The sequence below is a fragment of the Macrobrachium nipponense genome, chromosome 30 (genome assembly GCF_015104395.2).
Source record: "Macrobrachium nipponense isolate FS-2020 chromosome 30, ASM1510439v2, whole genome shotgun sequence".
Lineage (NCBI taxonomy): Eukaryota > Metazoa > Arthropoda > Malacostraca > Decapoda > Palaemonidae > Macrobrachium > Macrobrachium nipponense.
Window position 1 is genome coordinate 57,356,851 of NC_087218.1, and position 65,876 is coordinate 57,422,726.

Below are 65,876 nucleotides of genomic sequence, written 5' to 3' on the forward strand. Positions count from 1 at the left end.
CGTTTCATTGGGCTATAGGTGGTTGTCTGGAACTGTGTAATGGACGAAAAGTGGTTCGAAAGCTAGTTAAATGTGGAGTAGTATAACCTCGGTCATGTATCCTATATATATAAATGATCATAAATAACAGAATCGAAATATATCTTTGCGTGTACGCAATAGGAATCTATTTAAATGCACATATATTAATCATATAATTATGAATCCATATACATATGTATAAACAAATCAGGTAGCCTATAATCAATATGTTACCTTTTATCTTTACCAATATCTGCAGTTATATATGAGTTAGTATATTGATTAATGAATCAGATATATAACATTTAGCGTAAAAATCAACGAATCAATCAGCATAAACATTAATAATTTTATCAATTCATATATGAAATTTTTTATCAGTTAAAATATGATTTTTATCATGTTAATCTTCATTCTATGCAATTATCAGAGTACATTAGTATTTTCTGTAGCATATGTATCTTAATGAGATGAAGTGAAAAACTGTATCATTATATATCACGTGATCACTATTATTTACCAATATCATTGTTTTATATTTTATTACTTGAATCAATTCATGTACACAATGAATTTTTTATTTACTAATATATATATATATATATATATATATATTATATATATATATATATATATATATATATATATATAATTCACATAGTGTCTGTATCACACTCCTATAAGTCAAATGCAAGTCAAGTTTGAGTAATATTCAGTAGTTGGTTTTGGTAGCTGACCGAGCTGATGTAAGTGTTTACATAATAATAATATGGAATGTTAGTCCATATATATAAAAGATTGCTTGCAGGAATGTGATCAGACTAGAGACGCTAAAGATGACGTATACAATAAGTATGTAGGCTAAGATAACATGCCGTCACCTGTAGTCATTCAATTGTTTATAAACATTAGTCCAAGCTCCCTGCTTGAGACAACTACCCCGACCTATAATTCAAACGGCCTACGTGATCTGTAGCGTGTCTCATTTGATTGTGTGTTCGTATGTAACTATGTCATTTGTATGTATGTCATATGTTCGAACTACTGTCTGTTCCTTCATAACTTGTAACAGAGATGGTAGACAGGCAGAACAGAGTTAGCTATCGTCATTAGAAGACCTGCATCTCTTTACCTAAGCTTTATCATGTAGAGAGAACAGAAGTAGCCATCATCATTGGCAGAAGCGATCAAGCTATCGTTATTAGAAGACTTGTACAATCATATCTGATCTTCAGCATGTAAAACTTCAGAAGAATATATCTATTTTTATACTTCGTGTTTTCTACAAGAACCTCCTCACCGAACCATGAGTTTAACACATCGTCGTAATAACCAACAAGATAATACCGACTTCGTAAGTGATCTACAAACCCCAAGACACTCCATTGAAGATGGAAGTGCAATACCAACCGACTTAGCGTAAAATTATCGCAAGTCTAACATTACCTCATAGGGCGCCTTATCATACAAGGCCAAGCCCTAATATTATATAATATAAGCCCTATATATATATATATATATATATATAATATATAATATATAGATATAAATTATATATATATATATATATATATATGTGTGTGTGTGTGTGTGTGTGTGTGTGTGTGTGTGTGTGTGTGTGTGTGTTGAAAATTGAACGAAAAACGGTAAAAGGTGGAAGATAAAGACATTAAGATCATGAGGACAATACAAAACTAAGTAGTATGTACATATCTGTACCAAATGGGCTCTAGAAAAAAAAAAAAAACTTGGATTGTAAACAATGTACGATTTTTTCTATAGTTTCTGTAAGCTAAACAGCCATTTAGTATAATTTCGGAAGTGGAAACTTTTCAGAAAATTATCATCTAGGAGGGCTGAGTCATAAGCGTAAGGGATGTTATAACTATTGTCATTTCATATATTGACAAGAAAACTGCATGAGTGGTGGAAGTCTTCTTGCAAAAAGGCTGAGAGACCTTACTTGTTTATAATTTTTATCCCAATAACTTAAAGAATGATGAATTAAGATAGTGATTCTATTTAAAAACTATCAAATATAAACAAAAATAATTTTATGAGTATATGTACAAAGTTGAATAATTTTCTAACATATATACAGTAATCTATTAGACAAGGAAAGTGGCCCTTTAGAGCTGACCAGTGTTCGAAAGTGCTCACCTCCTTTGTTTCCACCTCCTCCTGAGTCCTGACAATAACAATAGACAAATATTTCAAGATAATCGCACCCAAGTGAGTGTAACCACAAAGGTTTGTTTTTATGTGTTACCTATAATTTCACGTTACTTTTCAAACTTTTAATAGGTATGTTAGTGAATTATAGTATAATGTTTACGTTATAATAGTTCAAGTTCGGTTATGAGTACGTTTTAACTCTTAAGATGATGTACCCACCTACCTATTCTGGTAGGGTCCTAAACATTTGACGTTTCAGAGATGGGGGAACTTGTCTGCTCGTTTGATCGAGCTGATAGGGTCTCTCGAGATCGATTGATTGAAAGCCATCCTTATTTGTCATAATACTGGCTTCAGAGCTACATAGGAGCCTTCATCTGTCTTGTAAGCTAAGTTATCCTGTGGCAACCATCCTCCCCCCCCCATCGTATCATGGGGTAGGCTAGATACCGAAGAGCGTAGTAGTACTTATAGCTACACTAGAATTTGCTTAGTCGAGTACCATATTGGTATATAACAGCTGGTTTAGCCTGGGCCGGTTAATCTAACTAAATACCTACCTATAGTCTAGTGGTGCGTCGGGTATTTCTTTGGAAATTAGTAAATATCGACCTCTGTGTTACCTGCGCCTTTAAACTCAAAGCTACTACCTTCATAGCTACTAGGCTAGGCCAGGTACCTACCTAGGTAATAGCCTATTGGTAAATTTTGAAAAGTTGCCCGTATTTCTACAGAAGCAATCCGCGGTGGTCTAGACTATGGCAATTGACGTTTTCCTATGTTATTTTACCTGCTGAACAAGAATTTAAAGTAATATTTATTCGGACGACTGTAATTAACCCCCAGGGGCCAGTACTAAACATGGTGAAATACATTGGACGCCCCAATCCTTAGTGGATGTCGTATCCGCGGTTACGTTCCTTGCAGTTCGCGCGGAAATATTCTTTAGAATTACCCTGCAAGAAACGTAACTGCGGGTGTGACATCCACTAGGGATTGGGGCGTCCAATGTATTTCGCCGTGTTTAGTACTGGCCCCTGGGGGTTAATTACAGTCGTCCGAATAAATATTACTTAAAATTCTTGTTCAGTAGGAAAAACTGCATAGAAAAACCGCAACTGCTATAGTCTGGGCCGCCGTGGATAGGTACCCTAGATTTACCAAGTTTCCAATATCCCACATTGGATACCTCTAATAACAGAAAGTTTGGAGCCACTAAATATCCACGATATGCTGATTTTTAAGGGTAAAAATGCAGTTACATAGCCTACCTACTAAAAATCCACAAGTAGCTAAACTGCAGTTGTGTATTTGATTTGGGGAATGTAGCTAGTAATACTTGCAATATGGAATGTTTTAGTAGGCCTAGTGAAAAAAAAAAAAAAAAAAGATGAGCGGCTACAGTTTCATGGGCCAACCTTACCTCTGACCAGTTTTCTTGTCCAAACCTACCACTAGATGGTGGTAAGTTCGGACAAGAAAATCTGCGGAAGAACACAACCAAAATGGCGGCAAAACCAAAACAACAACAAACAATGTCGCGGCGAAAGCTTAATAGAAACGGTAAAGGGGGACCCTCTTGGGAAACTGGGGTTTTTGGGTGGGGGGAAACTGATATGAGTGGCGGGGATCGCCGAAAGATTAATAGAAGCGGTTAAGGGGGACCCTGTTCGGGTGCCGGGGTTTTTGGGTGGGGGGAAATGGATACGAATGGCGGCGATCACTGAAAGATGGGTGGGGGAAATGGATATTGGTAGTATCATAACCCAACGAACCCACCTAACCCGACTTAAAGTGCCTTGCCCTGACCTGGCTGGGGTAACAATGGTTGTGACCTAACCAAACGAACCAACCTAATCTGACTTAGGGCGCGAGCCCTATTCTGGCCGGGGGCTTTGCCCCGCTGGACCCCCCAGTATGGTATCAAAGGTTGTAACGTAACCAAATGAACCACACAAACCTGACTTAGGGCACAAAACTGTTTTCCTCTTTCACGAGGCTCATTGTTCCCTCTTTTCAGTGTTCACATTGACCACTAAAATCGCCTAAAAGGCCACTTTTAAAAAGGAACGAACGTAACACGTCAGTATTGTCACAGAAGTTAATAAATTCCGAAAACGTAACCGGGTTAGCAGCGGCAAAAGCAACGTGCGAGGGATGAGGAGTAGATGGCGATGCCATGTTGACTGTTTTGAATGGTCGTGGGTCGTGGTAGATCTTCCAGGTCGAAGGGACTACTTACCGGTGCAGATGGATTTGGTTGTTGTACGGCCTTGGAAATTGGCCCGTGAAGCTGGCTCGCCAAACAGTAGGTAGGTAAAGGAGGGCCATTCTGGGAGACCAGGGTTTTTGGGTGGGGGGAAACGGCCTCAAATGTACATGGCGTCCAAAACTTTTGTATTTCTCGGTGTAGAGACACATGAGTGCATATATTTACATTTGACCCTTTACTCTGCGTGCAAAACTTTGACCCACTAGGTTACTTTCCATATAAAATTTTGACCCATTACGTTGCATACAGAACTTTGACCCGCTACTACTTATACGTATAGCTAAGACCTAGCGCTAGTTCCGGTTAGAATGCCCCACTCACCATCAAGGAGTATATGTAGGTAACAACCTGGCAGAGCTTCAATTTGAATATCAGGTTGATTCTGTTGGCTCCCAAATGGGTGCAATCCATTTAGTATCCTGACCTCCTGGCTCCTCTCTCCAAGGTACCGAGAGAGATTCCAGTGAGATCCACTCTTTAGCAAGTTGCAGACTTCCTCATCTTCCTTTGCTGAGAGAAGCTTCTCTCTGTTTCAGCAGTGAAAGGTTATAAAGCTGCCCTCCATTTAGTCCTTCAGCTAAAAGAGGTAGATATCTCCCCTTTCTGGAGATTTCACTTTTGATGAGAAGCTTCAAAAGGTCTTGCCCACCCAGGAATCTCAGGCCCCCTGCATAGGAGTGACTCTCATTCTGAGGAGTCTGACTCTTGCACCAATACGAGCCTTTATGAGTCGTCAGATAGGGATCTGACCCTCAAGACCATTTTTCCTGCTTTCTGGCATCAGTGAAGAGAGTAGGTGAACTCCATGGGCTCGAGAGGATGGGAATCTGTTACACTTGATTTTGTCCCAGAACTTGTAGTGAAGACTCAAAAACCGTCGGTCCTTGACGTCAGGTTTCTGTGCTTTACGATCCCTTCCCTAGAGGACTTTGTAGATAATGATGCAGATGAGATGCTACTTTGTCCTGTTAAGATTGCTGCGGCGCTATCTGAAGGAGACTCGGCATCTCCAGCCTGAGTTTCGATGATTCTTGGTTAGCACTGGCTCGTCCAAGAAAGACTTGTCCAAGAACATTATTTCTTTCTGGCTTCATGAGATGATTAGAAGGGCATACTCTGCTGCTGGTATAGACAACACTGGTACACGTACTTCCTGTCTGAGAGCTCAAATGTCAGGGGCATTGGTCCAACCCTCGCATTCTAGATGAATCGGGTTCTGAAGGTGGGGGTTTGTCTCGATAGACCACCTTCACTTCCTTCTACCTAGGGGACATTGCCTACAAATCCTTGGACACTTTTTTCCTTGGGACTTGTGGTGGCTGCTCAAGTTGTTTAGCTTACCCGGCTCCTTTATCAGGACAAGGTTACATTTCACCTTAGATGTGCAGTTGCGGATATGAGAATGAATGTGGAAGTGACTGACCTTCCTTCTTTTCCGTCCCGTCATCCTTCTTCTCTTCCTTCGGGCAGTGAGTGGATTCAGCCGTAACATGCTGGAACTGCCACCAATGCAGGTAGGTGTTGCAATTCAGCAACCATTCTATTTATCTTGTAGATTATAGAAGCAACCTCCCCATTCTCTAGCAAGGGGAGGAGGGTGAGGTCCCTGAGTTAAACCCACTGCTTATGTGGTACCTCGGCTCACAAACAGTTCTGTTCATGAACAAATCGGGTTACGAACCAGATGTCCAAACAATTTTTGTTCCAGTTCACAAAACATGCTTCAAGCCACGGGCACACAAGCATCCTAAGAAGGGATTTGTTGGAAGCACCGAACGCTTTTTAAAATGTCTTTTTACTGTTACTTGGTCTTTTTAATGTTAATTATTTATGCTTTTACTGAAGAAATAGTATATTGAAAAAGGACTATTGTATTACTTGTTGTGTACAGTGGTATTGAAAAAGGACTATTGTATTACTTATTGTGTACAGTGGTATTGAAAAAGGACTATTGTATTACTTGTTGTGTACAGTGGTCGCCCTGTAATCGTGGGCAATGCATACCAGACCCCTCGTGAATAGAATTCGCGAATAATTGGAACCCCTATAAAAATGCTGAAAACAGCCTATTTTTTTTGTTTAAACTCAAGAAAAACCCACTAAAAATTTTTATACTTGGTTTTTTAATATTTTTATCACAAAAAGTGCATTTTATGATGAAATTCATGTATAAACCAGGAGTGTCTGGATACTTCTCATAGAAAAATACCGCAAATAGGCGAATTTTCCGCGAATAGTGCGGGGAAATGTTCCCGAGAGAAATCCACGACTATGAGTCCGTGAATCCGGAGAACGCGAGTACGGGGGTCCACTGTAAACGCATACAGCCAGAAACAGCTGATTTGCTATGAACACCTGAATCCGATAACAACAGTGGTTTGCTTGCATTTCAACCATTGTACGATAATAAAAAACTACTGTAGTTATGTTAAAAAAAGACGTTAAGTAGAATAGGACTGATATATTTTTAAATTACTGTATCCTTTTCCACTGTGGAGAAAAGATCAACAAGGGCATATACTGTTAAATTTAAGCTGCAAGTTGTAGCTGAAGTTAAGGAAAGAATGTTCATCTGCTAACGACTATTATTGTGCACTGGCAATGTGGATGAAACTCCTTCAAACTTCGGTACAGTAGCATCAAACTTGGCCGTAAACAAAATTTTGAGACAAACATGTTTTTAATCAAACTATTTGACATGAAAGAACATATTTTACTGTTTTATACATGCGACTTACCCGGCAGATATATACTTAGCTATAGACTCCGTCGTCCCGACAGAATCAAAACTCGCGGCACACGCTACCGGTAGGTCAGGTGATCTACCATTCCCGCCGCTGGGTGGCGGAATCCCAACCACCATTCCCGTTTTCTGAGCCAGATTTTCTCTGTCGCTGAGGCCGGCAACAACTGTTGTTTGGTCCTCTCCTGATTGGAATTCTGCTCTTTTGCCGAGAATTGGTTGGACTCATTTGGTGAAGTACTCTTGTTTATTCTCGGGATTGGCATACGCTTATTTTGGACTGGATTAGGACTTGGATTGGGTTTTTTCTTTTTTCTATTAAGATGGATGAAGTTAAAGTAACACCTAAGTTTAGGGTTTGTGCAAGGGAAGAATGCAGAACTAGGTTTTGTTTAAAGCAGAGGTAGATCCTCATACGCTTTGTAGTAAATGTAGAGGTTCTGAATGTGCGGTTGATAGAACTTGTGCTGAATGTGAAGGGCTTTCGGAGCAAGGATGGAAGGATTTAGCTTCTTATATTAAGAAAAGAGAGAAGGATAGAGCTAGGAAAGCGTCAGCTAGAAGCTCGAGTAGATCTTGTTCTTTTGAGCCTGAATCAGAGATTAACAAACTAGATGATGTTTCTCCCATAACCTCAGCCCTTCTCCCTGTGTTGAATCTAAGGATTCATTTTCAGAAAAATGGAAAGAATGAGATCCTCGATCAGGGAGCTTCAGGAGCAGCTTAAAAGCCATGGTAACCTAAGGTAGAGTGCCAGTGAATACAGTGACCCCAGCATGCAGTGGAGGGGGCGTCTTGATCGGCTCCGCATTGCTCCTAGGCCTAGACCGCTTCCAAACTCCCAGGACCAGGGGAGGAGGAATGTCAAAAGCCGCAGGGAGGGATGTGGAGCATCCCCAACGATCAGGCGTCCCTTCGGCAGACCCTGAAGTATCGACCCAGGCTGCCTTGGATAGCCGTAGAAAAGGCATCCTGGAAGAGTGTTTTTCTGCGTCGGGACTCCTCCTCGTCCAGGCGTGGATGGAGCTCTGCTTCGAAGTCTCGTCCTCCTGAAGAGATCGTGGGTAGCGCCGAAAGGAGACGCTTTTGATTCAAGCCCAGAGCGATTTCCAGAGGATTTTCCTTCGACTAGTAAGAGGGCGAGAAGACCGTCTCCAGCGCCCTCAAGATCCGACAAAGCCTTTTCCTGCTTAATCTACAGGAGCAAATATCCTCCTTGGTAGGCGCTTACATAAGGATTCTCTCGAAGGAAAGACTCCTCCCTTCCAGTGAAGAGATCAAAAAATTATTTCTCCTGGTAGGAGAGAAGTTCCTCACTCTAGCAAGGCGCTCGTCTCGAGGAGACTCCTCCCTTTCCGTGAAGAGATTCAAATTATCTCTCCTGGTAGGAAGAGAAGTTCCTCACTTCTAATTCAGGCGCTCGTCTAAACGGAGAGACTCCTCGTTTCTCAAAAAAAAAAATAAAAAACGATCCTCTCCTACTATAGGAAGAAAGTTCCCAGCGGTAGCCGCTCGCAGAGCAAGCGGTCAGCTACGTCTCTTAGGAGAAGTCCAGGAGTCGGACTCCTCCTTCTGAGGATCAGGATAGGCGTCAAGAGCCTAAGAAGCAGGAGCTTGTGAGAAACACAGAACCTAGTAGGCGCCAAGAATATTACAGGCGTATGGAGCCTAACAGACGCCAGGAGTCTTGTGAGAGGCGTCAAGAGCCTACAAGGAGTCACGACAAGCGCCAGAGTCAAGCAGGCGCCAGGAACAAGCAGGCTTCAGGAGTCGAGCAGGCGTCAGGAGTCGGGTAGGCGCCAGGAGTCGAGCAGGCGTCAGGAGTCGAGTAGGCGCCAGGCGCCTTGTACGAGCTTAGGTCAGAGTAAGACCCCCTTCGTCACTTTTCAGAGTTCTTCGGAGAGTAGGAGCCCTTCACCTGGTAGGAAACAGGTGCCTGAGAGAAGATCTCGTGCGTTTAAGAGCTCTATTGCGCCTTGTAGTAGCAAGGATTTGTCACACACGGAAGACCGACGTTCTTCTTCGTTTGACAGAAGTCCCTCGACAACTAAGAACCGCTCTTCTCCGAAAGGATCCCCGGCAGCCGGAGAATTAGAAGAAGTCTCGGATGAAGAATACCTGTGGATGTGGTAGTCTCGATTATAAGAGATTGTACTGTTGTTGTTGCAGGAGTTCGGAGATAAGCTGCAACCAGCGGATCCGCCCTCACCAGGATCTTTGCTATCGAGCACGAAGTCTCCAAAGGCATCCTCATTTGTAAAAATGCGGCCAGCCCTTAGTATGAAAAAAGCGTTCAAAGGATTTGGAGGAATGGCTTAAGAATAAAAGAGAGGCGGGCAAGACTGTTTTTTCATGCCCCCCTTCAAAGTTGACGGGTAAACCTGGAAGATGGTACGATACCCAGGAACCTATGGGCTTAGGACTGCCATCATCGGCAGACGCAGATTACGCTTCCTTAGTAGATTCCTCAAGGAGGCGCGCCTCTACTATCAGCAAAAGCTACTTGGGGGATGTGTGAACTGGACCATCTACTAAAGGGACTCTTTAGGACGCTCGAAGTATTTAATTTTATGGACTGGCTTTGGGAGCCCTTGCGAAGAGAGCCCAAGATCCCGAATTTGTCACGATGGAAGAATTATCGAGTGTGTTATCGTGTCTGGACAGAGCGGTGATGGACGGTTCGGTGGAAGTGGCTGCTCTTTTGGATCGGGAGTTTGAAAAAAGAGAGCAGTGTATGGGTCTTTCCTGTCCAAGTCAGTATCTCCTATACAGAGGTCGGCCTTGCTATATTCGCCGCTTTCGAACCACCTTTTCCCCACAGGACACGGTGAGGGATGTCGCAAAATCTTTAGCTGAAAAAGCCACACAGGATTTACTGACACAGTCAGCAAAAGAGGTTCAAGCCGGCGGTTCCTTTTCAAAAGAAGGATAAAGCACCTCTTCAGCAGCCCTTTCGAGGAGCCTCTTCCTCATCAAGAACCCCTTTTAGAGGTAGAAGACCGGATACCAGAGGAAGACCTTCCAGGAGACCTGCGGGGAAGGCAAAATGAAGAAGAAGTCCTCCAGATAGCAGTAGGCGCCAGACTGTCGAAATTTGCCAGAGTCTGGGCGAAGAGAGGGGCGGACAGCTGGACCCTCTCGATCCTCGAGAGAGGATACCTCATCCCCTTCAGGGAAATATCCTCCCTTAACAAGAACTCCAAGGGAGTTAACAGCGAGATACAACGATCCTGTCAAGAGTCAAGTCTCTCCTGCAAGCAGTAGAACTTATGTTGCAGAAAAGGGCAATAGAACCGGTTCAAGATCTCATTCACCAGGTTTCTACAACCGTCTATTCCTGGTACCAAAAGCCTCGGGCGGTGGAGGCCGGTTCTGGAACGTAAGTGCGCTGAACGTCTTTGTGATATAAAGAAGAAGTTCTCGATGGAGACCTCTTCCTCTGTACTTTCTGCTCTTCGTCCAGGGGACTGGATGGTATCCCTGGACCTTCAAGATGCATATTTCCATGTGCCAATTCATCCGGCATCAAGGAATACCTAAGATTCATGTCACAGGGAGAGTGTTTTTCAATTTCGAGCGCTTTGCTTCGGACTTTCGACGGCCCCGCAAGTCTTCACGGGTATCCTAAGGAATGTGGCTCATTGGCTACATTTAGAGGGGATCAGAATTTCGATGTATTTGGACGACTGGCTAATACGAACAAAGTCGAAGCAACAGTGTCTGGAGGACCTTTCGATAACATTAAAGATGACGCAGTCATTGGGACTCCTAGTCAACCTCGAGAAGTCCCAGTTGGATCCCCAGCAGAACATAGTTTATCTGGGATTCGGATGGATTCTCGGGGCTTTCTAGCGTCTCCGTCAACAGAGAGAATAGAACGCTGCCTTACAAAAGTGTCGGGATTTTCTAGGAAAGAACATTGTTCCGCGAGGGAATGATGAGTTTGCTGGGAACCATTCCTCGTTGGAACAGTTCGTTTCCCTAGGGAGACTGCACCTAAGACCACTTCAGTATTATCTGAAGGAGAACTGGGATCAAAGTTCTCAGAACGAAGAGTCATTCAGGATAACGGACAAGGTCAAACAAGATCTTCGGTGGTGGTTAGACCCGAAGAAACTCGGTCCAAGAATATCCTTGCATATAAAGAGCCTCTCCGAGCGTTGTTTGCAGACGCATCGGACGTAGGGTGGGGGGGAGCGACGTTGGATTCGCAAGAAGTGTCGGGAACCTGGGAAGGAGCGCAGGTGTCCTGGCACATAAACAAAAAGGAACTGAAAGCCATTCACTAGCTCTCTTGCACTTTCAAGAACAGATATTAGGATCGATCATTCAGGTCAATTCAGAACAACACGACAGCCCTAGCATATATCAGGAAGCAAGGGGGAACTCATTCATTCTCCCTTTACGAGACAGCGAGGGAGTTGTTGCTTTGGGCGCAAGAGAAGCAGATCTCTCTTCTAACGAGATTTATTCAGGGAGAGGAGAAAATGTTCGAGCGGATCTGCTAAGCAGAAGAGACCAAGTGCTCCCCACCGAATGGACTCTCCACCCTCAAGTGTGCGATCAGTTATGGGGGTTATGGGGAAGGCCGAACGTGGACTTGTTCGCAACCAACTGGAACAAGAGGTTGGAGAATTATTGCTCCCCCATGCGGATCCAAGAGCAATAGCGATAGACGGTCTCCTCATGGACTGGAAGGGAATAGACGGGTACGCTTTTCCCCCCTTCAAAACTGGTAGGGGAAGTAATAAGAAAGTTTTGCCTCCTCAGAGGGAACGAAATTAACTTTGATCGCCCCCTTTTGGCCAGCCCTAGATTGGGTGACAGAGTTTGCTGGAGTGGATAGTGGATCTTCCCAGATCGCTCCCACTAAGGAGCGATCTTCTCAAACACCCCACTTCGACAGGTATCACAAAAACCTCCCCGCTCTAAGTCTGGACTGCCTTCAGACTATCGAAGGACTCGTTAGAGCGAGGGGGTTTTCTCGCGAAGCTTCAAAAAGCAATCGCAAGAGCCAGGAGACCATCCACATTACGGGTGTAACCAGTCGAAGTGGGAAGTGTTTAGAAGATGGTGCAGGACGCATGAGCTATCCTCTTCCAGTACCTCTATAACCGACATTGCAAATTTTCGTTCTTTACCTGAGAAGAAAGTGTGGCCTAGAGGTATCTACGATCAAGGGGTATAGAAGTATGCTGGCCTCGGTGTTTAGGCATAGGGGTCTGGAGGTGTCGGACAATAAGGATCTACATGACCTTATTAGGTCTTTCGAGACCTCAAAAAGTCAGATTAATAAAAATCCCAGTTGGAACTTGGATATAGTGCTGCATTACTTGATGTCTGAAAGATTCGTAACATTCCCCAATAATTGTTCTTTTAGGGGATTTGACGAGGAAATCTCTATTCCTGTTCGCCTTAGCCACGGCAAAAAGGGTGAGTGAACTTCAAGCGTTAGAGGGCAGGTGGGGTTTAAGAAGGAGGCTGCATTTGCTCTTTTAAGCCTCTCTTCTTAGCCAAGAACGAAAAACCCATCAAAACCGTGGCCTAGAAGCTTCGAAGTGAAGGCACTCTCTTCTCTTACGGGGGAAGAAAAGGAAAAGACCCTTTGTCCAGTAAGAGCGCTAAAATTTTATCTACAAAGAAAGTCTCTTTTGGGAGGTACGCAGGAAAGTCTTTGGTGTTCGGTCAAAGATCCTACAAGACCAATATCGAAAAAACGCCCTTACGTTTTTCATAAAAAGACGTTATTAAGGAAGCGCATCTTAAATGTGGTGAAGAACAATTTAAACTCCTCAGGGTAAAAGCACACGAAGTGAGGGCCATAGCAACCTCAATGGCTTTTCATAAACGTGGTCCCTTCAAAATCTAATTGAATCCACGTATTGGAAGTGTAACTCAGTGTTCGCTCTCACTATCTAAAGGATGTAGAGTTACTTATGAGAAGTGCTTTTCACTGGGAGCATTTTGTGTCCGCGGGATTTAGTGCTGGGAGGAGGAGCTGAGGTTAATCCTAATTAGTTAGGTTATAAGTAATTTTACATTTGGTGTTTGGTTTTTATGGTTGACTGAAAGAGGGTATAGAAGAACCCTTTTCAGTTCTTAGATTTAACATGGTAGAGAGGTCAGGTGGTCGGATTAACTTTTGGTCTCCTCGTTGTGCATTATGTAAAGCCTAAAGCTCTGTCATGTAAGAGGGCTAGCCCCCATTGATAAGATACAGTCAGGCTCTGCCATGTAGCGGGTAAGCCCCATTGGTACGATCCATGCAGTTCTGTCGCGTAAGCGGGCTAGCCCCCATTGACATGATCCAGAAGGGCTGTTCGGTCATAGTGGGGTTTACCTCACTGAAGCTCTTGAGGCAGGCAGACTAAATGACAGTAATCATGAAGTCTTCAGCCCAAACAGGTAAGAACAAGGATTGATATCCTACAACAATTGTGTTTCCCGTTATTAGAATTTTGTATATATATAAGCTGTCTCTTGCCCTCCACCAAGGGTGTCAATCAGCTAAGTATATATCTGCCGGGTAAGTCGCATGTTATAAAATGATATTGTTAAGATACAATAAAGTTTTATACATACTTACCTGGCAAGATATATACGATTAAGGGCCCACCCAGCCTCCCCTCAGGAGACAGGTGTAAGATAGAAAATCTGGCTCAGAAAACGGGAATGGTTGGGATTCCGCCACCCAGCGGCGGGAATGGTAGATCACCTGACCTACCGGTAGCGTGTGCCGCAGTTTTGAATTCTGTCGGGACGACGGAGTCTATAGCTAAGTATATATCTGCCAGGTAAGTTATGTATAAAAACATTTATTGTATCTTAACAATATCATTTTTCACTCCAATAAATGATAAATATGTAAAGCTTGTGAAAAGATTGAATGCAATCTGTTGATTTTTTTTACACAATAGACATGCCATCAGCGCTATCTATTAACGAAAAAATAACATTTTCATTCACAAAGATCCGTATTCAAGTGATACTTCGACTTGAAAACACTTCGTATAATGTAAAATAATCTTGTCTTATTATCAATAGAGTATCTAGAGATTCATTTACACTAACTAGAAGCAAGAAAATTGCTCTTGATTTGTATTCAGTATAGCAAAATAAACTTACCTTGCAATTGACCTCAGTTGATTTCCAAAATATTGGTTGCTGTTTGTATTTTAAAATCCTCTATAGTTGGATGCAGTGAATTAAAGCTTAACTTTGTACCAGAAAACCATAAAAAAAATAGAAAGAAAATATGTAAAGTGTTTCTGAGGTTGGAACGAATTATTTGTTTATACATTATTTTAAGTGGAGAAAGTTGATTCAGGCTTCAAATTTTTTTAGTCACTAACAGCGTCCTCAAACGAAGTTTGTGAACTGAGCTACCACTGTACTTGTCTTACTGTCTCAAACTCTCAGATTCAGTCTAGCATGTTTTTCGTATGGGGCTACGTTTCCTTCCTTACATATTCGAAAAAAGCCGAGAAGTCTGATGATTGATTACGCAGTCCCTGTATACCCCGATCAATTAATTCATCAAAGCCACGATTTTTTTCCTCGCTCTTTTGACTAGGAAGAAAATCTAGGCTTGCGAACTCTAGTCCAGAGACTCATTCAGATTCCTCCCTCCAAATATGAGTCTTCTTAATATAAAAGACCGAGGGTTTGTATATCATGTACTAGTGACAAATAACAATTTTTGAAGTAAATTGTATTTTTCCGAACTATACAAAACCTAAGGTCCTTTACAATATTTAACAACATTTATGCCCACCTAATGCCTCCCCTCAATCTGATACCCGGGCCAAAAGCAACTCAAAATGCATAAGATCAGGGTATTACTGTACTTGGGCAAAATTGTTCATGCTTTTCAGCTGGATTGCTGAAGGTTCTGCTAAAGCTGCTTTTATGGAACCTAATCACTGCCCCGAGGCACTTTAGGGTCACTCCTTTCTACCTGATTAGAGAGAGATTTCTCTCAAGGTTTTTTTTGTTCTTTGAAGATTCTCTTTCTGGTGAGTTACTTTTTTTTTTTTTTTTTGCATCCTTTCGTATGAAAAATTATGTAAAGACAAATGCTCTTCCAAGGGTTTTCTCTATCCTTACTGTAAAGACACTCCTGAGGAAGAAGAGCTTCTTTGATGCCCTATTAGTGCTATAGGGATTTACAAATCCCATCCTACCCATCAAGGAAGCTGTGTAGGAACTTATTTTGCACTGTCAAGAATCCTTAGGTTCCTAGGTCTTGGAATTCCATGGCTTTCTTTAATAATCCTTAATCTTGGAAGCACATCATTCATTGTCTCCAGAGGATTGTCCCCTTTTGAAGGTGAAACTGTGTGATGTCTGAGCAACAGCTACATTGATTAGTTTCTATCAGCACCTCTGTCTGAACTAACAAACAGGAATAGATGTTCACTATCGATCCCATCCTGGGTAGGTGAGGAACCTTATGTATTGGAGTTTGTACATGATAATATCATACTTTACTTTTGTTTTGTTTGGACTATTATGCTTAGTTGTATGCATTTGGTTTGTTTCTCATAACAAGGGTCAAACAAAGTTCATTATTACAGAGTAAATAATGTTGGACTTATGTTTCAGAGCCATTGCTCCTGATTGGAGAAAGCCACCCTTAGCAGATTAAGAACCACCTTTTTCAGGCAAAATTGGTGGTGTTGTCTTGGGTGTGAGTTGCCACAGCAATTCTGTTAGGTAGGTAGCATATCTTTAGGGATCATGTTTAGTTGTGGTTTTAGCTCTCATCAGCTCTGCAGGCTAGAGGCACAGAGGCCAAACTTCCCATTCTGTATTGCACAATCAACTAATGGCTGTATTCATGGACCTTGTTCCACCTCCTTGGAATAATGGACTTCTTATGATGAAGATCAACATCTGAGAAGTGCTTACCATGAGATCATATGCATCAAGTAAGCAACGATAAGAACACATCTAATATCTGATAATTTGGTTATAGGAAAATCTCTTATACCCTTCTCCAGCACTTAATGTTGCAATCAACTAATGACAGAGGGTAAGTTGTATATGCAAAATAATTAAGGCAGTCCGCAGTTATTGGTGGGGGCTCCATTCTCAGAGGGTTGCTGATAAGTAAAAACCACCCTTAACCAAAAACTCAGCGGCTTATGGCACCAATAACCAGTTGATGGCACTGATAATCGGTTAATGTTCCCCTGTTAGGTATGTTATGACACCATAACTCTATTATCAGTGCCTTATGGCACCGATAACTGAAACTCGGCATGTTATGAAGCCATAAATTGCCGATTTTATGGGAATAGATAGGCACCATAAAACTGGATCGCCGTTAACCGAATCCCCCGATAACTGGAGACTGCCTCTATTTTTATGGTGAAATCGATTTTTTAGTTCTTTACCCTCTATTATTGTAATCCTTCCCTTCTCCCTCTTAAGAGATTATAAAAAGTATGACCAAAACATTTGCTGTCTTACCTCCACCCTCCAGAGAATGTGGGAAACTATTTGGAGCGGTTGTTAATAATTGTTTCAATTTTAACATATGTCGATGGAACCCACGCCAAGTACATACCTAAAAAATTTATTTTGCCATAAAAGTCATTAGTATTTGTTCACAATACTGAGTAAACTAAGTGCATTATGATTAGTTATCAGCTTTGTATTTACAGTCCCTGAAATGAGTTGTTACACAAAAATAATTTGTATGGAAACTGCAAGGCAGTAAAATTATGACTTTTCTTAAAGTATTTTCTCTTCCTTATTTACCTCCCAAACTTTATTTATTTCAGACCATTAGATGACTCATTCATGTAAGGAGATAGAAATTTCAACTAGTCATGTCTCGCAGCAGTCAGATATCCATCCCAGGTAAAGTATTGAGGTGTCTTTTTTGGATAAATACTCCTTGTATTATCATTTCTGTTGTAATCCTTTTAAAGCAAAATAAAATAAATAAGTAAATATAGTCTAGTTTGTTCCTACTTAATATTCAAACCATCGGTCTTTACATAGGGAAGTTTGTCTCAATGTATCTGAAACCAGCCGTTTAACTTTAAACAAGGTGGTGAGTATTTAGTCAGCTACCCACTACAGATGGGAGTCCCTCCGACCCAGTCGGTGCGCATTCACTTTGCTTTTTGGCCCAGGAAGCAGAATGAAGGGTGGCTTGATGTAGGCAGTAAAGTTCAAGACCCGAGGTTTGTATAGTTAAGGAACAATACAAATTACTTTAAAAATTTCTCATTTTATGTATGCAACTTACCAAGTACTAGTTACATAGCTATAGTTTCTATGCGTTGGCAGCAAGAAGTTTTGAAATTCGTGGTAGCGCTATTTTGTTTTACCTAGGTGATTACCTACTCCCCGACCACTACCGGGGGAGAGATGAACTAACTCGGCATGGAATTCAGTTGTTTCTGCTGGCTCGTACTGAAACCAGTGATGGGTAGCAGCTGAATATTTTGGAATTGAAGACTTCCCAGTTGACTTTTTTCACAATTTGGTGAATTTCTCTTGTATTTAGTAGCTGTTTTGGCAAATATTAGATAGTCAGGACTGTATTTTACTGATTTGTCTTACGATCGAGACTGACTTAGACTTTGGTTACTTTTGTATTGCAGCAGTGTCCAATACAAGGTCTCAGAGTACTAGGTATTGCAACAAAGACTGCAATACAAGATTGATTAAAGCTTGCTATGACCCACATTCAAATTTTAATGCGTGTAGGGGTCAAACTTGCTCTCCTCAGTTGACTTACAGGGAATGTGATCAGTGGGATGAAAAGACTTGGAAGACTTTGACTAGTCATTTGAATAAATTAGAGAGATAGAAAGAGGAAGCCGGCTTCTAGGGCTAGCAGTAAGAAGCCTTTAGCTAGTCAGGATGTTATTGTTGAAAATGTCCGTCTTGAATTCTCTTACTGTTCAATCTTCTCCCTTACCTCTGATTAATCAACCCAATCCTAACCCTGGCTCTATTGCATTATGTTACAGGCTATGGAAAATTTAGGAGTGTCTGTTAAGATTGTAATGGAGAAGGTGAGAAATGTCAAGAGAGTGCTAGTGCAAGTGTTGTGGAGGAGGTGGCTGTTTGTCCCACTGATTCTCCTAGCCAGATGTCCCTGTCAGACTCCCCTAAACCTGGGAGGAGGCATACTGGTAGCCTAAGGGAGGTCAGTGGGGTCTGCCCACGGGCAGTAGTCGCCCCTTCAGTCGGTCCTGTTGATGCATCCCAGGTCGCAACAGAGCACCATTGGGAAGGTGGCTCAAAGGAAGTGTCTCATCTCTCCTTGAGGAGTCTTCTCCCAGGCGCCAATGGTGTTTTGTGGATGAATCCCGTCCATTGAAAAGGAAGGTTCACAATGTTTTGCTTTGGCTTGTGCCTCTCAAAAAGGCTAGTATTCTCCAGGTGGACCAATGTCCTTTATGAAGCTTTTTGGACAGTCCCAAATGTTTTTCCGCAGACAAACTTGCATAAGAGGAACATCTTTGTGATTGAGAGGCTCTAGGCCTTTTAAGAAACTTTCTTTCTTGCCCAGGAAATCGTCCTCTGATTGCCAGTCTGGTGATCCTGCACTCAGGAAAATTTCTAAGAGTCTGTTGGCACTGGATCTTTCTCCTCCTGTGCCTCCTTCACCAGCTGTTCTCTCTGTCTGTGCCTCTAGCTCTAGGAAATTTTCTGCTCTTGAGTGTCTGTCAGCACCTAGAAGGAGCTGTAGCTCCAGTGAATACATTGGCGCAGGAGCGCCCAATGGCACAGTTGCGCCCATTGGCGCTGGAATTCTCTTTGATGCAAGAGCTCCCATTGGTGCAGGAGCACCCACTGGCGCAGGAGTGCCCAATGACGCCGGAGCTCCCATTTGCGCCACAGCACCCATCAGCGCCACATGATCAGTGTTTTGTTGTTCAAGAACCAGCTTTTGCAAATGCTTCAGGACATATACTACATATGGGACTTCATGTTGCTGCTTCTTTTGATCCATCTATAGCAGTCATTCAGAATAAATTGGACAGTATTCTACATTTTATGCAGAATACTATGCCATCTGCACAGCTGCAAGCGGACTTGTCTAACATATCTGGCGGAAGAAGAGGAGGAGGAAGTACCAGAGAAGGAGACTCCCCCTACAGCATACGCTGTGCTGCTTCACTATTTCCTAGTGAATTCCCCAGTAGCTCTTTCTTCTCCAGCTTTAACCTATTCAATGGACAACTGGACAGATTCATCCAAATTACCTTGACTGGTTCTCTCATCTAATGCTTGAAAAGCTTTGAAGGAAGTTAACCTTTGGCTCTAGAAGAGAGAGCAAGGGAAGGTTAACTTTAATTTCCCTCCTTTTAGGCTCTCTTCAAGAAGACACCTGTGTTACAAGACAGGGGAAGCTGTCTCATTGGGTGTGTGTCCTCTGCCCAAGGAGAGTTCTCCAGTCTCATAAACTCCTCCAAGAGATCTGCCTGTAACTTTAACAGTTTACTCTGCAAATTCAGAGAAATTCATTGCCCTGTCGCAGAAGTATTTGTCCCTCTTACTAAAGGAAGCTATAGAGTTAGTGGAAGACCCTCTAACTCCAGGGTTTTACAACTGACTATTTGTAGTCCACAAAGCCTCGGGGCTGGAGGCCTGTGCTAGATGTAAGTGCATTGAATCTGTTTGTTCGAAAGATGAAATTCAAAATAGAGGTGAACCAGACAGTATCATCATCCATTCATCAGGGGTACTGGATGATTTCTATCACTAAGGAAGATGCATACTTCCATATCCCCATTCATCATGACTCGAAGAAGTTTCTTCGGTTTGTCTTCAAGAACAGGATTGATCTACCAGTTCAAAGCTCTGTGGTTCGGGCTGTCGACAGCCCCTCAGGTGTTCGCTCACATCTTAGCCCCCATTTCGAAATTGCTACATCTAGTGGTTATAAAGATTCTCTACTTACACAAATGGCTTCTTTGTTCTCAGTCAGAGAGATGTATGGAGGACCTTCAGAAAAAACTGTTATTAGCCCAGGACCTGGGCCTTCTAATAAATAAGTCTGTTAGTCCTTAGGAAATAGTTTATTTTGGGATGAGGATCAACTCGGTGGTTTTACGGGCTTATCCCTACCCCCAAAGGATCCAGTCGTGCATTCAGAAAGTAGATCACTTTCTATCCCTTCAGTCTTGTTCCGCTAAGAAATGGATGAGCCTTCTCGGGACCCTCTCTTCCATAGAAGAGTATGTTGCTGGGAAGGCTACACATGAGGAATCTTCAGTTTTTCCTCAAGGTAAATTGGGGCAGGAGGAAAGATCCAGACTCGTTCATGTTCTCAGTGACGGCCAAGGTAAAGGAAGACTGTCATGGTGATCAGAAGGAAGACTGTTGGAAGGGAAGTCTCTCTTTCCAATGAACCCTGTCCTAGTGTTTTATTCAGATGCCTCCGATCCAGGTTGGGGAGCTCTCCTGGGAGGCAAGGTCTCGGGAGTGTGAAATGTAGAAGGAATGGCAGATAATTCTGAAGGAGTTGACTGTAATTCACTTGGGGTTGTTAGCCTTTGCAGATCAAATCTGCGACAGAATAGTAACTGTCCACTCGAACAACATCACAGCACTGTCTTACGTAAAGAAACAGGGAGGAATACATTCATTCAAGGGAAACTCAACGTCTTGGTGGATGACCTAAGCTGCAAGAAACAGGTTCTCCCCACAGAGTGGACATTGGACCTATTGGTGTGTCTCGACGTATGGAAACTATAGGGCAGACTGGTCTTAGATCTGTTTGCAACTGCCAAGAACCACTGGCTGCCCCTTTACTGCTCTCCAGCCCTGGATTTAGTCAGACAAAGGCCTTTATGCTTTTCCACCCTTCAAGATGGGAGAGGTCATAAACAAGTTCAGGTCTCAACGGAACATTCCCATGTCCCTAATTGCACCATTCTGGCTTGCACAGGAATGGTTTCCGGACCTGTTAGAGCTGCTCATGGATTTTCCAAGGATGTTACCAGAAAAGAGCATTCTGCTCAGACAGCCCCATTTCTGACACTTCCACCAAGGACTGTCCACTCTGGCCCTACTGCTTTCTGACTGTCCGACGACTTTTTTGTGTGAAGGACTTTTCAACCCAAGCTGCAAGAGCTATTGCTCAATGCCGAAGAAAATACTCAAGCAAAGTGGACAGTCTTCCAGTTTTGGTGCAAGGGACACAACATCTCCTTCTAAGATGACTAGAGCAGAAATTGCAGATTTCCTGCTATACTATGGTCATCCAGGTGCCTGTCTTCCTCGACGATCAAGGGATATAGAGTAATGCTCAGCTCTGTATTCCAGCATTGAGGTGTAGATTTGGCTGCTAATAAAGATCTTTCAGATCTAATCAAATCTTTTGACACAGAAACAAAAATAGCCTAAGTTGCTGTCCTAGAACTTGGATGTAGTTCTTAAACCTTAACGCCGACAGGACATATTATACATCGACTAAAATTGTCTGTCAGGGGCTTAATTGACATACGATACATCAACTACAAAAAGTTTTTTAAATATTCGCGGAAAAATAGTTATAGGCCTAGTTTGCAAAAAATTTTAAATCATGCGCCTTGAGGGATGCTGGGAGTTCACGGATCAAGCTGTTGTTTTGTTTACGAGCGTTACCCAGGCGCGCATGCTCAAATTTCTTTCTTCTCGTACTAAAAAGCATCGGCGACACATCTCAGAAATGTTTTTGTCACTTTGTCGCAGTTTTTGCACTTTTATATTAGCCATTACATAGAATTTTATATATGAAAATGTGCGCAATTTCATGTAGAATACAACTAAAAACAATTCATGGTTGTAGCTTTTATCAGTTTTGAAATATTTTCATATAAATCTCGGTAAGTGTCAAAATTTCAACCTTCGGTCAACTTTGACTCAACTGAAATGGTCAAAAAATGCAATTGTAAGCTAAAACTCTTACATTCTAGTAATATTCAATCATTTACCTTCATTTTGCAACAAATTGGAAGTCTCTAGCACAATATTTCAATTTATGGTGAATTTTTGAAAATTTTTCCTTACGTCCGCACGGTAACTCTGCTGAAAAAATTAGGAATTCTTTCGTCAATTTGTTGTAATGTTTGCACCGTTATTAGCCGTTACATAAAGTTTTATATATGAAAATGTGCACAATTTCGTGTAGAATACAACTTAAAACAACCCATGGTTGTAACTTTTATAATTTTTGAAATATTTTCATACAAATCACGCTAAGTGCCAAAATTTCAACCTTCGGTCAACTTTGACTTGACTGAAATGGTCAAAAAATGCTGTTGTAAGTTAAACTCTTACATTCTAGTAATATTCAATCATTTACCTTCATTTTGCAACAAATTGGAAAACTTTAGCACAATATTTCGATTTATGGTGAAGTTTTGAAAAACTTTTCTTAAGTCCATGCGGTAACTCTGCTAAAAAAATCACATTCTTTCGTCAGTCTGTCGTAATGTTTGCACCGTTTTATATTAGCCGTTACATAAAGGTTTATATATGAAAATATGAGCAGTTTCATGTAGAATACAACAAAATAAAACCCATGGTTGTAGCTTTTATCAATTTTGAAATATTTTCATATAAATCACGATAAGTGCCAAAATTTCAACCTTCGGTCAACTTTGACTTTACCGAAATGGTCGAAAAATGCAATTGTAAGCTAAAGCTCTTACATTCTAGTAATATTCAGTCATTTACCTTCATTTTGCAACAAATTGGAAAACTCTAGCACAATACAGTAGTACTCCTCAGGATACAAAATTAATCCGTTCCCAAGCGGACTTCGTAACCTAATTTTTTCGTATCTTGAACAACATTTTACATGTAAATTGAGCTTATTCGTTCCAAACCCTACAAAAACACCCCAGTAAATTTTATAATAAAGCTAAATTGACCAATAAACAATGAAATACAACAATTTGGACCATTCAATACCTAACTTAAACTACATATACAGTGGGCCCCCTGTAGTCGCATTCTCCGGTTTTGCGGACTCACACATTCGCGGATTTCTCACGGGAACGTTTCCCTGCATTATTCATGGAAAATTTGCGCATTCGCAGTATTCCTGGTTTTTTTTATCAATTTCATTGTAAAATGCACTTTTTGTAATAAAACTATTAAAAAACCAAAGTACCAGTAGTACCTCGAGATACGAAAGGCTCAACTTTACGAAAAAACTCGAGATCACGAAAGCCAATGCGAAAAATTTTACTGCTCTAACTACGAAAAGTTTTCAAGATACAAAAGGTTTCTGAAAGTCCGTGATTCGCCCGGATAACAATTTTGAAACTCGCGCGGCGCGCCGCCATCTTAGTACTAGTAGACTCGCCACCATCCTCCTGCTCTCCCATTGGTTCCTGATGCTAGCCAAGCCATGAAATCCTTCTCTCCTATTGGACAGCATCCCTCCCATCATGCATCTTATACGTATACGTGGTGGCGTACCTATCTCGGCCTCTTCGTACCAACATCTCTATCGTACGCACACGGCATTCGTTCGGTCCAACGATTTCGTGTAGTAACGTAAATTTGTTAGTGATTTCGTTGCGGTATACTATCGTGTTGTGCGGAAACTTTATTGTGTTACTTATAAGTAAATTACGTACAAGATAACGTAGTCATGGGTCCCAAGAAAGTTGAAATTCACTGAAAGAAGCAGATGCTCTCTTTGGAGACAAAGATGGAGATCATCAAGAAGTACGAAGCTGGTATGCGATTGAGTGTATCGCAAAGGAATACGGCCCACCATAATCCGTCGACAATAGGCACCAGGACCCACGTGCACGACGAGATGGAACGGCTGCTCCTCGTCTGGATAAAAGACAAAGAAATCGCTGGCGATACGGTAACGGAGACAGCAGTTGCCCACAAGGCCAGCGCTATTTTCGGCAATTTTCAACGCAAACCCCAGAGTTCAAGGCTTCGCATGGCTGGTTCGAGAAATTTCGTAAACGAACTGGCATCCATTCGGTGGTGCGTCATGGGGAGGCTGCCAGCTCGGACACGAAAGCGGCCGAAGCATTTAAGAAGACTTTCGACGAGATGATGACCAAGGAAGGCTACAGTTCTCAGCAAGTCTTCAATTGTGATGAGACTGGCCTTTTTTGGAAAAAAATGCCTTGTCGGACGTACATCACGGAGGAAGAGAAGAAGCTACCCGGGCATAAACCTATGAAAGACAGGCTTACGCTCGCACTTTGTTCAAACGCCAGTGGGGATTGCAAGGTGAAGCCCCTACTGGTGTATCATTCCGAGACTCCTTGAGCCTTCAAGGCCCACAAAGTGCTGAAGGAGAAGCTTCCAGTGATGTGGAGGGCTAATGCAAAAGCCTGGGTAACGAGGCTTTTGTTCACCGAGTGGGTAAATCTGTGTTTCGGCCCGACAGTGAAGAAATTTTTGGAAGAGAAGCGCCTCCCACTGAAATGTCTGCTGGTGTTGGACAATGCCCCTCCCCACCCTCCTGGCCTCGAGGAAGATATCCTAGTGGAGTATTCCTTCGTTAAGATTCTTTTTTTCTTCCGCCCAAACACACCCCTTCTCCTCCAGCCCATGGACCAGCAAGTGATAGCGAACTTTAAGAAGCTGTACACGAAACATCTTTTCAAGAGATGTTCGACAAGATGTTTCGACATCACTGATACCACAAACCTCCCACCTTGTGTCAATTTTTGGAAGGAGCATTTCGACATCCGTCATTTGCATCCGACTCATCGACCAGCTTGGCAGGAGGTTCGAGGCGAACCTTGAATTCCTCGTGGAGGAAACTCTGGCCTGATGCCGTATCCGCCTGAGACTTCGAGGGATTCGACGTGGGCGAAGCTGGTGTTGCAGAGTCAGAAACAGTTAACGATCCCAAAACTGTTTTGGAACCAGATCTTGACGAGATCGTTGCACTCGTCCAAGTCTGTGGGGCTGGTCGTCGACGAGGACGACATCAACGACCTTCTCGAGGAGCACCAAGAGGAGCTTACGACAGATGACCTGAAGGAGTTGGAGGCCATGCAACATAACGTCGTTCAAGAGGAGTTCTCTAGCAGCAGCGAGGAAGAGGAGGAGGAGCCTATGACACGCAGAAATTAAGGATGTTCTAGGCGCTTTCATAAGTGCAATCGTTTTATCGAAAAAAGACACCAGGCTCACACAGGTCGTATGCTTGCGCAGTTCGATGACGTTTGCCTGAGTCGTTTCAGGAACATTGTGAAAAGTAGCAGAAGCAAATCTTCCTTGGATCGTTATTTTTTAAAGATTAGCCTTCAGCATTAGTCAGAGTAAAGCAAAAAGGAAGAACCAAATGATGAAAGTTGAACATGAAAAACAGAACTTTGAAAGTGGTGATGAAGTTGAAATTCTGTAAAAAAAAAAGTAAAAAAAAAAAAAAAAAAAAAAAAAAAAAAAAAAAAAAAAAAAAAAAGGCCTACGTAAAAGTAAAAAAAAAAAAAAAAAGTTAAAAATAAAAAAAGAAAGAAAAAATTTTAATTTGTAGATTTTTGCAAGTTAAGTGTTACAGTTTTGTTAATGTGTTTCGTAAATTTTAGTTTTGTAGTTTTCCTTAATTTTTTTTGTAAGTTAAGTGTACGTACGTACGTACGTTATCTGCCGTTTGTCCTCCTCCTCTGCCGCCACTTTCGGAGATAGCCTCACTCGAAAGGTAAGCTTCCACGTTTTACGTTACAGTAATAATATTTCTTGTACGCTAATATACACTTTATTTACAGGTGTTGGATTTTTATTCTTAATTTAGGTATTGAATGGTCCAAATTGTTGTAGTATTTCATTGTTTATAGGTCAATTTAGCTTTATTATGAAATTTACTGGGGAGTTTTTGGAGGGCTTGGAACGGATTAGCCATTTTACATGTAAAATGTGTTCCAAGATACGAAAAACTCATGATACAAAGGCCGCCTCGGAACGGATTAATTTTGTATCTCGAGGTACCACTGTATGAACATTTTTAGTGGTTTTTCATGGGTTTTAACTAACAAAATTGGCTGTTTTTAGCATTTTTATAGGGGTTCCAATCATTCACGGGGGGGCCTGGTACACATCCCCCGCAAATAGGGGGGGACCACTGCACTACTAATATGTACTACATACCTGTAAATAAAGTGTATTAGTGTACATGGTACAAGAAATACTGTACGTACATACGTACGTATGTAGTAAAATGTGGAACCTTACCTTTCGAGTGAGCTGATCTCCAAAAGTGGCCACAGAGGAGGAGGACAAATGGCAGAAAACTTGAACACTTAACTTTACGAAACATTAAAAAATGGCAGAAAACATTAACACTAAACGTTACGAAACATTAAAAAATGGCAGAAAACGTTAACACTTAACTTTACAAGAAACTTAAAATAAAATTTCTTTTTTTTTTCTTTTTTTGAATTTGATTTTTTTTTTTTTTTTTTTTTTATACTTTACGTTTTTAAAAAAATTTCAATTTCTTCACCACTTTCAACTTTGTTTTTTCGTAGTATCACTTGGATCTTCCTGTTTGCTTACTCCTACTAAAGGCCTCTTTAAAAAATAACTATCCTAGGAAGATTGCTTCTGCCTGCTTTTCACAATGTTCCTGAAATGACTCGGGCAAACGTCATTGAACTGCACAAGCATACGACCTGTGTAAGCCTTTTCGGGGTGTCTCTTTTCTACAAATGATTGCACCTTATGAAAAGCAGCTAGAACGTCCTTAATTTCTGCCGTTGTCATAGGGTCATCCTCCTCCTTACCGCTGCTAGAGAACTCTTTTTGAACGACATTATGTTGTATGGCCTCCAACTCCTTCAGGTCATCCGTCGTAAGCTCCTCTTGGTGCTCCTCGAGAAGGTCATTGATGTCGTCCTCGTCAACGACCACCCCCATGGACTTGCCGAGTGCAACGATCTCGTCAAGATCTCTCCGGTGGATACGGCATCAGACCAGAGTTTCCTCCAGGAAGAATTCAAGGTTCACCTCGAAACCTCCTGCCAAGCTTGATCGATGAGTCGGATGCATATCATGATATCGAAATGCTCCTTCCAAAATTGACGCAAGGTGAGGTTTGTGGTATCGGTGATGTCGAAACATCTCTTGAAAAGATGTTTCGTATACAGCTTCTTGAAGTTTGATATCACTTGCTGGTCCATGGGCTGGAGGAGAGGGGGTGGTGTTAGGCGGAAGATAAAGAACCTTGATAAAAGAATACTCTGCTATGATACCTTCCTCAATGCCAGGAGGGTGAGCTGGGGCATTGTCCAACACCAGCAGACATTTCATAGGGAGACGCTTCTCTTCCAAGAATTTCTTCACTGTCGGGCCGAAACACAGATTTACCCACTCGGTGAACAAAAGTCTCGTTACCCAGGCTTTCGCATTAGCCTTCAACATCACTGGAAGCTTCTCCTTTAGCACTTTGTGGGCCTTGAAGGCTTGAGGTGTCTCAGAATGATAGGCAAGTAGGGGCTTCACCTTGCAATCCCCACTGGCGTTGGAACAAAGTGCGAGCGTAAGCCTGCCTTTCATAGGCTTATACCCGGGTAGCTTCTTCTCTTCCTCCGTGATGTACGTCTGACGAGGCATTTTTTTCCAAAAAGGCCAGTCTCATCACAGTTGAAGACTTGCTGAGAACTGTAGCCCTCATTGATCATCATATCGTCGAATATCTTAATGAAGGCTTCGGCCGCTTTTGTGTCCGAGCTGGCAGCCTCCCCATGCTGCACCACCGAATGGATACCAGTCCGTTATTGGAATTTTTCAAACCACCCACGAGAAGCCTTGAAGTCTGGGGTTGGCGTCGATGTTCCTTCTCCTCCTCTCTTCGGCCTGGGCAATTAAATCACTGAAAATAGTACTGGCCTTGTGGCAGATTGCCGTTTCCGTTATCATATCGCCAGCGATTTCTTTGTCTTTTATCCATACAAGAAGCAGCCTCTCGTTCTCATCGTGCATTTGGCTCCTCTTTTTGGACAAAATACTCACGCCCTTGGAAGGTGTAGCTGCTTTGATGGGTTCCCTCTGCTTAAGTATGGTGCCTATCGTCGACGGATTTCGGCTGTATTCCTTAGCGATCACACTCGACCGCATGCCAGCCTCATACTTCTTGATAATCTCCATTGTTGTCTCCATAGAAAGCATCCTCTTCTTTCCGCAAACTTCAGCAACTTTCTTGGGACCCATGACTATACGTACGTAATTAAGATACTAATTAAGTTCTCACACAACGCGATAAAGTACAAAGCAAAATCACTAACACGAATTTACGTTAACAAATGAAATCGTATGTGAACGAACGAATTCCGCACGCTTACGATAACGATGCTGCTATGGAGTGACCGAAGAACGCCTTTACGTAGAGCATGATGGGGTAGATGCTGACCAATAGGAGAGCAGGATCTTACAGCAGTGACTAGCATCAGGAACCAATGGGAGAGCGGGCGGATGGTGGCGAGTCTACTCAGTTGGCGGCGCGCAAGTTTTAAAATTGTTCTTAGTGGTCCGGGCAAATCTCGTGACTACAGCAACAACCTTTTGTAACCTGAATTATTTTCGTATGCAGAGGCAAAAAATCTTCATATTTGATTTTGTAACTTGAATTTTTCGTAAGTTGGGACTTTCGTATGTTGAGGTTCCACTGTACGTATTTCGATTTATGGTGAATTTTTTAAAAACACTTTTTTCCTTTCGTCCGCGCGGTAACTCTGCTGAAATAATCAGAAATTCTTTCGTCAGTATATCGTAATGTTTGCACCGTTTTATATTAGCTGTTACATTAAGTTTTGTTCATGAAACTTACCTGACAGATATATATATAGCTGTATTCTCCGAAGTCCGACAGAATTTCAAAATTCGCGGCACACGCAGTGGGCGGCCAGGTGGTATACCCATTCCCTTCCCGCCGCTGGGAGGCGGATATCAGGAACTATTCCCATTTCTATTCATATTTTGTTTTTTTCTGTCGCCCGGTTCGGTAAACAACTGTTTACAGACCTCCGCCTAGGATTTTGATTTTGAAACTACATTAGCCGCTTAAGTATCCTAATTATTCTTTCGATTATTGACTTGGATTTGTGGCTAGGCATACGCTATCGTAAATTTTTTCATTGCATTTGATGTCTGAAGCTAGTTAGCCTAGTTTCAGACTTTGTTGTCTGCATGGTAAGGTGAAGCTACCGGAACGTTGGGTAGACACTCGCTTAGTATATATGGCGTTTACATGTTTTCTTTGCATAAGTTCAATGTAATTAGTGTAATGTGTGACTGATTACGGAAGAAGTAGGATTCATGTACGCATTCAGAGCGTGTTAGAATCAGGAGTTTTCCTCCACAGAAGTTAGAAATTATGAACCTTCTAACCTCCTGTAGATTTTATTTTCGCCTAACCCTGTGGTATGGCTTACGGGCCTAGAAGAAGTGTCTGCTAGAGGATTACATCAAGTAATCTTAGACTAAAGTGCTCGCTCTCCAATCAGTGTTGTGAAGTGTAGTGCCCCTTGTGTTTGTCGGCCCCCCCATAATGCCTCCCCAGGCCTGGATCTCTCTGGACTCCCAGGACTCAGGGAGAGGGCCATGTCGAAAGCCGCAAGAGGGTTACGGGGCTCCCCACCGATCTGGCGTCCCTTCGGCAGAACCTGTTGACGGCTTCCCCAGGCTGCTAAAGATCGTGCACGTGCACGAATCTTGAAGGATTGCTTCTCGTCCTCCGAGGCGTCCTCCCCAGCGCAAGGGTTGGAAGCTCTCGGAAGGACTCGCGCCCTCTAAGAAGCTTAGAGAAGAGGACGCTTCACGTCCTCTCTCTCGTTAGGAGGGAACGTCAGAGCGGCCCCATAACGCCTCTAGGCCTAGACCTCTGTCGACTCCCAGAAAACCAGGAGAGGGCATGTCAAAAGCCGAAGGATGGTTACGGGTTTTTCATGCTGATCTGGCTTCCTTTCGGCAGGGTCCTGTTGTCGTTTCCCAGGCTGCCGAAGATCGACACGTGCACGAATCTTTGAAGGATTGCTTCTCGTCCTCCGAGGCGTCCTCCCCACACAGGGTTGGAGCTCTCGGAAGGACTCGCGCCCCCTAAAGAAGAACTTTAGAGAAGAGGACGCTTCACGTCCTCTCTCTCGTCACGAGAGGATGAAAGATTACCCTTTTCGAAGAATGCACTGGCTCTTTTCCTAAGGGACATATTAGGAGGCTTATTCATCTTTCCAGAAGGAGATTTGAGCCTCCTGCGAGTGAACGCTCATTTATACATCATTTATACATTATTAAGGAGGCTCTTCATCTTGCCAGAAGAGTGATTTGAGCCTCCTGCGAGTGAACGCTCATGAAGTTAGAGCTGTTTCAACCATCGCTAGCATTCCAAAAGAATTGTAATCAAGGACATTCTAGATTTCATCTTTTTGGAGGAGCAACTCAGTATTCGTCTCCTCTCCTCATGGCGCTCCGTATACGTTATGTAACGTTCGCTTTTACTTCGAAAAAGCAAGCTGATAAGTTTGACGTCCGGCAAGCTGCTTTGCACAGTCAAACAACTTATGTCTCTGGTTCGGCATAAGAAGGGCAATTTTAGACGTGAGGAAGCCTTTGGGAGGTGCTCGACGTCCTATAAGTAGAGACATTCTCCAGGACGCTCGCAAGCACCTTGCGAGGATGTCTTTCGGACGCTCGGCGTTCCTTTGCTGAGTGCGTGCTGGAGATGTTCTTTTGCATTACTAAGACGCAAGTTGTCGCACAGGCGGCCACTGTCTTTGTAAGAAGGATATGAAGGTCTTTAAGGCCCGTCTTGAAGACGAAAGCCATACGTATTCCTTTAGTGTTCACACACTTCAGGAGCAGCGTGCGGCTCTCCATGGAGACTCGCATGAGGACGTCCCTTGAAAATATTCAACGTCATACGCAAAAACGCGGTTTGTCATAACATTGAGATGTTGGCAAGGTCGCTCGCAGGACGCCTCTTGGCGGGCTTGCATGCATCAGGGCGCTCAACGAGTTCCTCTCTGAAACGTCGTTCAGAAGGACTTGTTCTCTGCTCAGACACGCTCGTAGCTAAGCAGGACGCTTTTGAGGACGCTCGGCAGGACGCTTATGAGGACGCTTTTGTGGACATTCGCCAGGACGCTTCGGTGGAAGCTAGGCAGGACGCTTTGCGAGAGAAAAGACTTGTAGAAGGCGTCTTATTTGCTGTTCAGGACGTTTCTTAGGACGCGTGACGCTTTCTAAACGCTCGTCAAGAGGAGTTTTTTCAGGACTCTCCACAGGACATTCCTTTACAGAAATTTTTTAAAAAAGGATTCAGAGTTCAGAGTTACGGAGAGACATACCCGAATTTTTTCTTCGATCCCTCTTTCCTCTTCTTCGATTTCTCTGAGAATCGGGAAGATTATATTCTCGGATTCCTGGGTGACTTTCGGTCATGTTAAAGTGGGTTTTCCCCTATTAGCAAAGTGCTAATAGTTTTGTCAAGTAAGGACGTTTTCCCCATTGTCAAGATACTAAACGTTTTGTCATTTAAGTGGGGGACCCCTCATAAATGGGGAAGTTCTCGTTGACATAGATTTTAACGTTTTTATCGTTTTAAGCGGATAAACTCATTAACAAATTTCAGAAGAGCTCTCATTCATTTTTAGAGGCTCATCCGGGGAGTAAGAAAAAGACTTGTAGACTAGATCCAAGAAGTCTTATGTCCAATATCATAAGAACATTGAACGGTCCTTTTCGATCCTCGGTTCTCTCTTGATGATCTCTATTCGAATATTACCCCCTTTTCTTGGCGAAGAGTCTTGGCAAAGAGTCAAGGAGTTATTTTAAAAAAGTCTCATTCATTAGAACGTAGACAGTCGTTTCCTTTCTTTCTCTCTTCCTCGTCGAGGAAAGATGTAGTAGAGAATTTCGATGTTCAATTACTACAATACTTACGTAGTTATCTTTGCGTCATTTGCTAACGCATGGGTCAAGTCATATACGCATATCGTATTTACCTCTGCGGATAGAAGCCGAAAGAACTGTTGTTCTAATGTATTTAATTGACACTCCCTTCAACCTTCCAAGAGTTTTTCGGAGTAAGAACAACTCTTCAGGTATTGTTACGACAACACCAAACTCAGCTTCTGTATTTAGCGAATTTTGTTGCGTTTAAATATGCCTGCTTGAGAGTTTCCTTTTGCTCGATAATTTCATACCTATCCCTTCGTAAAAGGAGTAGCTGGCAACTCAGGCAGATAGTGCGGGACGATGAACAAGGCTGCTGTTACTGTGATCTACGCAGTCCCCCCACCGGCTAGCTCTGGTGACATGCGCGGTTGGTTACGTCTCTCTCCCTTGCGGGAATGGCTGAATAAGCCGTCTCTCTGCCTACAATCATGAAAATTTTAGCCTCGGGTTGAGGAAATTTCTAGTAATCATGGATGAACATGCCTTCCGTTTACTTAGAAAATTTCAACAAGATATCTCTATACTTGTTCGGTGCGGGTTTACCGCACGGTAACAGAATTCTGTACGAATCTACCGCGGCATAGCACTATAATATGCTCTCCTGCTTATGCAAAGCGCAGCCTTATTTAGGGAAGGAAGCAGGCCGAGTGAGGAATGGATGAGTTTGCTGGGGACCATTTCCTCGCTGGAGAAGCTTGTTTTCCCTGAATAAACAGCTAATTCAGACCTCTACAATTTTTTTTCCTCACGAAGAAATTGGATTAACATCAAAGATCTAGTAATAATTCTAATTTTCTCTCACGGCTTGAGGATCACCTCGGTGATAGCGAGAGGGTGCCATACATCCGAACAGAGGAACAGATGTTCTGGCACATTGTTCCTGAAAGAATTGGAAGCCAAATTGGTCGGCTCTCACGTTCCTTCGAAGGGTGAGTTTGGATCGAGTGGCCCAAATCATCTCGGATAATTTCTCAGCTCTCTCATTAGCTCAAGAAGAGAGAGTTGGTGGGCTTGGGCACGGAACGTAACGATCCTCAAGAGGTTCGTTAAACTAGTGCACGTCCGTGCGGGTCTTCTCGATCGAGGCAACAACTACTGACGTCTGAGTAATCCTCACTTAGAAGTATGTGAAAGTTGAGGAGAGACTGAGCGTCTTACTTTCGTTAAGTTTTTCGTAATATTGAAGACGAAGGAGCTTCCTCTTAAGTTGTTCCCTTATTCATGATCCTAGAGGATTAGCTTTAGTCGCCACATGTTGGCCTCTAAGAGGTTGGATTCACAGAGGTCAGGTAATTCAGAGAATTGTCCAAAGACCCTTCCCGAGAGAATTGGTGTAATCTAACATCGTCACTTAGTGAAGTATCTAATATATCTCCTCTCCGAGTCTGAAGGTGTTCAGACTATTGAGAAGCGATAAGATCTTCAAGATTAATGGCAGTCTCTTGGCCAAGGCAAAGCAATGCTGCCTATTTTCAGTGTTCAATCGAGGGGGCCGTTTCTGGAGATAGTGAAGGGAAATGACTGTTCCTCCACCTCGACCTCTGTGAATTTCTTTATGGTTCTATCTTTCCGTATGAAGTATGAGATAGCTAGAAGTCCCTAACTATTGTAGAATATGCAAATAGGTTGTTGACGGCCTCTAGGCTCAGAGATTCGGTTCTGTCAAACAACAAAGCTTCACGATCTTTTGAGGTCTGGGGAGATCTTGAAATTCTCTGGATCGCAGTTCCGGCATGGAACTTAGACGTAGTCTGAGTTTCTGATACCAAAAGCATTTCGAACCTATCCTTTCTCGCGAACTTAATACACGTGACCGAAAGGCTAACATTCTAACCGCTCTAGCACGGCAAAGAGGGTTAGTGAGGTTTTAGCCATCATCAGAGGTTTTAGCTTTAAAGGACATAATGCGGTCTGTCCTCTAAGCCTTCAGTTCTTGATAAGAACGAAACCTGTCTAACCCTTGACCCGAAGGCTTGGAGACCAAGGGTATGGCACAAATTATTGGGCAAGGGCATTAGAGAGTCCTGTGCCCTGTCGGGTCTCTCAAGTTTTATCTTGATAAAACTATAGAAAGTCGAGGTCAACGGACAATCTGCGGTGTTCCGTAAAAGACCAGACTGGTTCATGTCCAAGAACACCCTGGCATTATAGTCAAGGAGTTCTTTTAAGAAGTCTCATTCATTATGTTTGCATAAAGATTTGAGATTTTTTCTTAATATGAATGCTCAAGAGGTGAGGGCGCGGCCTCGAAAGCATTCACAGAGCGATGACTCAGTAACATCCTGAGTGCCACGCTTTAGCGAAGCAACTCTGTGTTCGCTTCACACTCCCGACGGGATGTGAAGACGACATTTGAGAATCTGTAAGTCGCTAGGACCATACATATCGTAGATATATTATTGGGGGCAGCAAGCAACACGAATCCTATCCTTATAAGAAAAGGGATAGGTGTGCTTTTAAACTTTGAAGGGTTGGTCGCTTGAGGCGCGTTCCTTTTCTTTAGCCTAGAAGTTATGGAACTAACTTTGATAGGTTAGGTCAGGTGGTGGTTTTAGCTTCGTTGCCCTCAGAAGTATGGTCATATGGTCTAGTCACATTGTGGTCACGCCCCCGTTGACAGATCATCTAGAGCGCACCAGCATTACAGGTCTCTACCACCTCGCTGGCAACTCTAGTACGCAGAAGCAGACCATTTTGGTGACAGTAATCACGAAGTCGGCTATGCTAACAGGTGAGGAACCAAGATGTATATCATCGACTTAATTTAGTTTCCCAAAAATCCTATTCTGTCTCTTCCCACCATCCGAAGGTGGGATTCAGCTATATATATTCTGTCAGGTAAGTTTCATGAACAAAATGTTATTGTTATAATACAATTAAGTTTGTTCATACTTACCTGGCAGATATATATAAATTTAAAGTCCCACCACCTCCCCTCAGGAGACAGTGGCACTGATAAAATATGAATAGAAAATGGGAATAGTTCCTGATATCCGCCTCCCAGCGGCGGGAATGGGTACTACCACCTGGCCGCCCACTGCGTGCCGCGAATTTTGAAATTCTGTCGGACTTCGGAGAATACAGCTATATATATATCTGCCAGGTCAAGTATGAACAAACTTAATTGTATTAATAACAATAACATTTTATATATAAAAATATGAGCAATTTTATGTAGAATACAACAAAAAACCACCCATGGTTGTAGCTTTTATCAGTTTTGAAACATTTTCATATAAATCACGATATGTGCCAAAATTTCAACCTTCGGTCAACTTTGACTCGACCGAAATGGTCGAAAAATGCAATTGTAAGCTAAAGCTCGTACATTCTAGTATTATTGAATCATTTACCTTCATTTTGCAACAAACTGGAAAACTAGCACAGTATTTCGATTTATGGTGAATTTTTGAAAAAAAATTTTCCTAACGTCCGCGCCATAACTCTGTCGAAAAAATCAGAAATTCTTTTGTCCGATTTTCATAATGTTTGCACAGTTTTATATTAGCCGTTACATAAAGTTTTTTATATGAAAATGTGAGCAATTCATGTTGAATACAATAAAAAACAACCCATGGTTGTAGCTTTTATCAGTTTTGAAATATTTTCATATAAATCACGATGTGCCAAAATTTCAACCTTGACTCTACCGAAATGGTCGAAAAATGCAATTGTAAGCTAAAACTCTTACATTCTAGTAATATTCAATCATTTACCTTCATTTTGCAACAAATTTGAAGTCTCTAGCACAATATTTTGATTTATGGTGAATTTTTGAAAAAACTTTTTCCTCACGTCTGCTCTGTAACTCTGCCAAAAAAATCAGAAATTCTTTAGTCAGTTTGACGTAATGTTTACACCGTATTATATTAGCTGTTACATAAAGTTTTATATATGAAAATGTGCACAATTTCATGTTGAATACAACCAAAAACAACTCATGGTTGTAGCTTTTATCAGTTTTGAAATATTTTCATATAAATCACGATAGGTGCCAAAATTTCAACCTTCGGTCAACTTTGACTCGACCGAAATGGTCAAAAAACGCAATTGTAATATTCAATCATTTTCCTTCATTTTGCAACAATTGGAAAACTCTAGCACAATATTTCGATTTATGGTGAATTTTTGAAAAGCACTTTTTCCTTATGTCTGCGCATTAACTGCCGAAAAACTCAGAAATTCTTTCGTCAGTTTGTCGTAATGTTTGCACCGTTTTATATCAGCCGTTACATAAAGTTTTATATATGAAAATATGCACATTTTCATGTAGAATACAACAAAAAATAACTCATGGTTGTAGCTTTTATCAATTTTGAAATATTTTCATATAAATCACGATAAATAGAAAAAATTCGACTTTTGGTCAACTTTAACTCGACCGAAATGGTAAAAAACTGCAATTGTAAGCTAAAAAACTTACAGTCTAGTAATATTCAATCAATTACCTTCATTTTGCAACAAACGGGAAGTCTAGCACACTTTTGACTTATGGTGAATTTTTGAAAAAAACTTTTTTTTACATATGCATGTTACAAATTCATGCATCATGTTGTGATAATATTTACTCTGTGTTGCTTTGATCATTTTACAGTTTGTTATAAGCCAAAATCATTGCAATTTAGTGTACAATACAACAAAAATATTAACTCATTAGCTTTAACCGTTTTGCTCCCACGCGCGATCTGTATACCAATTACAGTAATACCTTTGGGTTTACGAACCGGGATTAAGTATACGAATTTTTTTAACTTACGAAGTGACGCCCCTCATTCTGGAATACGAATTTCACTTGGAATACGAATGCGCGAATTTTCTATCATTTGAGGCCGCCTGCTTTGTTTACATCGGACATCGGATGAGCATTGGATCTGCGAACGCATCGGGCCAAAATTAACGAGGGTCACGTGACTTTCCTCCCCACGCATCCCTTGACCCGTTTTAAAACCATAACCTTTCACTAATCTCGGTTGCGAACGATTTTTTCGGCCAAAACTTAACGAGGGTCACGTGACTTCCTCCCACGCATCCCTTGACCCGTTTTAAACCATAACTCTTTCACATATCTCGCTGTGTTAAGATTGAACGCATCTGTCCGTGATACGCTCTCAAATTTGTTTAGTGATTTGCGCACGTGTTGGTTTCCGTGATAGTGCTTATATTACTATTACCCAAATACTAAAGACAATGGCTCCCAAGATGACGAAGGCAAGCAGCAAGAAGGAAGCATAAGAAAGAAGGAGATGATTACAGTCGAAATGAAGAAGGAAATTATCCAAATGCATGATAAAGGCGAGCGCGTGAAAGACATTTGCAGCATTCTTCAAGCGTCGCAATCAACGATCTGCACTATTTTGAAGAAAAAAGAAGAAATTAAAGCCAGTAAAGCATCAAAAGGTGTCACAGTATTGACGAAACAACGGCCTTATTTCCCGATGATGTTAGAAAATTTGCTCATGGTTTGGATAAACGAGAAGCAGCTGGCAGGAGAATTCCATAAGTGAGAGCATCATTTGCGAAAAGGCTCGAAGATCTATGAAGATTTGAGTAAAAATGAGCAGGCACATCAGCAGATAGTGAAAAAAGACAGTTTTAAGGCGAGCCGTGGCTGGTTCGAGAATTTTAAGAGAAGGACTGGCATCCCACCAGTGGTGTTCGCCATGGTGAGGCTGCAAGCTCAGATACGAAGGCGGCAGAGGCTTACGTAAAAGAGTTTAAAAAGGCTCGTGGATTCCGAGAAATACCTCCCCCAACAAGTCTTCAATTGCGACGAGACAGGGTTATTCTGGAAGAAGATGCCCAGGAGGACGTTCATTACGGCAGAAGAGAAGGCACTTCCCGGTCACAAGCCCATGAAAGACCGTCTAACCCTACTGTTTTGTGCTAATGCAAGCGGGGATTGCAAGGTTAAGCCTCTCCTCGTGTATCACTCGGAAAATCCACGCGCCTTTAAGAAAAACAACGTGCAGAAGAAGCTGTTGCATGTTATGTGGCGATCTAATACAAAGGCTTGGGTGACAAGGATCTTCTTCGTCGAGTGGATGAACGAGGTTTTGGTCCCGAGGTGAAGAAGTATCTCCGGGAGAAGGACCTCCCACTCAAAGCCTTACTTGTGATGGACAATGCTCCTGCCATCCTCCATCCGTTGAAGAGGACTTACTGGACGAATTCAAGTTCATTAAAGTCAAGTTCTTGCCCGCCAACACCACTCCAATACTCCAGCCCATGGAACCAGCAAGTTATCGCCAATTTCAAGAAATTGTATACGAAGGCTATGTTCCAGCGCTGCTTTGAGATGACGGAAGGCACCAACCTTACCCTCAGAGTTGTTTTGGAAGGATCACTACTCTGTTTACAACTGCCTCAATCTGATTGACAAAGCCTGGCGGGAATCACCAGGAGAACCCTCAATTCTGCATGGAAGAAACTGTGGCCCGACTGCGTTGCTGAACGAGATTTTGAGGGGTTTCGAAACCGTCGAGAAGGGGGCAGTTGAAGACGAGATTGTATCCTTGGCATGTCCTTAGGGCTGGAGGTTGACACGGACGACATCGAGGACCTCCTGACTGCAGCATGGGCAGCAGCTGACGACCGACGAGCTGTTGGAGCTACACAAGGAGCAACAGAGACAGGTAACGAGGAGATCTCATCTGAGGAGGAGGGGGAAGACGCTGCACAGTCGCTTCCTTCGAGCGAGATCAAGGATTTTTTGAAGCACTGGGAAATTGTTAAAAGTTTTATCGAGAAAATCACCCGAATAAGGCTGCGTCAGGGCGTGCAACAAATTTGTTTATCGATAATGGGGTGGGTCATTTCTATAAAATTTTAAAGAACAGGCAAAAGCAAGCCTCCATAGAAAAATATTTTTTCAAAATTGTGAAAGACGACACAGTGTCGCGTAAGCGTAAAATTAGTGATTGTAGTGAACGGTGCTCTCTAGAGAAGAACCAGAAAGTCTTCCAGAAGTGTTCACGGAGGAGATTTCCCCCCCAAGCCATAACCCTCTCCTCCTCACCCTTCCCCTCCTCCCGTCTCCGTCAAGCCAGCAGCCACACTCGCCAAAGGTAAAGTTCAGGTTTTACTGTGCATGCATATTAAATCTAGTGTTTATATTAATTTCATTCTTCAATTTTATAATTTTATGTAATTCCTACACGAATTTTCAACCTTAGTGAACAAAAATAAATGGAAAAATATGAATTGAAATGGTCATTCATGGTCGGGTGGAACGCATTATTTGCTTTTTATAACATTCTTATGGAAAATCCATTTAGGTTACGAAGCAGGTTCTGGAACGGATTAAATCGTAACCCAAGGTATTACTGTATATATGACATTTTTTTTTGCACTGTTATTCCAATATTTATGTATGATAATGACATTTTTTTTCATTTCTGATGGTTGCATACTAAACTTCAGGCAATGCCAAAAAGGAGCCAAAAATTAACTCTTAATCTTAAAAACTAAGCGTGCTGTGATTTAAAAAAAAAAACTTTTTCATACATTCAACTTACCTGTCAGATATATACATAGCTATCGACTCCGTCGTCCCCGACAGAAATTCAAATTTCGTGGCACTCGCTACAGGTAGGTCAGGTGATCTACCGCCCTGCTCTGGGTGGCAGGACTAGGAACCATTCCCGTTTTCTAATCAGATTCTCTCTGTCGCCGGTGGTATCACATTGTTGTTACTACCTCCTGACTGGAAATTCTTTTTTTTCACAACGCTTTGATCATCTTTCGACTGATTTTTGGTGACGTACTTGGATCGTTGTTTGGCATTCGCTATCGTGGACTGTTTTTTGGACTTGGCTTTGGATTTTCGTGAATATGTCTGATTCTAGTGTTAGTTTCAGAGTGTGTGTGAATGAGGGCTGTAAGGTGAGGATTCCGAAAGCTTCGGTAGATCCTCACACTGCATGCAGTGGTTGTAGAATGGTTGAATGCTCAATTGAGAATACGTGTAACGAGTGTGAGAAACTGAGTGCGCAAGAATGGAAGAATCTAACTTCTTACTTGAAGAAGTTAGAGAAAGATAGAGAGAGGAAGGCGGCTTACAAAAGCCGAAAAATGTCTAGATCTCGTGAACTTTTATCTAGTTCTGTAGCTTCTTCTTCTGATAATTATGCCCATTCTATTTCATCCCGTTCACAAGTTGTTAACCCCTCTGATTCTGCCTCAGAAATGGCGGAACTCAGAGCTTCCCTTCAGAAAATGCAGGAAAAAATGGCAGCATTGGAAGGTAAGAGAAGTGAATGTGGTTTCTCAAGTGATTTTAGTGTCCCCAGTGTAGTGGAGGGGCGTCTGGTCGTCTCTGCGACGCTCCCAGGTCTAGACCTCTTCCAAGCTCCCTGGCCCAGAGGAGAAGGAAAGTCGAAAGCCTTATGGGGGTCGTGGAGAATCCCCAACGATCAGGCGTCCCTTCGGCAGAATCTATTACATCTCAGACTGCCAGGGACAACTACAGGAAAAGCGTTCTACGAGAGTGCTTTTCGTCATCTAGTTCGCCTTCTCCGAGAAGAGGATGGAAGGAGTCGAAGCTTTCCCGTTCGCTGAAACGGAATTGGAAAGAACCTGAGCTCAATTCTAGCCCCGAGCGCTTCTCTGAAGAAGATGCGCCATCGGTAATAAAGAAAGCTAGAAAGGAGTTAGATCCTTGGACTGTAAGAGATCCTCGAGCGCCTTCCAGATCTCCCTCTCCTGATTCGAATGAGCATTCGACCAGAAAAATTTTGATGAATGTGCAGGAGCAATTAGCGTCGTTGGTAGGAGTACTTTCTAAAGAACCTACTCGTAAGAAGGATGATAGGCTTCTGATTAAGAGATCCAAATACCGATCTCCTGTCAGGCGCAATGAGCCTTCCGGGGGAGGTGTCGCACAGGCGGCCATCTCTAGGGGGAGCGGAGCGGAGCGTTAGACAGGAGAGAAGTGGAAAAGGAAGTAACTCTGCCAAGCGTCCGGCGCCAGCTAGGAGCCAGGCGCCAAGTAGGCGCGAAGAGCCTGAGTTTCCTGTAGATCGTTCAAGGACTAGAACTTCAACCAAGCACCAAGATCCAACTGGAGAAGAGGAAGCTCCTGATTGGAGTAGAGCGCCTACTAAGCGCAATATACTTGACAAACGAAATGCGCCTACCATGTTCGATACTCCTGCCAAACTCCAGGAGTATTCGGAACTAGATGCGCCTTCCAAAGGCCAGGAGTATTCGGAAAGAGATACGCCTGCCAGGCGCCAGGAGTACTCTGATCTCGATACTCCTTCCAGGCGCCAGGAGTATTCTGAACTTAATACTCCTACCAGGCGCCAGGAGTATTCGGAGCGCGATGCGCCTACCAGACGCCAGGAGTATTCGAAGAGTGTTACGCCTGCCAGGCGCCAGGAGTGTTCCAAGCGCGATACTCCTCCCAGGCGCCAGGAGTATTCTGAGCGAGATACTCCTGCTAAGCGCCAGGCGCATTCTCCACATGAAGAGCCTGATATCCGACAGGAGTCTTCCAGGCGTAAAACTATTATTCATGACTCTCCTAATGATAGACGCAGAGAGAGAGTTACTCTTAGTCCCTCTCCTGTTAGAAGTGCTTCTTCTTCGGAAAGGAAGAGGTCAAGGGAGGAGACGGATGAGAGAAGGGAGCCTTCTCCTTCCGAGCCTATTAATTTAGAAGACGTCTCGGAGGACGAAATCACTAACAAAGAAGGACTTTCAAATTATAAAGTTCTTTCTTCTCTCCTCTTAGAAGAGTATGGGGATGCCTTGACTCCAGCCGCTCCTCCTTCGCTGCGCTCTCTTTTTTCAAGCACGAAAGTGCACAAGTCTTCATCCTTCCTAAAAATGAAGCCGGCCATTTCCATGAAGAGGGCCCTACAATCTCTTGACTCCTGGATCAAAACAAAAAAGGAGTTAGGAAGGACAGTCTTTTGCATGCCTCCTGCTAAATTAACGGGTAGGAGAGGCATATGGTACGAAACGGGAGAGAATATGGGATTGTCTCTGCCCGTTTCAGCTGAGTCAGACTTCTCGAGTCCCGTAGACTCCTCGAGGAGACACGCCTTAAATTCGGCTAAAGCAACATGGGGTCTTTCGGAAATGAACCATCTCCTCAAGGGACTTTTCCACACTTTAGAAGTATTTAACTTCCTGGATTGGTCCCTTGGGGTTCTTGCAAAGAAGTCCCATGAAAAGGAACAACTAAATCCAGAAACCTTACATAGCATCCTTACATGCTTTGATAAGGCTGTTAGATGGATCGGCGGAAGTATGCTCCCTCTTTGGTGCGGGAATACTGAAGAAGAGGGCGGTTCACAGTGCTTTTCTCACTAAGGCCATTTCTCCTTCGCAGAGATCCGCTTTATTGTTTGCGCCTCTCTCAGAACATTTATTTCCTTCTCAGTTGGTGAGAGACATTGCTCATTCACTAACTGAGAAGGCCACTCAAGATCTTCTTAGACAATCCTCAAGGAAGAATAGACCTGTGGCCAGTGAGGAAAAGAAAGCCACTCGGCCAGCTCAGCAGCAGCAGCCCTTTCGAGGAGGCCCTCAGGCTAGATCCATCTCCAGAAGGAAGACAACAGAGAGAAGGGGAAGATCTTCCTTCCGTCCCTTTAAGAAGGGAAAATGAGAAATCTTTCCTCCAGACACCAGTAGGAGCCAGGTTACAGTTCTTTGCGGGAGCATGGGAAGACATAAGATCTGATCCTTGGTCGATGTCGATAATCAGGAAGGGTTATTATATCCCATTCAAGGACAGGACCCCCCAGGGCCCCCCTTGACAACATCACCGAGGGAACTGTCCGCCAGATACAGGGACTCTGTTCTGATGGATACTCCTTCGTCAAATGGTGGAACAGATGTGGGACAAAAGAGCAATAGAACTGGTACTGGATCACAGCTCCCCGGGTTTTACAATCGCTTGTTTCTCGTAGCGAAAGCCTCGGGGGGGATGGAGACCAGTACTGGATGTAAGTGCGCTGAACAAATTCGTAGAACAACAGAAGTTCAGCATGGAAACGTCCGCTTCAGTCCTTGCAGCACTCCGTCAAGGAGATTGGATGGCGTCCCTAGATCTTCAAGACGCATATTTCCACGTCCCGATTCACCATTCGTCGAGGAAGTACCTTCGTTTCATGTTCGAGGGAAGGATCTATCAGTTCAGGGGCCTGTGTTTCGGCCTATCTATGGCTCCCCAAGTCTTTACAGACTTGATGAAGAATGTGTCAAGACACCTACACATGAAAGGGATAAACGTCTCCCTATACCTGGACGACTGGCTCATCAGGGCCAGGTCTCGAGAGCAGTGTTTGGAGGATCTATCGACAATCCTGGAATTGACGAAAGTATTAGGATTGATCGTGAACCTCGAGAAATCTCAGATGGTCCCCAGCCAGAACGTAGTCTATCTGGGGATTCAGATGGATTCTCGGGGTTTTCGAGTATTTCCTTCTCAAGAGAGAATAAGGAAAGGCTGTACCACAGTATTGAACTTCTTAGAGAAAGAGCGCACTTCGGCGAGGGAATGGTTGAGCCTTCTGGGAACCCTTTCCTCGCTCGAACAGTTCTTTCCTCTAGGAAGACTACATCTCCGTCCGCTTCAGTTCTTCCTGAGAAGGAGTTGGAGTTGGAAGACAGGACAGCTCTTGAACACGTTTCCAATCTCAGCGGAAATAAAAGATCAATTAAGGTGGTGGTTGACCCCCTTAGAAGAGAACAAAGGAGTATCCTTGGAAGTACGGAACCCAAACCTGACATTGTTCTCAGACGCGTCGGAGACAGGTTGGGGTGCGACCTTAGGATCCAAAGAAGTGTCAGGCACCTGGTCGGAAGAGCAGGTGTCATGGCACATAAATTGCAAAGAGCTATTAGCAATTCACCTTGCGCTAAAGAGCTTCGAGCACATAGTCAGAGACAAAGTGGTACAGATAAACTCCGACAATACTACCGCTCTGGCTTATGTCAAAAAACAAGGAGGAACTCACTCTCTCGCCCTATACGAACTAGCAAGAGATCTGCTGATTTGGGCGAATCGAAGGAATATAGTCCTCCTAACAAGATTTGTCCAAGGGGAGAGGAATGTGAGAGCGGACAGACTGAGCAGGAGGTTCCAGGTCCTTCCTACAGAATGGTATCCTTTGGTATCTGTGGGGGAAACCTCAAGTAGATCTATTCGCCACGTTTCTCTCCAAAAGAATAGACACATTTTGTGCCCTAGTAGAAGATCCCAGGGCTTATGCAATAGACGCCCTTCTCCTGGACTGGTCAGGGCTAGATGTGTACGCTTTTCCCCCATTCAAGATACTGGGGGAAGTAGTCAGAAAGTTCGTGGCCTCGAAGGGAACCAAGATGACTCTGATAGCCCCATATTGGCCATCCCGAATTTGGTTCACGGAGGTAATGGAGTGGACAGTGGACTTCCCCAGATCTCTTCCAAACAGGATAGATCTGCTCAAACAACCCCACTTCGAGAGGTACCATCAAGATCTACCCGCTCTTGCTCTGACTGCCTTTCGACTATCGGAAAGACTTGTCAGAGCGAGAGGGTTTTCTCACAAGGCGGCAAACGCAATTGCCAGAGCCCGCAGATCATCTACTAGGCGAGTGTCCCAATCGAAGTGGGAAGTTTTCAGAAACTGGTGCAGGTCGAAGAAGCTGTCCTCTTCCAATACCTCTGTGACCGATATTGCGGATTTCCTTCTTTTCCTGAGGGAAAAGTCGCATCTCTCTGTACCGACTATTAAGGGGTACAGAAGTATGCTTTCAGCAGTATTTGGAAACAGAGGATTAGATTTAACAAATGATAAAGATTTGCACGATCTCATTCGTTCCTTTGAAACATCGAAGTCAGTAGAACCTAGGGTTCCAAGCTGGAACTTGGATGTGGTCCTGAAATTTCTGTCCTCTGAGAAGTTCGAACCACCGCATATGGCTTCATTTCGGGATATCACTAGAAAGTGTTTATTTCTGCTATCTCTTGCTACGGCAAAAAGGGTCAGCGAGTTGCACGCCCTTGAGTCACGAGTTGGCTTCAAAGGAGACTCTGCGATTTGTTCATTCCAGACTCTCTTTCTTCCCAAAAATGAGAACCCTTCGAATTCCTGGCCCAGGAGCTTCGAAGTAAAAGGACTTACTAGTCTAGTGGGCAGAGAAACAGAAAGATCCCTTTGTCCAGTTAGAGCACTGAAATTCTATCTGGACAGAAAGAAGCGGTTGGGGGGTTCACAACACGGTCTATGGTGCTCAGTAAAGGACCCCAAAAGACCAATGTCTAAAAATGCCTTAGCCTTCTTTGTTAGAAGTGTCATTACCGAGGCGCATAAGAACTGCCCAGATGACTATTTTAATCTATTAAGAGTGAAAGCTCATGAAGTAAGGGCAATCGCGACATCTATTGCGTTCCAAAGGAATATGTCACTTAAAAATATTTTGGATGCAACTTATTGGAGATGCAACTCAGTGTTTGCATCTCATTACTTAAAAGATGTGCGAGTTACGTATGAGAAATGTTATTCTCTAGGTTCGTTTGTGTCAGCACAGACGGTTCTGGGTAAAGGAGAGAGCACCGATCCTTAAATATGTGTACGTAACCCTCTTGTCGGATGTGTTCTTGTATTTCCTGTGTATGGAAGTGTCAGTTGTCGCACAGGCGGCCTGCACTTCTCTTCACTAGGAGATCGAGTGACAACTGACTTTTAGAGGGGTACAAAAGTTTTTTTTTTGGTACTTTTGTATGTGTGATTATCGAGTTTTTGGTTGTTTGCTAAGAGTTCGGGGATGACTCTTGGCAATCTTAGAACTAACATGGGTTAGGATCGGGTGATCGGGATCGGTTGTGTGCTCCTTAAAGAAGGCGTGTTGTCATATAAGCCGATTAGCACCCATTGACAAATGCCAATTAGGCTCTGCCGAGTAAGTGGATGAGACCCCATCGACAGACCCACAAGAACTCTTGGCCGCAGATCACTATCTCGCTAAGGCTCTTGAGGTGAAGCAGACTCCTAGGCAGTAGCCACGAAGTCTTCCACCTAATAAGGTAGGAACCAAGGTTTATAAATACCTACAACATATGTTGTTTACCTGTCTAGTCAGTAGTTAGCTGTCTCTTGCCCTCCACCAAAGGGTGTCAATCAGCTATGTATATATCTGACAGGTAAGTTGAATGTTTGAAAATGATATTGTTATGATACAATAAAGTTTCATACATACTTACCTGGCAGATATATACGATTGAAGACCCACCCAGCCTCCCCGCAGGAGACAGGTGGAAGAGAGAATCTGATTAGAAAACGGGAATGTTCCTAGTCCTGCACCCAGAGCAGGGCGGTAGATCACCTGACCTACCTGTAGCGAGTGCCACGAAATTTGAATTTCTGTCGGGGACGACGGAGTCGATAGCTATGTATATATCTGCCAGGTAAGTATGTATGAAACTTTATTGTATCATAACAATATCATTTTTCCGCTTCGGCGCTAACTCCCAAACGCCACCGCCATACGAGATACACTTTGGTAAATAGCGGCTCAGCGTTTAAGGGTTAAGCTGTCCGAACCTCATTTTGGGCCGTTTGCAGCCTCTTTCAGAGACCTTACAAGGAAAACCTTGTTCTTGGTTAACCTTACCCACAGCAAAGAGGGTGAGTGAGCTTCACTTGATGGGGAAGAGAATTGGGTTTGCACAAGGTATGTGCTTGTCTTGGGAATTTTAGTGAAGAACGAGACTCCTTTTAAGCCTTGGCCTTGATATTTCATGACCAAAGGCCTCACAGACTTAATAAGACCAGAGGAAGAAGAGATCCTTATGTCTGGTCAGAGCCCTCAAGTACTACCTTCAGTGAACAGGGAAGATTCGTGGCCCCTCTGATCACCTATGGTGCTCTGGTGCTCTGTCAGGAACCCGTTGCACCCTCTTTCAAAAAATGAGCTGGTGTTCTTCTTGAGGAATCTTATTGTAGAGGCGCATTCACAGATTAAAGTGTCTGAATTTAATTCTGTGAAAGTTAAAGCTCACCTCACTCTCCTTTAAGTATAACCTATCTCTAGTGTGCATTATTCAAGCGACCTATTGGAAGTGTAAATCAGTGTTCACATCTCATTACCTGTGTGAAATTGAAACAATTTATAATTGCAGTAACTTGGGTCCGTGTTTAGTTGCTGGCACGTTGTTGGGTAAGGGTGTATAGGAAGTCATTCCATCTTAATCTTGTACTCTCCACCTTGAGTAAGGTTGTTGAGTCACAAGGAAAGCTTGGGGGTACTATGTACCAGGAGTACCCTTCAGTTCTTTTATTTTTGATACTAGTTGGGTATGGGTTTCTTAATATATTTTGGGGGCGATATATATATATATATATATACGTATTATATTTACTCTGGTTTCGATGTTTTTTGCTACTGTGCCCTGGGCAGGGGCATCATTGTGTAGACCTTGCTAGCCACAGACTATATCTTAGCTGCATGGCTTCCACTAAGTAGAGGATGACTCTTTGCTATACCGCCACGTGTCTACTAGTTAAGATGAGTGTTATCCAGAGGAAGTAATCATCTGTAACAGCTCTCTTAACAGGTAAGGAACCAACAAACATTTTCTAAATGCCAGCACTGTATCTGTTTTTCTTTTCAGTACATGATATGAATTGCAATCTAGTATCCATGGATCCCACCTCCAACAATGTGGGATTCAGCTATGTAACTACTTGGTTAGTTGCATACATAAAAATATTTTTTTTTATAAAATAAGATTTTATTTATACTTAATAAATACTAGCCCTCCCTCCTCCTTCTCTCATGGGTAAATGGACATGAGTAACTGAATTCCGTGCTGAGTTGTTTCCTCTCTCCCCCGGTAGTGGGCGAAGGTTAATCACCTAGCCAAAACAAAATAGCACCACTGGGAATTTCAAAAATTCTAGCAGCTGCTGGATAGAAATAATAGCTATTTAACTTGGTAAGTATGTATGAAATCTTATTTTATCATAAAAATATCATTTTGTTCTTACACAGTATACAAACCATCAGTCTTTACATGAAGAAGACTTACTTCCCTGGTGGGAGGACTCTGAGTAAGCTTCTGAACTGACTGATAGTTGATCTCACCTTGGCCTCCTTCCTGGTCATGTAAGAGCAAAAGAGGAGACCATGCCTTTGACATGTTGAACAAGTGAGAACAACTGTGTGTTCAACTGTCAGACTTCTGGACCTTTCGAATTAATGTTAGCAACTTTGCTTCGAAAAAGGCTTGGATGAACTCGGTGTCAGAGACAATAAAACTAGAGATAACCAACGGGTCATTTTGTTGTCAGCCCCTCTCTCCCCTTGCTAGAGAGAAACCTTTCATCATCCACCATCAAGGCTATAAAGCCATGTGGGATCATCTTCATCATAGAGAATTGAACTTGTCCTCCAATCTGGACATTTCAGAGATTATTGAGTCTATTGACACCTCCAAGGGTAAAGATTCCCCTGCATACCTTGGAATCTCTAACGTAATTTTGAAGTGGATGTCAGGTCCTCACTTTGAGCCTATCCATTCTGTCTCCTTAAGAGACGTGACAGGAAAAACCCCTTTTCCGATATCTTCAGCAATGGTAAAAGAGGATCAGTGAAATGCATTTCTTGGATAAAAGGGTAGGCTTTTCAAAAGGGAATGCTATCTGCTCACATTCCTTTGATTTTTTGGCCAGGAACGAGTCCTCCTCTAACCCATGGCCTCATTTTTTCTCTATGAAGATCCTAACAGAAGTTCTGGGATCTGATGATGTGGAAAGATCAGTGTCCAGTGAGATCTTTCAAATACTACCTACATAGAACTAAGGACATTTGCGACAATTCTTGCAATGTGTGGTGCTCTGTCTAGAACTCATCTAGACCATTGTCTAAGAATGCACCAGCATTCTTTCTACCAGATGTGATCCACAAAGTGCACTCGTCAGTTCAAGAATACGTGTTCCCCTTATATAAAGTGAAATCTCATGAGGTTAGAGCAGTAGCCACTTCTCTGGCTTTGAAAAGAAACCCTGTCCTTATTAGTAAATTTTTAAACTCATTTGAAATAGTAATTTTAACTACATTTTGAAAATGTAAACCTGTGTTGGCATCTCATTATCTTCGAGATATTGAAACAATGTAGGATGATTGTAGTACCTTGTGTCCTTTTTTTGTGGCTGCTGTTGTGTTGGGAAAGGAAGTGTAGGAAGTAGGAAGCAACCCTTCCTAAAAAAATTTTCTCCTTGATATAAGATTTTTTTTTTTTTTGTTTTTTTGGGAAGCTTGGAGGTATGAAGTACATGGGTACCCTCCAGTCCTTTGGTAGGGTGGTGGTGGTTTTTTTTTTTTTTTAGATATTTTGGATATAGGTAACAAGTTTTTTCTCTGGTGAATTATTGGTACTGAGGCCCTGGGCAGGGGCAATTTATCTATTCCTTTATTGCCATTGGAAATATCCTTCACAAAGGTCCCACTAAAGTAGTAGGTGCTTGCTGGCTATACTGCCACACCTCTACATGATAAGATGAGTGACAACCAGAGGCCGTACTTTCCTGGATTAACAAATCAACAAATATTTTTATATCATGTTGGCAAATTTTTTCTATCCTCTTTCTAGTTTACAGTGTTAATATTTTGAGGTAGAAATATCCATGCATCCCACCATCCCTCAATGTGGGAATCAGCTGTATAATTACTGATTAAGTCCTATAATTAAAAATGACATTTTTATTATAAGATAAAGTTTTGATTATACTTAACCAGTAATTATATAATCAGAGCCCACCCTCCACCCCCTAGCATGATTCTTTCTCCTTAAGGGCATAAAACAAACAGCTATTTGCCAAGTGGTTCCTCTCTTTCCCTGAAAGTGGGCGGGGTCATTGTAACCTAGCCAATAAAAAAGCAATGACCCACTGTTTACTTCATCTGGCTTTCTGAGTCTTGCCTCAGAAATGAAAAGGGGCATGAGAGAAGGATTACAGAGGACAAAGTAGAATGAGATTCATTTTTCAGTACTTCAATTGTTAATGTCCTTTTTTGTCAGGTTTCTTGTTCTTTCTGTCAAAGAGGAGTCTTAACCTATGAAAATCTGTTGCCTTATTGTTTGTTCCTACAGATTCTTAGTTGTTGCAGAATGGGTAAATATGACCCATGGGTGGATTATGGCACAGAGACTTGAAAGGCACCTGGCCTCCTATTCTTTGAGAATTCCATTTCAGAAACTTAGCTCACATTCTCCTGTCATCTCATTCAGATACTTAGTACAGTAGCAAGTGCATAGATACAACTCCAGCATCATCTGCTTTGTCTGTTTGACTGATATTTATTCTCCATGACCTGTCACAAGAAGTACACTCAAGAAACTTGCCCTCTCTTTGCTAGTAGCCTTATTCCCCTCTGCATTAGGACTAGAGAGAGGAAGTGTGATATTCATTTGTTTTTAAGGGTAACAGAACTCTTAATAGGAGAAGATAGATTTGGTTGTCAGGTGTAGGATGTGCTGCAATATTGGCTAATGAAAAAAGCTAGTTTTCCTTACACAATAATGCCATTTTTCATAGCAGAATTATTGGCTTTGTGATGAGCAGTTAAGATTACTGAGATCATGCTACAACAGAAATTTATCCTTTTCATTGACCAGCAGTGTTTTAAGAGATCTTTAAAAATAAATTCCCATTACTAATCTGTTTGTTCAACAGATTTCCAAGTTTTCATTTGACAAATTATATGAAGCTGGTATCAGTGTTGAAGTCTGTTGGATCCCTAGACAAAACATAAAAGGAAATAAGTTTGCTGAAGTGAACATCACATTAAAGTAGTATCCTATCTTTGAATTGGCCACACTCATCTGACTCAGTGCCTTAATTTGGAGAATGCAGAACAGCACTTTCAGTCATACATATCTGTTGATTGTCCATCTGTCAATCAATAATGTAAGTCAAGCATTAGAAACAAATCCTTGAAAGAATTCTGTCACAATCTTTAACATTGTTTTCAAATCATCCAGTTAGTAGATTCTAAGGGATACAGTATATTGAATAAGATGTAATGTAGTCATAATTTTTCAGGACAGATTTGTGACAGTTAAGAATTTCAACTTAGTAGTCTGTGCAAACTATTTACTTATTAATAATCATTGTGAGCTAGGGATGGGGGTTTGAGTGGGCCATAGTTCTATCTATGTACCGAGTCAGAAGGGGCTACTGCTTGATTTGGCCCTAACGTTGGTGAAGGTGCTTGGGCTGTGATTGTATATGTATGTTGATTAGCAACCTTGAACCTTTAACTGTAGTGATTCTATCTTCAGGTATCATGCCAGTGTTGTCCTAAGCTCCCAGTATATGACAGTAACCCTTGAGAATTGCTGTCGCAACCAAGGTTTCACCAATAGTTAAATGTTAGTTTGAATGGTTTAAGCTATATGTGGCATTTGAAGGCAAATAGAGGCACAGCTAGAATATGAACATTGTTTTATATATTTTAGGTATTGCTGCAATCATATTGTTTGTTGATCAGTGGCTTTCCTTAAATTTTTATTTTTTGCAAAATGAGAAATGTACAGTATATCTGGGGTATGCATCATGAATTTTCACCTTTGGTTTGTAACTGAGTCAGCCTTGACCTTCTGTACTTGTTTAAATTTCAGTATGACCTATGCTGGATTACATATATAATGAATAATGAAATGTAGGTATGTAGCACTGTATTTTTATACATTCAACTTCCCTGCCAGATATATACTTAGCTATAGACTCCGTCGTCTCCGACAGAATTTCAAATTTCGCGGCACACGCTACAGGTAGGTCAGGTGATCTACCGCCCTGCCCTGGGTGGCAGGACTAGAACCATCCCCGTTTTCTAATCAGAATTCTTCTGTCGCCCGACCATCAACATTGTTGTTGGTTCCTCTCGATTGGTTTTTCTTTTCACCGGCAATTGATCTTCTTGACCGACTTTTGGTGACGTATCTGGATTGTTGGATTGGCATACGCTTTTGTGGACTGTTTGTGGACTTTGATTTTGGAATTTTCTTTAATAATGTCTGACTCTGGTATGGTTGTGAGACGTTGTGTGAATGTAGGCTGCAAGGTGAGGTTGCCGAAAGCTTCGGTAGACCCTCACACGGTATGCAAGAGGTGCAGGGAGTATGAATGTTCTTTTACTAATACTTGTAAGGATGTGAGAACTTGAGTGAGAACGAATGGAAGAATCTAACTAATTATTTAAAAATTTAAAAAAGTTAGAAAGAGAAAGAGTGAGGAAGGCTTCTCATAGAAGTTTAAGTAGTTTCTAGATCTGAACTAATTCCAAGCTTGGGATCTTCCCCAAGGTAAGTATTGCTACTTCTTCCTTCCATTGCCATTGCGCCCTTCTCCTATTGCAGAACCTGTAGAATCCAGCAAACAAAAGAACTTGCGGATCTAAAAGCAGCCTTCAAGTTGATGGAAAACAAAATGGCTGCCATACAAGGTAAGGCTAGTGATTTTTCAGTTGACAATGATATGAGTGTCCCCAGTGTAGTGGATGGGGGCATCTGGTCGGCTCAGCAACGCTCCTAGGTCTAGACCTCTTCCAAGCTCACATGCCCAGAGGAGAAGGAATGTCGAAAGCCGAAAGGAGGTTGTGGAGAATCCCCACGATCAGGTGTCCCTTTGGCGGTTTCTGTACACCAGACTGCCAAGGACCGCTATTGTAAAAGCGTCCTATGTGAGTGTTTCTCGTCGTCGGGATCTTCATCACCGAGACGTGATTGGAGAGATTTCAGATCGATCTCGGCCTCTCAAGAGGAGTTGGAAGGCTCCGAATATTGACTCGAGCCCTGAAAACTTCCCCTGAGGAGTCTCCATCGGGAGTGAAGAAGGCAAGAAGAGCCATTCTTTCAACCAGAGTGAGAAGGAGGCAGGAGGTGGAGGCTATGGACTCCTCCCCTCCTCCTTCCCCTCCTCCCGAAGAGGATAAAGAGGAGGCTACAAAGAGGTTCATGATGGCGATGCAGGAACAGATTTCGTCGTTTGTAGGAGTCCTGTCAAAGGAGCCTCCTAGAAGGAAAGACACTTCCCTTCCTATTAAAAGATCCTCCAAACGTATGGAGGTATCTGCCTCCAGGATCGATACTCCTACTCGAGGTGAGGTTTCCGGTACGAACCTGGATGAAACGATCAGACGTCTTGGCACCGGCCAGGAGTGAGGAGTCACCCAGGAGGCAGGAGCCAAGAGCCAGGAGTGAGGAGTCAACCAGGAGGCAGGAGCCCAGAGCCAGGAGTGTAGAGGCATCCAGGCAAGAGGCAGGAGCCAGGAGGCAAGAGCCAGGAGGCAAGAGGCAGGAGGCAGGAGCCAGAGGCAGGAGCAGGAGCCAAGAGGCAGGAGTCAGGAGGCAGGAGCCAGGAGTCCAGGAGTCAGGAGGCAGGAGTCCGGAGTCAGGAGGCAGGAGTCAGGAGTCAGGAGTCAGGAGGCAGGAGTCAGGAGCCAGGAGGCAGGAGTCAGGAGGCAAGAGTCAAGAGCCAGGAGGCAAGAGTCGGGGACTCGTTCCTGGAGGTTATGACTCTTCTCCAAATAGGAGCTCCTCTCCTTCAGAACATAGGAGGTCTTGGAAGGACTCTCCCTCCAAACGTGAACTTTCTCCTTCGTCTGATCGAGGGTTAGACGAGTTGTCTGATGACGAACCTCCTGCTAATGAGGGACTTTCTCGAGTTATAAAGTCTTGGCCTCATTACTACTTCAAGAGTTTGGAGATTTCTCTTAGTCCGGCGGCTCCTCCTTCTCCTCGTTCGCTCTTTTTCGAGCTCAGCTACGGCTAAATCGTCGGCCTTTTTAAAAATGAAGCCTGCGATATCTATGAAGAAGGCACTCCATTCTTTTTAGATTCTTGGATGGACAAGAAGAAGGAGTTAGGAAGACGGTATTTCTGCATGCCTCCTTCCAGATTGCACGGGAAGAGAGGTATTTGGTATGGGACAGGAGAGACTATGGGTCTTTCTCTACCTGCCTCTGCAGATGCCGACTTTTCCAATTTAGTGGAGGCCTCTAGACGTCACTCCTTAGGATCGGTCAGAGCGACGTGGAGCACTTCAGAGTTGAAACCACTTTCTAAAGGGACTTTTTTGTCACTTTAGAGGTGTTCAATTTTCTGGATTGGTCACTCGGAGTATTCTGGCCAACAAATCTAAGGATCCGGTAGTTTCTGAAAAACCCAGAAATTCTCCATAGCGTCTCCTGTCCTGCATGGACAAGGCAGTACAGGACGGTTTTCGGGTGAAGTGGCTTCCCTGTTTGGTGCTGGTCTCCTGAAAAAGAGATCAGTTTATGGATCCCTATTATCGAAAGGGGTTTCTCCGAGCAGAGGAATGCCTACGTTCGCCCCTCTATCGGATCATCTGTTTCCTTCTCAGTTTAGTGAAGGATATATCTCGCTCGCTAACTGAGAAGGCGACACAAGACCTACTAACGCAAACGTCCAAGAAAGGACGCCCTGTAGTGTCGACGGTTAAGAAGGAATCTCGTCCTCCTCAGCAGCCCTTTCGTGGAGGTGCAGCGACTCGTCCTCCTGCAGAAAGAAGAGCTCTGAAAAGAGAGGAAGGTCTTCATTTAGGCCCTTCAAGAAATCAAAGTGACTTTGTTGCTCCTCCAAGCACCAGTGGGCGCCAGACTCCTGAACTTTGCAGTATGGGCAAAAAGGGGAGCCGACCCTTGGTCAGTGTCGGTCCTGAGAAGGGATATGTAATCCCCTTCGACGACAGCCCGCCCCTAACATCTACGCCTCGGGAACTGTCAGCGAGGTACAGAGACCCGTTAATGAGAAAGACTCTCCTTCAAATGGTGGAGCAAATGTGGAAAAAGAGGCCATCGAACTTGTGCAGGATCCACACTCCCCGGGATTTTACAATCGCCTTTTTCTATACAAACGCATCGGGGGGGTGGACGCCAGTTCTGGGACGTAAGCGCTCTGAATCGCTTCGCTACAGAAAAAGAAGTTTCGCATGGAAAACGTCCGCCTCTGTAATGTCGGCTCTTCGTCCAGGAGATTGGATGGTCTCTCTGGACCTGCAAGACGCATATTTCCACGTTCCCATTCACCATTTGTCAAAGAAATATCTTCGCTTTGTGATAGGAGACAAGATCTTTCAGTTCAGGGCTCTGTGCTTCGGTCTGTCTACAGCCCCACAAGTATTCACCAACCTGATGGCGAATGTAGCAAGATGGCTTCACCTAGAGGGGATAAACATCTCCCTCTACTTGGACGACTGGCTGATCAGGGCCAAGTCGAAGATTCAGTGGCTTGGAGGACCTTAGAAGTAACAAGGAACATGATAGATTCGCTAGGGTTGCTCGTCAACCTCGAGAAGTCCACAACTGATCCCCAGCCAGAACTTGGTCTATCTGGGGATTCAGATGGATTCTCGGGGTTTTCGGGGTATATCCTTCGCGAGAAAGATCGCTCGAGGTTTGTCGAGAATCTCGAGCTTCTTAGAGAGAAAGAACAGCTCAGCGAGGGATTTCCTGAGCCTTTTAGGGACCCTGTCCTCATTGGAAAAGTTCTTCTCGCTATGGGAGACTTCACCTTCGCCCTCTTCAGTTTTTCCTCAAAGAGGTGTGGAGTTGGAAGACGGGTCAACTCTCGGGACATCTTCCAACTTCCACAAGAAGTAAAAAAAAGATCATCTGAAAGTGGTGGATCCCTCCGCTTCAAAAGAACGAAGGCGTATCGCTTGCTCTGCAGAACCCAGACCAAGTGGTTATTTACCGACGCTTCGAGTCGGGATGGGGAGCGACGCTAGGAGCAAGGGAGGTGTCAGGCACCTGGACAAAGGAACGGAGGGTCCTGGCACATCAATTGCAAGGAACTTGTGGCCATACACCTACCCTTAAAGTTCTTCGAAGAGATAGTCAGAGACGGGGTGATACAGATAAACTCGGACAACACCACGGCTCGGCTTTACATACGCAAGCAAGGAGGCACGCACTCTTTCTCCCTCTATCAGTTGACAAGACACCTGTTAACCTGGACGGAAGAAAGAGGCATAACTCTCCTCACAAGGTTTGTTCAAGGGATCAAGAATGTGAGAGCGGACAGGCTGAGCAGGAGAAATCAGGTCCTTCCCACAGAATGGACTCTACACCGAAGAGGTGTGCGAAGTCTTTGGTCCCTGTGGGGGAGACCTCACATAGACCTGTTTGCGACGTTCCTCTCCAAAAAGAATAGAGATCTTTTGCTCTCTAGTGGAAGATCCGAGAGCCTTCGCAATAGACGCGTTTCTCATGGATTGGTCGGGTGTGGACGCATACGCCTTTCCCCCCCCGTTCAACAAATCCTGGGGGAAGTGCTCAGGAAGTTCGTAGCTTCGAAGAGCACGAAGTTGACACTCATAGCCCCATTTTGGCCAGACCCAGAATGGTTCAACCGGAGGTACTGGAGTGGATAGTGGACTTCCCCAGATCGCTTCAAACAGACACGATCTACTCAGACAACCACACTTCGAGAGGTTTCATCACAACCTCCCAGGTCTCGCTATGACTGCCTTTCGACTATCGAAAGACTTGTCAGAGCGAGAGGCTTTTCTCGCAAGGCTGCGGGCTCTATCGCTAGCCCGCAGAGCTTCGACGAGAAGAGTATACCAGTCAAAGTGGGAAGTCTTTAGGATGGTGTAAGGGTCAGAAGCTGTCCTCCTCCAGTACCTCTATAGTGAATATTGCCGATTTCCTCCTCTTTCTGAGAGAAGAATCACACCTATCTGTCTCGACAATAAAAAGGATACAGAAGCATGCTGTCTTCAGTATTCAGGAATCGAGGCCTGGACATTGCTAACGACAAAGATCTAACACGATCTAATTAGATCTTTTGAGACTTCGAAAGCAGCTACTCCTAGAACACCTAGTTGGAATCTAGATGTGGTCCTGAAATTCCTTTCATCGATAAATTCGAGCCTTTACATCTGGCGTCCTTCCGCGACGTCACTAGGAAATGCTTGTTCCTAGTGGCTCTCGCTACAGCCAAGAGGACGAGCGAATTACACGCTCTGGATTCCACGGTGGGGTTTAAAGGAGATGCTGCCATCTGTTTCTTTCCAGACAATGTTTCTGGCAAAGAACGAAAACCATCAAAACCTTGGCCCAGAAGTTTTGAGGTAAAAGGCCTATCTAACCTTGTAGGCAGAGAGATAGAGAGATCTCTCTGTCCAGTGAGAGCTCTTAAATACTATTTAGAGAGGAAGAGACAGATGGGAGCTTGTCAAACAAGGTCTTTGGTGTGCGGTGAAGAACCCCAAAAGACTCATGTCCAAGAACGCCTTGTTGGCTTTCTTTGTGAGAAGCGTTATTACGGACGCTCACAAGAACTGCTCGGAGGAATCCTTCGGTCTTCTAAAGGTCAAGACTCATGAAGTGAGGGCAGTAGCAAAGTCTTTGGCGTTCCAAAAGAATATGTCTCTAAAGAATATCATTGAGACTACATAATTGGAGGTGCAATTCAGTGTTTGCATCTCATTATCTGAAGGATGTGAGAGTGACCTATGAGAAGTGCTTCTCGCTAGGTCCTTTTGTATCAGCAGATACAGTACTGGGTCTTGGAGCAAAGACTGATCCTTAATTTTGTGTTTTTTTTTTTTTATCGTACATAAACCCTCTTGTCAGATATGTGCTTGGTTTTCTAGTAGCAAGCTCACTACTGTCGCACGGGAGCAGAGTGTCATTGCTGGTAGGGGATCAAGGGTATGTATGACTAGTAGGGGAGTACAAAATTTTTTTTTGTATATTTTGTAATGAAAGTGTAATTATGTTTCGAGTTTTTTGGTTTGTTTGTAAGGAGTTTCGGGGATAACTCCTTGCAATCTTAGAACTAACATGGATGTTAGGATCAGGTGATCGGGATCGGTTTTTGTGCTCCTTGAACAAGGTGTATTGTCATGTAGTGGAATAGCACCCAATGACAAAGGCCTTTAGGCTCTGCCGAGTAAGTGGATAAGACCCCATTGGCAGACCCACAAGAACTCTTAGCCATAGATCAATATCTCGCTGAGGCTCTTGAGGCTAAGCAGACTCCAAGGCAGTAGCCGCGAAGTCTTCAGCCTAATAAGGTAGGAACCAAGGTTTATTAATACCTACAACATATGTTGTTTACACCTATTTCAGTAGTTAGCTGTCTCTTACCCACCACCAATGGGTGCTAATCAGCTAAGTATATATCTGGCAGGGAAGTTGAATGTATAAAAATGATATTGTCATGTTACAATAAAGTTTTATACATACTTACCTGACAGATATATACGATTAATGGCCCACCCAGCCTCCCCGCAGGAGACAGGTGGAAGAGAAGAATTCTGATTAGAAAACGGGGATGGTTCCTAGTCCTGCCACCCAGGGCAGGGCGGTAGATCACCTGACCTACCTGTAGCGTGTGCCGCGAAATTTGAATTCTGTCGGAGACGACGGAGTCTATAGCTAAGTATATATCTGTCAGGTGAAGTATGTAGAAAACTTTATTGTAACATGACAATATCATTTTTTTCTAAATATCATAGAGAGCTAAAGTAAATTAATTACAGTTTTCAGAAACTTAGTGAAGATATCAAAATTAAAATGGTACATTTGAAGGAGGGGATTACTGAATGTGTTTACCAAGGAAAACTTCTTTTTTAGGAGGACTTGGGGGTGTAAATGCAGCCTCAACAGAACTCTTGATGACAAATTACGGTGTCAGGAATGCAGAAGTTAATGGACGTTATGTTTCTGCAGTACGTCGATTCTTCTGCTTGTTTGTCACCTTTGATTTACTCTTTACAAGTCTGTTTTGGATCATTTGTATAGTTAGTAAGTAGATTAATCATGAATTGTTATCTTTATAGTTTACAATTTTCCTATTGTTTTTAATTCCATGATCTGCCTTCTTGAAAACCACAGTTCTTAATCATATTTCATAACAGTGTATGCATATCTCACTGTACAGTTTTCCACAGTATCATTATTTTATAATTAATGCTTTAGCATTCACACTGACCATATGCTTGTTACAAGGACTTACAAGGATTAGGATGTCTCAAAGACTTATTAATCCATCCAAGGAGACATCATGTGCTAACTTATCTCTTGGAGCAGGTTTTACTGTTGTGGTGGGATCACAAGCTAAAAAATAAGCGGGCAAGACTCCCCGCATAAATTTAACCAATCGGGCTGCCAAACTCACCTTGGCCACACTATCCTCTTCACGCAACAAAATACACGCAGGACAATTGACTTGCGTACACACAGAACACAAAACAAACACATGTACTCACCCAAAATCCAGATACAGTGGTCCCCCCGTATTCGCGTGGGATGCGGACCAGACCCCCCCATAAATAGTTAGAACCCGCAAATGTATGGAACCCCTATAAAAACGCTAAAAACAGCCTATTTTGTTAGTTAAAACTCAAGAAAAACCACGAAAATTTTCATACTTGGTTTTTTTAATAGTTTTACACAAAAAGTGCATTTTATGATGAAATTAATAAAAAAACAAAAAACCCAAGGAATTTGTGGATATTTCTCATAGAAAAAATACCACAAGAATCCGCGAAATTTTCCGTGAATCAGTGCGAGGGAAAGGACAAACGTTTCCTGAGAGAAATCCGCGTAATGTGTGAGTCGCGAATCCGGAGAACGCGAATATGGGGCCCACTGTACTCAGGGCTAGGCTGTGCTGTCCGCTGGACCAGGTCGCTGAGACACCAACAACTGCCGCAAACCAACACACAACAACAACACGAACTATAACCACAACTCAACAACAACATGACAACAACCAAGAACCACAACCACACAACACAGCAACAACACACAAGCAACAAAGGACCACAACCCCACAACTCAACAACACAACAACAAGGACCACACACATCAACAACACAACAAACAAAAGGACTACAACCACAGCTCAACTACACAACAAACAAACAACGACTACAACCACAACAAACAACCAAGGACTACAGCCACAACAACAACAACACCAAGAAACCACAACAGCTTACTAAAAATAACCCTCAACAACTCTCAACTACAATAACTCAACAGAGACTCATAAGCACAACAAATCTAACAACATGGGCACAACAACTCTAAAGCAAACAACATCAAACTTAACAACAAATCAATAACACACAATTTAACTGATCATCAGTGCCTTCAACAATCTTCATAGACTGACCATCACAGGCTGTGATCACAGACTGACTCAAAATACAGACCAGATCTTGTGACTGACCCAACAGACACCACAACCCCTCACCGAACAAATCATATTTCGAACAGTCTTCTGGAACAGATTACGTTCAAAGTCTGAGGTACTACTGTATATATGAAAAAAGGCATACAGTATGCTTCAACACTGAACACAGGCCCTTATTAAATACAAAATACTGTACTTTTAATCACCTTAAAACTTTGAGGGGCTGACGAAGGTTCTGCTTCTGGCTCTATCTTTTCTTTGAAACTGCGAAGTCAATGCCGACCTCTCTCACAGCCTAGCAAATCATCTAAACTTTCATCACATATGAACCTTTGGTTTTAATGCCACTGGAAGAACCTGCTGTTCCGACACATCCTCACAGATAATTTTGCCTTTTAAAGGCACCCCCCCCCCCTTACTTTTACATTCTTGTATCCAGTAAGCTAAGGATTTCTCCGCTCTTGCAATGTTTTTGTTTTGCCCAGTGGATGCCTTCTTCCTGGCCTTAACCCAAAAAGTTTCCTGATTCTCTCTCTCCTCTCTCTCTCTCTCTCTCTCTCTCTCTCTCTCTCTCTCTCTCTCTCTCTCTCTCTCTCTCTCTCTCTCTCTCTTCTGATGTACCTGAAAATATTCAAAATTTGTCGGAGTAATGGCATTTATTGTAAAATTCATATATGTATAGTACATACAGTATGTATGTACATTACTGGAAACGCTTTCATCAATAAATGATAATAATTTATGAATTACGTACCTTATTGTACTCTCATTTGCTTAATAATGGCGAGCTACCTCCATAAAGCTTCTTCTCTCCTTCAACAAGTCTAATACTATCTTGACCTTTTTGTCTAATGTCATAAACTTCCTTGGACACTTAGACTCTGCTTTTATTTGAAAGGGCACATAATTTTGGAGCCAATATAAAGCATGATTAACAAAATAACAGCAAACGAAATGTGAAAAAGCATCATATTATGTATACAGCTGCTGCTCTCTAGAAATGCATGCTGTGAACGGGAAGATGCTGTGGCTCCTTGTAGCTTCTGCACAGAGATGTATTTCTCAGTTACTCCAAAGAAAATGAATGACGCTTCAGGATTGGTTGATTTACCAAACATCAGCTAATGGCATGTCAAGTAGCATTGTGCCTAGGTATATTCCCAAGCCCCTATCTTCTGTTTCATGATATGTTTTTTTGCCATGGGTCAAACATTTTTAAGAAAAAAAATATTCTGTGGTGTTTACATACCTTATTATTTTACAGTACTGTACTGGAATATTTAAAAATTAGTACAGTTAATAATTTTTTTTATCATATTTCGATGTATTTGTATGCAATCACGAAAATGCTGAACATGACGCAACGTAGCATTCTGTTTTGGGGAATGTTTCCCATCGTTCTAAACTACCAACATACAATTTCGATATGCTTTCATACGATGTCCTATCCTAAAATACGTACAGTAAGTTCCAGAAGTGAAGCGACAAATTTCAAAATTGATCGTACTTCTTTAGAAACCCTCGTGTGGTTGCCAGTTAGTATATTTTATTCCAATTACTGTCATCCTCTTCATCTAATAAAGAGTATCAATGATTAACTGTAGAACCACAGAAGGTATTTCCCCAGGTAATGGTCAATGTTAGTTCAATAACTGTTTATTAAAAGAAAATAAAGATAATTCCCCCTCAAAGAAAAACAAAAGAAAAAATTCCCTGTAAAAACATCTGCGGCTCTCAAGGTGTGATATCGAGTGTTCACCATTGAGTGGCAGCAGGAATCGAGTGCATAGGCATTGAATGTGATTTATAAATTAACTTTCTACTTTTATAGCGTTATATCTAAAGTCATTATGATTTCTTTTGATAAAGCACAAAGAAGTTTAACATCTGATTAAATGAAATATAAATAAGATACAGGTTGGTGTAAAAAAAAAAAGAAATCCAAGTTACATGCGCGTTTAGCATTAGCTACATGGTCAGGCCTATTTCAAGAATCAAGAAAATATATTTTCCAGTTTGTTATTTAATAACTTCATCGAATTCCTCAATTGTGCAAATTTTTGCATGTGGAATTGCATTCAGGGTCACATCTAACAAGAATATTCGTAGGTTTCCACCTTTTGTTTTTTCAGTGCATAAGTGAGACTATTCTTGTCCATACGATCCGGAGTGTGAATATGATTGTTGAGCAGTACGTACTTTAATTCGAGTACAGTGGTACCTTGACATACGAAAGTCCCAGCTTATGAAAAATTCAAGTTACGAAAGCAAATATGAAGATTTTTTTGGCTCTAGATACGAAAATAATTCAGGTTACGAAAGGTTGTTGCTGTAAAGTCCCGAGATTCACCCGGACCGCCGAGAACAATTTTAAAACTTGCGTGCCGCCGACTGAGTAGACTCGCCACCATCCTCCCACTCTCCCTTTGGTTCCTGATGCTAGTCACCGCCATAAGATCCTGCTCTCCTATTGGTTAGCATCTCTCCCATCGTGCTCTATGAAAGCGTTCTTTTTCGGCCACTGCTTCGCACCAGCGTTATTGTACACACAGAATTCATTTGTTCACATATACGATTTCGTTTGTTAACTACGTAAATTTCGTGTTAGTGAGTTTCATTGTACTACTTTAATCGCGTTGTTGTGAGAACTTAATTAGTATACTACTAATAACTTTAATTATGTACAGTATAGTCATGGGTCCCAAGAAAGTTGGTGAAGTTCACGGAAAGAAGAGGATGCTTTCTATGGAGGACAAAAATGGAGTATCATCAGAAGTATGAAGCTGGCATGCGGTTTGAGTGTGATGGCTAAGGAATACGGCCGAAATCCATCGACGTAGGCACCATCCGTTAAGCGGAAGGAAAGCCATCCCAAAAAGCAGCTACACCTTCCAAAGAGTGTGACTATTTTGTCCACACAGAGGAGCCACCTGCATGATGAGATGGAGAGGCTACTTCTTCTATTGGATTGAGGACAAAAAATCGCTGGCTATGTGATACCGAGACAGCAATCTGCCAAAAGGCCAGCGCTATTTTCGGCGATTTGTTGCCCAGGCCGAAAGACGACGGAGAAGGGACATCGATGGCAACCCCAGACTTCAAGGCTTCTCGGGGGTGTTGGATAAATTCTGTAAATGGACTGGCATCCATTCGGTGGTGAAGAAATTGAAATTTTGTAAAATAACGTAAAGTATAAAAAAGTAAAAAAAAAAAAATGTAAAAATAAAAAGAAAGATGAAAAAAAAAGAAATTTTAATTTTTAAGTTTCTTCTTGTAAAGTTAAGTGTATATATATATATATATATATATATATATATCATATATATATATATATATATATATATATATATATATATATATACTATATATATATATATATATATATATATATATATATATCATATATGTATATATGTATGTATATATGTTATGTATATATGTATCAATATATATATATATATATATATATATATATATATATATATATATATATATATATATATTATATATATATATATATATATTATATATTATATATATATATACTATATTATATATATATAGATATATATATCATACTATATATATATATATATCCATTATATATATAGTATACTATATATAATATTATATATATATATATATATATATATATATATTATATATATATTATATATATATTGTTACGGACCCCTTTATTGGGTCCTGGTGCAGTTCTTTTATTGCACTATTTATATTATCAGTGATGTTCAAAAAATACTCTGCGTAAAATGGTCAGTGGAGACGAAAACAAAGGGAAAACTCAACAATATTTATTTACAACAAAAATAACATTAAGTCAACCTTGTGACTGAAAAGGACGTACACTAGTCTTCAAATAATCCCGTAGGATCCCTAGATAGAAACATGAAAGAGAACAAACACAAGTATACATCTAAAAAGGAATATATTCATACAATGGCTGGCCAGGCCAAAATCCAAATATACCTATAACTATAAGCGAAAGAAGAAGGTGAAGGATAAAAGTGAGACACTTAAATTTCTACCTATGAATTACAATCTAAACACCCTATTATAACAAACATCAAGGCCGATAGGCCATAAGGACCATCAGAGTCTATAAATATAGCATTAATAGATATATATATAAATGTATAGAAAAATAGATATATAAAAAAAATCAACAAACTCCTCACACAAAACAGTGGAAACTTCAATCCAAAATAAATTCAAATCGCCTTTAAGGAGGCCGTGATCCAATACATCTCAGCTCTGCAGACGAGGGAGGACATGAATACTCAGGTAACCACAGGTACAGGGGAGTCGGAGGAGGTCCTGCCCGACACACAAAGACAAAACTCCTACCTGGTATCTGTCTCCCTACTTGACACCTCACGAGCCAGATTGCTCCCTCAGCAGCAGCTTTAAGGTGTCCTTGGAGATACACTGATGACTGCCCAAAGCTCCACTAGTGCCGGCAGAACACGATGGCACTCAATACCCTAGGGAAATATATATATATCCACTAAGGTGGCAGTACGACGAAGTCGCAGGTGACAAAGTCAACTGCGTCGAATACAGGTCACACGACGTCGCAGGTGACAGAAGTGTACCTGCGAAGGGCAGCTCCAAAAACAAGATTCAAGGTTTTCCAATAATCGCCAGCTGCAGAGGTATCAGGAAGCAAAGGAAGGAAGGCCCGAAATCACTCTAGGCCGAGCACCGTCATTCAAAAGTCACCTCACAGGAGTCCTGCCGCACTCAAAAAATAAACAAACCACAATCGTTAAAACGATAGTTCAAGCATTAAGTGAGCGGGGAGAGGCGAGAAAACTATACCCGTAACAAAACACTAAACACTTAACATTAACTGCCTTAAGAAATAATGTACTTAAATCTAGAACAAGGTTGACTTAAATAAATCGGAAAATTACGTTACTCTAATATATATATATATAAGGCAGTCGCCCCGGGTTTACGACGGGGGTTCCGTTCTTGAGACCCGTCGTAAGCCGAAAATCGTCGTAAGCCGGAACGACGCTTGGAAATATGTCTTAAACTAATAAAAAGTTATAAAACCCACCTTACTTGTAATCCTTTGGTTACACTACATGTTGTTTCCTGTTAGTTTTATGTACAACCTGGAGTTATTTTCATAAAAGAATGCTGGTTCTTGAAGGTAAAACTATGTAATCCTCTGGTGACACTACATTCTTGAAGTTTATGTACAACTTGGAGTGATTTTGCCAAATCTTGAGGGCTACAAGAACAGCTGATTACTATTTACGTATCATATAGACTAATTAAAGTAAACGTATCTTTAAATAGGCTTATATATTAGTATCAACAAAACATTTCCTGCTATGAGTCAGAGGCCGTTTAATGAAACGAACACTTCTCTGTCCTATCTGTTCAGAAAATAAATGTTACGTCAATCCCCGAGACGGTGACCATTGTTGCCAAGGCGTCTCTCTCTCTCTCTCTCTCTCTCTCTCTCTGATCAAATTACTACTGGATAATGTCTCTCTTTGGATACTTCGATTTTGCCAAATCTTGAGGGCTACAAGAACAGTTGATTACTATTTACGTATCATATAGAC

At 42.4% G+C, this 65,876-nt stretch overlaps 1 long non-coding RNA gene across 1 annotated transcript; it reads left to right on the top strand.

Moving 5' to 3' along the window:
• Positions 1 to 2,132: 2,132 nt before the first annotated feature.
• On the top strand, positions 2,133 to 58,763 carry LOC135202555 (uncharacterized). Its single transcript, XR_010311757.1, has 3 exons — positions 2,133 to 2,253; positions 17,000 to 17,078; positions 58,710 to 58,763. It is a non-coding gene; the product is annotated as an uncharacterized LOC135202555 (long non-coding RNA).
• Positions 58,764 to 65,876: the final 7,113 nt, after the last annotated feature.